Source organism: Hibiscus syriacus, unplaced genomic scaffold (assembly GCF_006381635.1).
Source record: "Hibiscus syriacus cultivar Baekdansim isolate YM2019G1 unplaced genomic scaffold, ASM638163v2 tig00000477_pilon, whole genome shotgun sequence".
In the NCBI taxonomy this organism is placed as follows: domain Eukaryota; kingdom Viridiplantae; phylum Streptophyta; class Magnoliopsida; order Malvales; family Malvaceae; genus Hibiscus; species Hibiscus syriacus.
In genome coordinates, this window is record NW_024061790.1 from 4,645,085 (window position 1) to 4,717,173 (window position 72,089).

At 36.2% G+C, this 72,089-nt stretch overlaps 4 protein-coding genes and 1 pseudogene across 5 annotated transcripts in view; 3 read left to right on the forward strand and 2 right to left on the reverse strand.

Moving 5' to 3' along the window:
• The first annotated feature begins 8,601 nt into the window (after nt 1–8,601).
• LOC120206494 (basic blue protein-like) lies at nt 8,602–9,080 on the forward strand. The gene is made up of 2 exons (XM_039206131.1): nt 8,602–8,745; nt 8,814–9,080. Exons 1-2 carry the CDS (start codon nt 8,604–8,606, stop codon nt 9,011–9,013), a joined length of 342 nt encoding a protein of 113 aa, XP_039062062.1. The 5' UTR covers nt 8,602–8,603; the 3' UTR covers nt 9,014–9,080.
• An 11,622-nt stretch (nt 9,081–20,702) lies between these two features.
• On the forward strand, nt 20,703–22,806 carry LOC120207081 (ras-related protein RABC1). Its single transcript, XM_039206597.1, has 6 exons — nt 20,703–20,973; nt 21,058–21,126; nt 21,670–21,735; nt 21,999–22,120; nt 22,285–22,413; nt 22,534–22,806. Exons 1-6 carry the CDS (start codon nt 20,835–20,837, stop codon nt 22,645–22,647), a joined length of 639 nt encoding a protein of 212 aa, XP_039062528.1. The 5' UTR covers nt 20,703–20,834; the 3' UTR covers nt 22,648–22,806.
• Nucleotides 22,731–39,246, reverse strand: LOC120206175 (F-box protein SKP2A-like). The gene is made up of 5 exons (XM_039205899.1): nt 38,911–39,246; nt 38,660–38,801; nt 38,226–38,576; nt 23,189–23,273; nt 22,731–22,905 (listed from the first exon to the last, which is right to left on the reverse strand). The coding sequence occupies exons 1-5, from the start codon at nt 39,244–39,246 to the stop codon at nt 22,731–22,733; spliced, it is 1,089 nt and encodes a 362-aa protein (XP_039061830.1).
• A 28,613-nt stretch (nt 39,247–67,859) lies between these two features.
• Nucleotides 67,860–68,370, forward strand: LOC120206216 (annotated as a pseudogene).
• Nucleotides 68,371–69,243: 873 nt separating this feature from the next.
• LOC120207091 (ACT domain-containing protein ACR3-like) overlaps nt 69,244–72,089 on the reverse strand; it is a 4,652-nt gene continuing 1,806 nt past the window's right edge. For both annotated transcript variants that reach the window (XM_039206619.1, XM_039206610.1), the window contains 6 exons: nt 71,762–71,807; nt 71,540–71,654; nt 71,220–71,287; nt 70,444–71,061; nt 70,224–70,328; nt 69,244–69,714 (listed from right to left, as the gene is read on the reverse strand). In XM_039206619.1, coding sequence (XP_039062550.1) covers nt 69,388–69,714; nt 70,224–70,328; nt 70,444–71,061; nt 71,220–71,287; nt 71,540–71,654; nt 71,762–71,807 — 1,279 coding nt within the window. In that variant the 3' untranslated portion in view covers nt 69,244–69,387. The remainder of the gene's footprint in view (nt 69,715–70,223; nt 70,329–70,443; nt 71,062–71,219; nt 71,288–71,539; nt 71,655–71,761; nt 71,808–72,089) is intronic.

Consider the following 72,089-nt stretch of genomic DNA (forward strand, 5'->3'; position numbering starts at 1 on the left):
AATTCACAGTGTTGCAAATTTAAGTTTATTATTGTTTTTGGTATATCTTCACAGTGTAGTTTTTGGTATATCTAACTTGGTATGTTTATTGTTTTTGTAGAACTTTTTTTCGGCTCAATTGACCTTAAGGAATAAAATAAGCCTAGTCACTACAATTGCATCGAAGCTTTCACCTGTACAAAGAAAATTGTTTGAGGATACTTGCTTCGGGCCATGGCTGAAAGTACAACATCCGGGTGGAGATGTTATGTTGACCCATTTGTGGCTTCAGACCATGACTAGCGATCTACCCGAGAGTATAAAACGTGGTAATGAAGAGATATGGTTTCATTTTCCACCGGCGTATACGTGTTTTGGGCGGGAGGAGTTTTGCTTAATTACTGGTCTACGCTTCAGACACGATGATATAGGTCGATACACTAGTCATATTACCCGCCCATCATGGTTATCTCGGGTTTTTCCTGAGCTGTCAATGGAGAAGCCGAATTTACACGTCGAAGACTTGATGAGATTATTTAATAACAAAGATGGTTTTACTCGGATGGATGACATCGATGTTGTCCGAATATGCCTTTTAGTACTTTTGCATGCCGGCGTTTTAGGCAGAGAGGCCAGACAACCTATTCCTAAGGACCTAATATTATTGGTAGAGGACCTAAATGCATGGAACCTGTTTCCGTGGGGTTCGTATCTATGGAAAGCTATCTGGAATAAGTTGTCGTCTGCCTTTGATGACCGCAAAAGTTTGCATGGCGATGGTTCCAAATACACTTTGTCAGGCTTTATTTGGGCCTTTAAGGTAAGAATTTCTATATAATGTTTCCAAAATTATAATTAATTATTTAACAATTACTAATGTTTGTGTATTATATTGTTTGTAGATTTGGATATTTGAGGCTTTTCCCGACATGCAGACATATGCATTAAAAACTTCAAATGATATTCATAGGGCTATCTCTTGGAAGAGGAAATGGCAGCTGTTGATTTGGGAAGAGTTACTACCGTATACGACAATAAATGATGTAAGTTAACACAAATACTACCATATATAAACAAGTTATTACTAGTACACGTTTAACTTTGTTTGAGCTTTTATATTGTTAGGAGGCCAACACTCCATTACAGAGGCTGACACCCACGGAGGCTGAGCTTGCCACTGATTGGTGGCAAGCTAATAAGCATTTTTTGATGGCACGGATGATGAGCAGCCTCCACTTCGAGAGTCATCACCTCACCCAGAGCCATCACCTGATCGACCACACTATACACCTCTACAACGAGAGCCATCACCTATTCCGTCACAACATCGAGCCTCTTCTCCACCATCACCTCATGATAGGCGACCGGCAAAGATGCCACGACATTTATCTCCCTGTTCTCCACCTCCACGGGATGAGTTAGGGGAGTTACGTGATGAGGTCAATGCCTTGCGTGAGGAGGTCGGTACTTTACGCGATGACAATGGTGCATGGCGTGATGAGGTATCTACTTTACGTGGTGAGGTAGCGTCTCTACGTGAGATGGTAGTATCGTTACAGAATGAGGTTCATACTCTACGCAACGAGGTAAGTTTAAGATTTTTCATATTTAACTTGATTTACTCGTAATTTCACTTAGATTAACCATTTCACTTAGATTGCTTAGTAAATTCATTCGGTTGCTGCCAATACTGCTAAACAGTTCTAAAATAACCCTATGAAGTTAGTATTTGTCTTTGTTTTGTCTTTTGGTTGAAGTAATGCAATCTATTCAAGTTTTAATTTGCAGAAGAAGAATAGTTGCAACACGAAACTTAAAATCGCAACGCGAAAATGACTATCGCAACGCGAATTTGACTATCGTAACGGGATAATCGCAATGCGAAATAAAAATCGCAACGTGAAAATCGCAATGCGAAAATGAAAATAGCAACGCGAATTTAGTTTCGCGTTGCGATTTTTATTTCGCATTGCGATTATCTTGTTGCGATAGTCATTTTCGCGTTGCGATTTTAAGTTTCGTGTTGCGATTTTAAATTTCAGAAACTATTCTTCTTCTGCAAATTGAAACTTGAATGGATTGCATTACTTCAACCAAAAGACAAAGACAAATACTAACTTCACAGTGTTGCAAATTTAAGTTTCAAGAATAAACTACTACTCTTTATGTTGTCCTTGAACATGCACTAAACATATATGTTGTCCTTTTAAATGTTTATATAAGTGCTTACTTCTGGAATGTTATCTGATGCATTTTGTAAACTATGATAGAATAATGACTTGGGTGAATACCGTGCAAGTTTGAAACATATTTGTCTTTGTTTTCACTATTTAATATCATGTCTGTTTATTTACTGATTTATGTATTAATTTATTTTTAGCGGTCCGATAAGGTGGATGCTTTATATCGGGTTTTTCTTGCACGACGGGGTTCACGCATCAGACGGCGTACACGTGCCATTACGTCTCCGTTCACCCCAATAGTGCAAAGACTCCGTAAGAAGAAGCCCGACTCACATTTCATCATTCAAGAAGCCTCTCCTATCGTTCAAGAGGCCCATATCATCCCTCAAGAGTCCCCTTCCACCGTTCAAGAGGCCCCTGTCATCGTTAAAGAGGTCTCTCCCACCATTCAAGAGCCCGATTCACACTGTGTAATATGTCGAATTATTGAGAAACCCTCTCACGTGTCGGACATGATGGATGACTGTTGTCTTTCGTATGAGTTACCGGCCAGTACCATTTCGGCAGATGAAGTGGAGAGGAGAAAACTACCGGAAACAATTCTGGATAATACCCTTTGGGTTAAGACCGCAGTTTATTTTTATCTACATGAGCGAAGCCAGGGGTGTTACGCTGACATATACAAACTCAACGATGATATGCATTTGTTGATTGATCGGTCTTGGTGGGGTGTGTTATTAGGGGTTGAAGACAAAGGCTATTTCGATGGGGGGTAAGTCTTATATTTTTCTTATATTTCATTTTGATTAATTTTTTTTTAATTTATGTAATTCACTAATATATGTCTTTTTTTGTAAAACAGCATATTGATGCATGGGTGTCACGTCTACTAATGATAAGGAAAATGAGGAAAAATAAAAAAATACACGATATACAATTATGCCGACGTCTTTTCACGTAGTTCACTTGAAGAATCAACGACAGGAATCATATGTGTTGGCTAATGGACAAGCTAAACTTTATCCTGCATGATGGGAGGTCGATAAGGTTAGTATTTATTTTTTAAATATTTTAAAGGTGTTCATAAATAAGTGCGCAATTGAATTATTACTTATGATTGCATGTGTTTATCCCTGTTTTGGAACGTACTCATTGGCTTCTCGTCGAGCTTCAACTCCCATCCCTGAAGACAATAGTATATGACAGCACGATAAATTACATATCATTGTCTGATTTGAGTGATATTACTAAGGGATGGAGCTCTCATTTGGCTAAATTCTTGGATGCGATTAATTATTGGACTTATTCTGGAAACAAGAAGCCAAAGAAATTCAATGTTACAGTTTTCAGAGATGAGACTGTGCCACAACAAACGCAGGAAGCCAGAGGGGATTGTGGTCCTCTCGTATGCATGTGCTTGGAGCGCTTGACGACAGGAAGTACACAGTTTCTACCTCCCACCGATAGAGATAGAGGTGCAGTAAACTTGTGGTTTTGGCATTTTATGGCTAGAGCGATATATGCGAGACGCTGCCTACCTGCATTCGCGTTATGAAAGTGTCCATAAACAATTGGTAAGTCAAATGCAAGTGTTGTTAAGTACCTAGAATTCAATAATTTTTTGTTTGTTGGTTTTAGATGTGTAGACAGTGTTGTTTGAGCAAATGTTTGGTTTTTGCATGTTAATCCTGAAGTGAGCTGCGTGAAATTGATGTATGGGTGCATAAACAACTGTCTGGGGTAGATTTTTTTTGATTGTTTAATTGATTCTTAAAAGTCTGATTTGTTTAATTGATGAGGAAAATAAGAATTATTATTATTTTTTGCTTGTTTAATTGATTTGTAAAAGTTGATTTGTAAAAGTTGATTTGTTTAATTGATGTGTAAATAATTCTTATTTGTTCTTGTTTAATTGATTGAAATGTAAAAGTTGATTTGTTGATTTCAATCTACATCATATTGAAGGCAAAAGACCTGTTGAAGGTACACTTTCGCAACACTAAACTCAAAATCGCAATGCGAAAGTCAAAATCGTAATGCGAAAGCCAAAATCGCAACACGAAAGTCAATTCGCGTTACGATAGTCTAATACGCTTTGCGAATTTCTCATTACGATAGTCAAATTCCCGTTGCGATAATCAAATTCACGTTGCGATAGTCAAATTCGTGTTGCGATTTTTGCGTTGCGATAGTAAAATTCGCGTTGCGATTTTTGCGTTGCGATAGTCAAATTCGCGTTGCGATATTCAAATGAATGTGTAATAAGTGATAACAACTGAAAAGATCATAGCAATGTTCAAACTCAAGTTACTAATACATGCCTAACTGAAAATGTTAAAAGTTTACACATAAAATACACATAATAGTCAAATTCGCGTTGCGATAGTAAAATGAATGTGTAATAAGTGATAACAACTGAACAGATCATAGCAATGTTCAAACTCAAGTTACTAATACATGCCTAACTGAAAATGTTAAAAGTTTACACATAATAGTCAAATTCGCGTTGCGATATTAAAATGAATGTGTAATAAGTGATAACAACTGAACAGATCATAGCAATGTTCAAACTCAAGTTACTAATACATGCCTAACTGAAAATGTTAAAAGTTTACACATAAAATACACAAAATACAACGTTTGCATTTAAAAATCACCTAAGTTAATAGTCCCAAAAGGTGAAGCCGGTTGTGATTGGGATTTTGATTTTGATTGCCTTTTGCTTGACACCATATGAGCTTTGGATTTTGATGAGGATCCATATTTTGGTAGAGGAAAAGATGATTATGATGGCACTGGTGATCCACATGTCAACCTTGTATGACCACTTTCCTTGCACCGACTACATGTCGATCTCTTCTTCTCTTCACCCTTAGACGGTATACGATCGTGACTTTTTGGTCGGCCAGGTAGCCTTCTGCCCATGGCTGGTGGCAAAATTGCTTGTAAGTCATCTGGTATGTCCTACTCAGAAGGATGTGGAATAGGGTAGATAATCTCGGCATAAGTATGTCGATATACTTCTGTAGTTTAGCAATCCATAGCGTATGCGCTTGAATCATCTTGGTTTAGATGAAGAGCAACTTTTATAACATGGCCACATGGATAACCAGATGTTTGCCATTTCATACAACTACATGTCTTTGCATTTAGATCGACAAGCCCATTTAAGTTATTATCCAGTACTTCAAACAAAGTGTGTGAACATAGTTCAACTCTCCATGACGTTGACTTCACAACACGTTTCGTTATCTTTTTTTCAGTCCATGGTGTAACACGATGTTCCAATGTTCCTGTAAATTTAAATAAATAATATTTAGTAAAATATATGATAAGTTACGAATTTAAAGAAATAATACATGCATGGTTTCTTTTCTTGTAGTACCACTGTTGAATAGAGGCTCAAAAAAACTCCATTAACATAGTAATGGGTAATTTCCGGGAATGACGACTTAGAGCGTTGATTGATTCTGCACTATTAGACGTCATGAAATCCAAGTTGATGTACTCTTGAGCATCTTTCAAACCCGACATCTTCTAGTGTTTGAGCACACTGAGGCAAAACACGTCTTAAACAATTTATTTGCTTATTAAAATCCACTTCCCGATAAGCTTTTACAGCCTTCCAGTATGTCCATTTATGATTTTTTATACCAGCAAACCTTGATTTTAGATTTCTATACAAATGAATACCACAAAGTCCATGAATCAGAGGTTTCAGATTTGCCAACCCCGTAAGCTATTGGAAATATCCCATTGTTAGCATCCATGACTACTGCTAATAAGTTTACTCCAAGGTATCGACCTTTCAAATGTGCTCCGTCAACTATAATAACTGGGCGCATGCAAGTAATAAACGAACGAATCTACAAAATAATATACACAAGAAATATAATCATTTAAATGTGAAATGCATGTAACTAACAAAAATGAGTCAACAAAATTATATTGATTTACTAACCGCAGCACCAATGGTGATAAACAGCAACTCAAAGCGTCCATCTCTATCTGTTTTGATATGAGTTACCGACCCAGGATTTTTCAGCTTTAAATTGTGACAATAAGCCGGCAGTTGGGCAAACGATGCTTCTGGCGACCCCCTCAACAATTCCAAGGCATAACATTTGGCTCTCCAAGCTTGAGAATATGAGATACTAATCTTGAACCGAGCATTCATGTCAGTCATAATTTCATGTCCCCGATATACCCTGCCATTCAAAAACATTAACTCAGCCAGAAAACCACCCAACACCTTTTTGTTTGTCTGTCTATGGTGAGGAAAAACTTGGGTTCTTGAACATGTATGTTTATCAATAAAAGTCCTAACTTGAAACATTTCGCAATCTTTTATCCTCTTTGCAATCATACGCCACGTACAGTTTTTGTCAATCATACACCTTGTTTCGAAACGATCTTTGCTTGATTTGTTAACTTTTAGTTGATAGCCATCTTCCACATATTTCGTATACAAAGCTATCTTCAAGTCTTCCTTTGTATCAAAACAATTATCTTTCTTGATACGAATAATTTTTGTGTAACAATCAAGTGTTATCTTTACCAACTCTTCTTCCGGTATCTGAAGCAATTCTGGCATATTCCAGTTATACTCCCTTGGCATTTTCTTCGGGGACTTTTCTTCGGGGATTTCTTCTTCTTCTTTTTCTTCTTTAGGGTTATATGAATTACAAAATAGATGTTCAACATGTTCATTCAGAGTCGTAACTTCCTCCTCATTATCATTAACAACATCTTCCTTGGCAGCGGTTGTTTCATCATCAAAATTCGGGTATTGACCAATATCAAAATCATTGCACGCAGGGTCTGTTTCTTCTTCTGAAACATCATCAAAATCCGAGTATTGACCAAGATCAAAGTCCGGGTATTGACCAAGATCAAATTTTGAATACTGACTAGTACTCACAATTTTTTCTGTTGGCTCATCATCGTCTAACTGGTCAATACGAAAACCGGAATTTGGTGCTGAAAGTTGATTGGGATTTGGATTAGGGAAAGGTTGTAGGTTTTGAGATTGTGTTTGGTATTGGAAATGTGGTGAAACAAAATTTGCTTGGTGACGAAATTGTGGTGGAACCATTAAATTTTGAGCACCATAAACTAGGGTTGAAAAACTTAGTTGATTACTACCGGCTACTGACCCAACTTCACTACTTCTAGGTTCAACAACATACAATGTAACATCATCTTGCGAAACACTAATGTAAGCAATGAATCGTTCAACATCTTCATTGTCGGTTAACAAATAAACTTTACATTTTCTCTGATAAGATAGCCTAAATCCACTTAGGGGCTCTAAATTCAATTTATTTGCAACACGTAACATTAGAGTTTCATAAGTTAACTTTTTTAATGACAGTTTTAGTTGAAGATTCATGGGTAAAGGCATATATTGTAAAACACCATGAACATTCTCCCATGACCCTCCAAAACACAAATCTATCCAAACATGATCAACATTAGATGATTTCATTATTGTAAATTAATTTACAAAACACACGAGCTGCGAAACTAAAACTTGTTGCCGGATGGGGAAGGATGTCGTTGGATATAGGAACGGATGTCGCCGGAGAGAGTGATAGATGGAGATGGAATGAGTTGCGATTTAGGGATTTAGGTTATGAGTTGCTGCTGCTGCATAGTTATATACCCAAAACATTTGTGTTGCGAAACTAAAACCTGTTGCGAATTTGAAATTCAGTGTTGCGACAGTTAGAATCGCGTTGCGATGGTCAGAATCGAGTTGCAATTATGTATTATCGCGTTGTGATAGTCAGAATCGCGTTGCGAATCTGGAAACTGATTTGCGATACTGGAGATCGCGTTGCGATTTAGAGATCGCATTGCGATTTTATTGGTCATTTTGACAAATCGAAAAAAAGTTGGTCAAAATCGTATATTATAAGGAATTTTCGGTCACTGAGGTTATTTTCTCTTTAAAAAATTAGTTATTACAAATATTATCATTAGAAATATATTAAATATTTGTCATTAGATAAATAATTTTTTTATTAATTTTAAAATAAATATAAGAAAATTTATTCAAAAATAATTTTTAACCATTTTCAATTCAAGAATATTTTATTCATCAATAATGTATTTTTAATATATTTTTAATAATGTAATTTTAAAAAATCTAAAATTATAATATAACATTTTTTTGAGCTGTTCACGAGCTTTTCGAGTCGAGTATCGAGTAGCTCGTTTCGGTTCGTTAAGAACTCGAGTCGAGTTCGAGCTCGAGTTGAGTCCATTCGATCCGAGTATTTATCGAGCCAAGATCGAGTCGATCTCGAGTAGCTCGTGATCTGTCTCGTCTCATTTACGGCCCTACTCACAACTCGTAGAAATAACTCCATTTTCTTCAACTACATTTGTATCTTTTTTTCCTCGGAGATGGCGCAGCCAAGTCTAGCCACCAAGTTCATGCTCGCACTGCTAATCCTCCTCGTCGTTTTCTCCGAAACGATCAACGCAGCGACTTATACCGTGGGAGGCTCCGATTGTTGGACATTTAACATGGCCACTTGGCCTCAAGGGAAGCATTTCAGGGCCGGTGACACACTCTGTAAGCACATACATGTACATTTATATATATATTGAAGTTTTGAATTTGAATATTTGGCTCGTTTACAGTGTTCAAGTACGATCAGACGATCCACAACGTGGTGGCGGTTAACAGAGGAGGTTACCAGCGTTGCATTACACCGGCGGGTGCAAAAGTGCATAAAACGGGGAAAGATGAGGTGAAGCTGCGCAAAGGATTGAACTTCTTCATATGCAACGTTACTGGCCACTGTGAATCTGGAATGAAGATAGCCATTGATGCTGTGTAATCACCCACCTACTATTTTCTTTCAACAACTATGATTCTACTTGTTCATCTAAGACACAACTTACCTTGTTTTTTCTACTAATGTCTAAGTTTTTTTTACCCCACTAATATATCAAAAGTACCGATTTGATCAATGACATTATCGATTTATAACAAATCGATCACTCGTATTGAGGGTAACAAAATGCAGATATGAAGCATTAAACCCAAATAATTCTTGAAACCACATACCCTCCGAAGTGCTTTCCATTTCATGAAATTCAATTGAATTATACAATCTTTCCTTGTAACTCCAGTATTTGGTCTGGTTTCTCCAAACATTTCCACTACTTACATTGAATATCCCCACTTTCATAAGGAACCCATGAGTTCCAAGCAAAGTTGCCATTCAACATTCAAACACACGACGACGATAACATCTATATTCTCCATGAAGTTCAAGTTGACATTAAGATTACTTGCTGTCGACATTGAAAGTGAACAACCCCAAACGACGCCTTGCCATGCTTCGAGTATGTCGAGGCGTTGTGATCTCGTTTTTGGAGCAGGAAGTGGTTCTGGGGACGATAAGTTTGGAATCTCGAACCAATCTAGGTTCAGCTTCCAAGCGAGGGCTCTCCCATTGAGCCAAGTGGTTGAGGTTAGCAGCATCTTTAGGGTTAGCAGCAAGAAACCGAACGAGCGTCAAATTTAGCTAATGGGGAGTCAAACCGGTGGTTTGTTTGGTCGTCTTGTATGACAAAACGATGTCATGTACTGGTTTAACGAACCATATCAGCATTTTGTTATCCTAATAATGACTGTTAACTACTAGTAACCAATTTGTTATAAATCAATATCGTGAATGATCAAAACATTACTTTTAAAATATAATCAGGGAAAAGAGAGAGTTACTCAAAAACTATAAACCAAGTTACAGGGAAATTAGAAGAGCATTGAAGTAAACTTGGGAGCAAGACAACAAAAGCATGTTGACTGAGTTCGATTGATACGAGGACTTTCTTGTGCAAAAACTTGGCATCAGCGGGCCCCGGTCCTCGGTGTACACGAAACGATTTGGCCTATTAGTCTTCACCGTCTATGTAACGACATACATAAACTTCCACACTTCATTTTCCATCTCACTCTCTTAAACATTTAATTTCTATGGCCCAATCTTTAACTACAAACACCCAAAATCCCTTCCACTTCTCTCTGCAACTCTAAGCTCCATCGAAACGCCATGGACAGAGAGCAAGAAGAGATGCAATTCCTTGGGTTCTTCTGCATCTACATAGTCCTTCAAACTCATTATTTCATGCAGAAAAATCTTCAGCAAGATCACTTTATCTCTAATCATTCCCCTGTCTTTCATCGTCCTCCTTCACATGGAAGTTTCCAGTCTCCTCTTTCCCCAAATCATGCACACCGAGGTCGAACTCGACCAGACCCCATCACCCGCAAAATCCCAGAAACTCCACGATATAATCTCCTCCGAAGTGGCCTTCTTTTGGCTCTTCAAAGCCGCCTATATCACCCTGTATCTAATATTTTCCCTTCTTTCCACTGCTGCGGTGGTTTACACCGTCGCCTGCATATACACGGCTCGTGAACTCACGTTTGGCAAAGTCATGAGCGTCGTTCCCAGGGTCTGGAAACGGCTGATGGTCACCTTCCTATGCACCTTCGCCACCATGTTCGTCTACCACGTGGTGGCGATCTTCACCTTTATCAGTTGCGGATCTTGTTAATACAGACCGACGTGGTCGACGCGGTGTTGGCTTTGGTGCTGCTCTTTTACTTCGTCGGGTTCCTTTACATGACCATAATCTGGCAGTTGGCCAGCGTCATGTCTGTTTTGGATTCAAGCCATGATGAAGAACAAGAACTTGATCAAGGGAAACCTTTGGGTCGCCGTTATTATCTTCGTGAAGCTCAATGTGAGCTTCAAGATCATCCACGCCGCGTTTCAGACGCTGGTCGTCGATGGGATTGGGAGTAGCCAGGGAATGGCAAAGAGGGTTGTTTATGCAATTCTTTTGTTTCTTGTTGCTTTCTAAGATGATTCTGTTTGGACTGGTTATTCAGACAGTGATTTACTTTATGTGCAAATCTTACCACCATGAAAACATCGACAATCTGCATTGTCGGATCACTTGGATGTTTATTTGGGAGAGTATGTTCCTTTGAAACCCAAGATGTTCAGCTTGAACAGTGTCAGGTTTGATTGACTTCATCTTCAAAGTCAATCGATAAGATGATGCATGTAATACTTTATATTTGCTATAAATTAAAGCGTTATTGTTAATGTTTTTTTGGTACCTTTAATTATGAATAAATTAGTTACTTTCATTGCAATATTTTTCTTATTTATATTTAATTTTCATTTGATATAACCCATGGCATCTTATTTCTATTTTGATTGAGTACATATGCAATCACGGTTGTTTAAAAAATAACATGGCACAAATCAAACAATCTTAGTGGTTAATGGATTTGTTGTTATCTTGTATGATCACAGATTCGAGTATCACATATGTAATAGGTATGAACATTCATTTTTAAATTGTTGAAAGTCTTTTAACGAATACTACCTTTTAACGTATGCAATCACGAGTGTTTAAAAAATAATCTTTAATGGCACAAACCAAACGACCTTAGTGGTTAATGAATTTATTGCTATCTCTTATGATCCCAGATTCGAACACCACATATGTGAACGTTCATTTTCAAATGGTTGAAAGTCTTTTAACGGATACTACGTTATATTTAGTTATTCACCCAACTTTATAAAATAAAATAATGTTAAGGAACTATCAAGTGACTTCAGTGATAAAGAACAAAGTTATTCTCTTGAGATGTCTTGGATTCTAACAGTTGTATCTACAAACTGTGTGTACATTGTCAATAAATTAAGAAAATTCTAAATATATATTATCTTGTAATCGCACTCTTACTATTAAAAAAATGTTAAAGGTAAATTACACCATTCATTAGTCTATTACTTTCTCACTTCTATTTTAATCACTAAAACTTAAAACATTTCAATTAAATCACTTAATTTTTGAATTGATCCTATTTTTTACTGACATGAATTATTTTATTATTATTTTCCTATAACATGACATATTTTATTAGTATTTAATGATGCCAGTCCCAATCTTAAATCTAAACCCTAATCTATGCAAAATAAGATAAAATAATATAATCTCAATCCTAAACCTAAACTCTAATATATGCAAAATAAAATAAAATATCATGATCTCAATTTCAATCTCAATCTCTAATCCCTAATTCTAAATCCATAAACCTCAAACCCAAATTTTTACTCTCATCGACCACACCCTCATCGGTCATACTCTTATCAATAACACCCTTACTGAACCTAAGCCAGAAATCAAACTCATCAAACTCGTATAATCTCAATCCATAAACGCCCATTGAACTTCAGCCATCAAAGAATCTCCCCCAAACAATTTCACAAAAGTAAGGGCAAGCAGTGCCAGGGCGTATTGGGTTTAACAGGTGGAAGCACTTAGAAAAGAATGAGGCGAATGCCTTATCTGAGGTGTTGGCAACAGTCGACGACTTACATTTGTGAATTCATAACCAATGGATTAGGGAGAGATTGAGTTGTAGACGACAACGACCACAATCTGTTAGTGTGACGGTATTTGTTGAGTCTTTTGGCGATAGGAAGATTTAGTAAGGGAAGAAAAAAGTGATTGGGGGTGAGGACGTCGAGGATGGGATGGGGGTTGTGATTTGGGGGTGAGGCCGTCAATAAGCCACCGTTAGTCGATGGGAGGGTGAGCCTGTTTAGGTTGAGGGTTGTAATTTCATGTTTATGGTTTGGGTTTAAATTTGAATTATAATTTAGGGTTTCTTTTAAAATTTAGTTTTTATTATAATCCAAAGCGGTATTAAAATACAAATAAAATATTTCACATCATATGAAAATAATAATAAAATAATCCATATAGTTACAAGTTACTAAAATTTGAATAATTCGAAAATTGAATGATTAAATTAGAAACTTTAAATTATAGTTTCTAAAATAAAAATGAGAAGATAGTTTATTAAGAAATGATATAGTGTACTCTAACATTAATTTTAATTAATCAAATAATAATCTCAATATCTATAATCAAATTAAAATATGACATTATTTTATTTTATTTATTTTTAATGTTTTAATTATAATAAAATAAATAAACATGTCACATCACTTAAAATTATATCATAGTTTAAATTAATAATATATTTTTTAATTAAATTGAGCTTATAATATTAACAGTATTTTTAGGTGATATTCTCTAAAAATCACCCTGACTAATTTTATTTATCTGTCAGACACCATTTTATCTTTATTTACCGATCTAACACCCTTTGCAGGAAGGCGCGACCCATGCACCGCGTCTTACGCTGATCTGTGGGGTAAGGCGCTGCCCATGCATCGCGCCTTATGTTGATATGGCGACACACTGGGTAAGGCGCGGTGCATGGGCCGTACCTTTTTGCAATTATGACACTCGTCAGAATGGCGCGGTGCATGGACCGCGCATTGTATAATTGTTTTCGCACTTCTCGGCTTTAAAGCGTTTTCTCTCGGCTATAAATACCCCCTACCCCCGTAAACTTTCACACAACAACGGTACAACCGAAAAACTAATACAATAATCCTCTCAACCCGAAAATATCACCATACAATCCTCTTATCTTTGATTCAGAAGTTCGATCGATCTTTCGTTATAAGGTATTTTTTATAATATTTTTTTTACAATTATATATGATTATTTGGAAAAAAATATTGTACTAATTGTTTTCAATTAATTTTTGTGGTTGTAAAATTGGAAAGCAGAAGCATACGTCGAAATATTTTTGTCGATACGGTAATAATATAAAATTATATTATTTAAATTATTTACGTTTATGTGTACAAATTTTATTGTGTTATATTTTAATTCATATATTATTTATTTAATTAGGCTTGTTTTAGTTTTTTTTTGCAGATATAATATTATCTCACTTTCAAACTCTAAGAATGGCTCGAATTTCAACTATTGTTTATTATGATGAAAAAATTAGGGAATATGAAACCGGCGTTGTTTTCGTATCAAATCATTATGTTAAAATATCCTTCAAGAGAAACATAACTCTTGAGGAGCTAATAACGAAGATTTCAATGAAGGTTCATGTTGGAAGTACTAGAAGAATGTCGTCGCTTCAATACAAATTTCCAACATCATTATTGTCATTAACTTATACAGCGTTCGAACGATCGAACAATGATGATTTTGAAATAATGGTTGATTCTCAAAGTAATTATTCAGATGCCAATACGGAGAAGTATGCAAAGTTTATTGAAATATGTGATGTTTGGGGTTTGTCATTAAGCTCCCACTATAGCCTAGATGAACAAGTTGATCAAGTTGACAGTCCGAATACAGTAATGTGTAATGATTTTAATGCCATGATGGAAAATCCGCATCATGATGTCGTCCCATCAACTTCAATGGGGAGAGATTCATCAGCAACTCCTTACGATCTGTACCGAGGTATGCCCATGAACAATCCGTATGGCAACATTGCGTCCAGTTCAAGGGGAAGACATTCATCTGGCAATTTCTTTAACCTTAATATGGAGATGCCCTCGACGCAACAATCTGTGCAGTTTCCATTTGACACAATGGCTTCAAGCTCCAGGGGAGGCATTCGGCTGCGGGCTTTTTCGATCTCAATGTCAATATGCCTTCTAGTTCAAGGGGAAGGCATGCAAGTGGTAGGTTCTTCGACTTAAATGTAGAGAGCATGGAGGAACCATCATCTCCACCAGAAGAATCGCTTCGTGAGCCAGATGTGGATGGTGCTGAGACTGGACTATTCATTCACCCAGAATCATCGCAATTCAGCTCCGATGAAGATGATGATGTAGATGAAATTCCCTCAGATATGGCACAAACTGACCCTCCAGCACAGATGTATGAAGCTGACTATGGTGCAATGTACGGGTTAGAATTTTCGGATATACCTCATCTCGGTGACTATAGATTTTACTCATAAATAAATAATGGTGAGTTATCTTTAGGCATGGAGTTTTCAAGCAAAGAATAAGCGATGATGGCTATAAAAAATTACAATATCCGTAATTCTGTTCAATCTAGAATCACCCGCTCTATGATAGAAAAATATGTATGCCACTGTGTCCGACATGAAAATGGATGCAATTGGATGGTTCGCGTATCGAAGATGAAGAGAAAAAATAATATATGAGAACTAACGGTATACAACGATCCTCACACATGTTGTGCTGGAGGGATCAACCAAGATCATCCCAACTTGGACTCTGAAGTGATCTGCCAAGCCATCATGCCCATGGTAAAAGAAAGCTTACATATAGCTATTGCTGTGTTGATTTAAGCTATACAATTGCAGTATGGGTATTCCGTCTCATATAGAAAAGCATGGAAGGCAAAGTAGAATGCCATTAAAAAACTTCACGGCGAATGGGATGCATCTTACAACGAACTTCCAAGTTGGTTTAAGCTGGTGCGGAGGTTGAATCCTGGGACAATTGTGGACTTCAAAACCTCCCATGCATACCATAATGATCGAGTTCTTCGCGATCGATGCCAATTCTACTGGGTTTTTTGGACTTACCCACAGTGCATTAATGTTGTCAAATACTGCAAGCCTATGGTCCAGATCGACTAGACTTTCTTGTATGGAAAATACAAGCAAGTTTTACTATTGACAGTTGTCTAAGATAGTAATCACAACATTCTTCCAGTTGCTTTTGCTCTTGTTGAATGAGAAAATACATATTCTTGGGATTTTTTCTTCCGAAACTTACGTTCACATGTTATCACGAGGGAAAATATTTGTGTCATTTCAGATCTCGGAGCTGGGATCAAAGCAGTAATGGAGTCGTTGGGTCTAATGTGGCAACCACTCTTTGTCCAACATAGGTATTGTATCTGACACATTGTTGCGAACTACCATTAAAGGTTCAAGAAGAATGATGAACATCAATTACTTGTGCGCATGGGTAAGTGAAACTGTTGTAGTTTTTTCTTTTGATCATTTTCATTTTTTAAGAAACAAAGTTAGTAAGTTATACATTTTATGCTCAGATTAAGAACTAATACCTCAAACATTTGAATCCATGCTTTAAGATTTGCGGGCGGAGAAAGAGGTAGCATACGATTACATCAGCCTCATCGATAAAGAAATGTGGACAAACACATATGATGGTGGATATCGATATGAACACATGACGACCAACTTGGCTAAGGCAATCAATTCGACCTTAAAGGGTGCACGTCACTTACCTGTAGCAACTTTGGTAAAAACTATATATTTTTGTTTGGGGTCACTTTTTGTGAAGCTCGGGGGACAAGCTCAAACCTGGATGTAAGGCGGTCATGTCTATCACCCTAGATTAGTTACAGATCTACAAAAAACATTGTGCATCAAATGAAATGTCTGTAACAAGCTTCTCTAGAACGTATGAATTGTTTCGTGTCACGTAGTTGTCGCGACCTTTTCAAGGGATTGAAGCTATGTTGTTAAGAGTAAATATACGGGAAAGATGGTGCGACTGCGGGTTTTTTCAAGCTCTGAAGTATCCATACTCTCATGTGATAGCAGCTTGCTCGCATACTCGTCAAGACTATAACCATTTTTTGGATCCTGTATACCTACTATCAGAAGTGTTTAAGGTATACGAATTTGAGTTCCCCCCATAGGTAATGACAAAGACCCTAATGAGGTTCATAATTGGGTTTCGATTGTACAAGATCTGACTTTATTGAGAGACCGTGGTCGTCCAAAATCCACTTGAATTCATTATGATATGGATATTCGAGAACAATTTAGACACGACAAAAAATGTGGACATTGTAGAAACTCAGGACACACTAGAAGAACATGTCCACTTCTGTTGTCATCAAGTAACCATTGATGAGGAACTAATGTAGTTGTTGTTTATCAAATAATAATTCTTGTAGTTTAATTTACATTTACTTAAAGTTAATGTCATTTGATAACCGTTGATGAAGATTAAAAAAACGATGCAAGAAAACGAGATTCGACATTGGCGTTATATGTGATTATAATAAAAGAGATAATAGGTGACAAACTTAAGAAAGTTATCAAACACAATTATTAAATTTTATCGAACTAATAGCAATTTGATATTTGAATATAATTTTAAATACAACAAACTTACAATAAGTATTAAATGGTAAATAATAATAAAAATTACAATAACTGATATTAAATGGTAATAAACAAAATTAACAAAATAAATTAACAAAAAGTTCAATAAAATTAACAAAATAAATTAAATATTAAATGATAAATAATAAAAAATTACAATAAAAAAGTCCAATAAACAACTAAATACAAATATAATAAAATATCAAAATCTATCGATGTTTGCGGTGCGAATGTGTTCCGCAGGGCGGTGGCTGTCATTATCGAGGAGCATTTCTTCGTATAATTGGTTCTGACTCCTCATTGTCATCATCATCACCATCATCGTCGTCGTCGTCATCTTCGTCGTCGTCGTCAGGAGCAGATACATTTTGTTGATGAGGAATTGATGACGATAGCACCTCCATAGAATAAGGACCCTGGAGGTGTATGACTGACTATCCCACCGCTCATAGAAAACTGGGAAAACTCATAAAACACATACATCGATAAGTGTAAAAACTGTACAAGAGGTGTCTGTGCGGCGGCTATCAGTGATGAGGCGGCACCCGCCAAATAACCAATATATGAACCCCAAGTTAGATCTACAAACATAGACCCATAATATTCTCCAGGAGGGGTCATATAACTCTGTGACGGTGGCGGCGGCGACATCTGGTAAAGGAAAGGCAGTGGCGGCATCAGATATGGTTGCGGCATGTACGTCGTTATAGACGGTGGTTACTGTGAAGGTTCAGGTGATGCAGCTGACATCGAACCGGAAGCACCTGTTCTCCGTCTACGAGTCGGGGGACGATGAGGTTGTGACGGTGCACGTCTCTATCGACGTCGATGAATTCTCATTCCTCGTGCATCCTCGGAAAGCAGAAATGGTTTCTCGTTACTGTTGAACCACTCATAATAACCATCAGCAAACGTCAAATGATCAACATAAATGGGTTCCCTATAGGGAAGACGCCGATGTCGATCCTCCCATATAATGACCCACTAATAATGCTTCAACAACCAATCTGTATTCGTTTTACCGCGTCGATCTGTGCTATGCAATTGGTCCATATTACGAGGTACTTCCGGAATCGGTTGTACAAAACCAAATTTCCGGAGCACGCGATCAGTGGGGTGCCACTCCACAATCGTATAACAGATCAAAGGTACTACCGCCATCCAAACATCTAATGGGCCCCTCAACTCAGGTGGGATGCACATCCTCATATCATCATTAGAATAAGGTGCCCATTCAAACTAAAACAAATATATGTAATTCTTATCAAAATAATAATCTAAATATTATACTATGGTACAAAATCGATTTTCAAATATTAAAATACATACATCTGTGCCAGCCTTCTGATCGATTAGTAGTCTGATTATTTCTAATTCATCAGGTAGATCCCGATGATTTTTCCTGTCAATAGACCACCTATTCAAGGAATTTTTTTATTATACACTAGATAAAATGATTAATATATGAAATCAGTTTTGTAATTACCTCAATAGGAGCGGGAATACGAACGAGTTCTTCACAACAGGACATAAAAATGACAAGCGATACCTTGCCCAAGACTGCAGCAGAAGGAGATATCCGCCGATAGCATTTTTCCTGTAGTCAGTCGCTCGACACATCTCCATATACAGGAAAGCCAAAACTACCGAGCCCCAACTAAGTGATCCAGACAGATGAAAATCGTCAAGATGTCGCAACCACATACAGTGAACTTGGTTGCGTGATTTGTCCGGCATCAACAACCCTCCAATCAGCTGCAGTATGCATGCCCGTGCATACTTTTTAACTTCATCCTTTGAGGCGTCCTCACTCAAATTCTGCAAATTTGCATCTAACCAATTTAATGGTATCCGACCACCGTTAAAATTTCACGGGATACCTTCTAGATAATCCCGAGACAAAATAGTCCAATTATCATGCACCATCCCTAAAATCAAATATCCATCCACCGGAAGCCCAAGTGCATGAAAACATCCTCAAGAGTAATTGTGCACTCTCCGCATGGAAGATGGAATTTGTGAGTCTCTGACCTCCACCGCTCCACTAATTCAGAAATTAGGTTTTGTTCTATCCTACAATGCCTTTCATATCTAGCTATGTGACCGAATTCAGCCTTGACTAAATACGGCCAGACACGGTCGGGTATCGCTAACTTAAGGTTCCAAATAAAAAGATCTAATATACGGTCGCTTTCCTAAAAATATTAATAATTACCGTAAATTAATTTATAAACTAATAATCATGCATTAAATAAATAAATTATTACTAATAATTTAAATTAAATTAAAATATAAAAATGTTACCGTATCAACATAATGACGCGATATATGATTTCTATCCAAACGAAACAGACCGCCTTCTATTTTATAATTGCACAAAAAAAATTATTAAATAAAATATTAAAAATTTAAATAATTAAATAAAATACTAACAAAATATTAAATATAGTAAAATATACTTTAAAGAGTTATGAGAGAATATAAGAGTATTTGAGAGAAGTTGAGAGGATTTGATTTAATGAAAATGATTGAGAATGGAAGTATTTATAGGGAGGGAATGGGGGTGTGAACGGGCGGGTGGTTGCGAAATTAAAGCAAAGGCGCGGCCCATGCACCACGCCTTTCTGACGCGTGTCAGAATTAAAGCAAAGGCGCGACCCATGCACCGCGCTATACCCCTACGTGGTAGAAGGCGCGACCCATGCATCGCGCCTTATCCAACGTGTCGCCATGTCAACATAAGGCGCGATGTATAAGCCGCACATTCCTGCAAATGGTGTTAGATCGATAAATAAATATGAAAAGGTGTCTGACAGGTAAATAAAGTTAGTCAGATGATTTTTGGGAAAAATCACCTTATTTTTAACTCTTCAAAATTGACCCTTTTGAAAGGTTTTTGAACATTAGAAAAGTACCCAACTGCACTAATACAGGGACCTATGCAGTAATTTCACCGCACATGAAAGAATAAATCAGCTCACGCTTATCAATGGTCAACAGCTTTAAAGGCAAGGAGTAAATCAGCTAGCGTACCCCATCCCGTAGTGAATTAAATCCCAAACCGCTTGAGCACGTAACAGGGCGTGTTTAAGAAAACAAAAGGGTAAATTATGAATTTATCACTAAACTTTATTCTTTGTCCTATTTTTTCACTGAATTGTAAAAACTTTCTACTCATACATTAGATTTTTTTGGTTACTCTACAATTAAATAGTTAACGATGTCATTTTCAAAAACAAAATTTTCACTAAAATAATATCGTTTTACATCTATATAAAAGTCTATTTATAACATCGTTAGTGAGAAAACGTCTAAGTGACTAAAAAAACAAAATGTATCAAGTTCAGTGAAAAAATTAAAAATATATAAAGTATAATGAGTAAAATAAGAGAGAAAATAAAGTTTAATTACCAAATTTATAGTTTACCCAAGAAGAAAACGGTTTTATTTTATTTAAAGCTCTGTCATAGACCGACATAAAAGAAGAGTTTAGATTCTTCTTTCTTAAACTTTTGTTTTGCTTTTGATTTTCTCTGGAAACAAATACATCTTATCATTCTCCATTGTTTTCCAGATCCAAATATCAACACCAACTATTGTAGTTTTCAGGAGAATTTGAAAAGATGGAGTCATCTTCGACGAGTCAACCTGAGTTTGACTACTTGTTTAAGTTGTTATTGATTGGGGATTCGGGTGTGGGGAAGAGTACTCTGCTCTTGAGCTTCACTTCCGATACATTTGAGGAGCTCAATCCCACCATTGGTGACCTTTTTTCCCTTTGGTTAATTGTTTTATTAATATTGAAGAATGACTGATTAGGGTTTTGCTTCTTTTTTTCCTCTTTAGGTGTGGATTTTAAGGTGAAGCACGTTACTATTGGAGAGAAGAAGCTGAAGCTTGCCATTTGGGACACTGGTAAAACGTTGCCTGATCCTCTTTCTTTTTCCTGTTCCATTGTTTATTAGCAGTAGGAAGGAGGTAGAATTTTATTTTGAAATTATATTAGAAATTTAGTGGTACCATAAATTAGATCATCGATCGAAAATATAAAGAAAATGCACGTTTGAAATTTCGAATGTGCGACCGCCTCCATCCCTGATTAGCAGTGTAGTGGATACTTTTCTTTGATGATTAAGGTAGAAGATATCATTAGATATTGCGTGGGAAATATCAATCGTCATTGCTTTTATTTTGAGTTCTTAGAGCACATTTAAATGTATTATGTATTAGGTCATGATATTTGTAGAGTCGATTGTCTAGGTGTAAGTTCGCAACCGGTTTCCGTTATCTGTATCGACTTTAAAGTTATTATGAGTTATGTGGATGGAGTTCTTGTTCTCCTTCCATATCTGTAGAATTTGGTATTGATTATACATTTTGTTTGTCTTGTGTAAAATGAGCCGACGATTTGAATAAAGTAAATTGTTTTATAATTATTCATATCTTCGCTTTATGCAGCTGGACAAGAAAGATTTAGAACATTAACTAGTTCATACTACAGAGGAGCGCAAGGGATAATCATGGGTATGGACTTCATTCGTTTCTTGTTTGCGGCTACATTTGTTCGTCAATTGTTATGATTTGCATCTGTATCGTTAGAAAACAGTACACATATCGATCCATGAGATCTTGTGATAATAATGATTCACATCATCCATGAAGTTTTTTTTTTCCTTCTTTCATTGCTTACATAGGTTTCCCTTCAACTAAGGTAGACTCCTTGTTTGTGTGCATTTAAATACTCAGCTGGTTTATTTATAAACTGTATTATGTTTGTACTGTTACAGTGTATGATGTGACACGTCGAGACACATTTACGAATCTGTCCGACATATGGGCTAAAGAAATCGATCTATACTCGACAAATCAGGACTGCATCAAGATGCTTGTTGGCAATAAAGTCGATAAGGTGAGGTTTAAAGAGTGGTTATGTCCCTTATTTTCACCAGGGTTGTTTGTGTTATGCTGGTTCTTGACTGCTGTCTTTAATGATTTTGACATTCGATCACTTGTTTAAGAGAAGATGATTTTGCCTTTTGATTGTTAACTCCATCTACACCTTCATGTATACAGGAAAGTGAAAGAGTGGTAAGCAAAAAAGAGGGCATTGACTTTGCTCAGAAATACGGATGCCTTTTCCTCGAGTGCAGTGCGAAGACACGAGTCAATGTGGAACAATGCTTTGAGGAGCTTGTCTTAAAGGTAATTCACTTATGCTGTTTCGAGATATAACTTAAACATCGACCGGCATTTACAAGCATGCTATATGTCATGCTTAGGTTAGTTCATTTAACATTGTTAGGGACTATGTTTTGATTGCAGATATTGGATACACCAAGTCTCGTGGCCGAGGGATCATCTGGAGTGAAAAAGAACATCTTCAAACAAAATCCTTCGGAAACTGGTGCCGTGACCAGTGGCTGTTGCTCATGGTGATTTTATCGTTGAACTTGTCCCATTCTCTATAGGTTGGCGTTTAATTTTCTTTTACAGCTTTACACCTGTTTACTTTAGCTTGTTCATGCGGTGTCGTCGACAATGTCATGTACATTAATCCTGAATTTCCAACATTGAATAAGATCATGTTGTTGCTTATGTCTCGCCACTTGCTGAAAAACCTGAAGCATCCCTTTATGTTTGCATTGCCGTGTTTTCCTCCGAACAGGAGGCTTAGAGGTGGCGTTCAGGCTGCCACTTGAGATGGAATGGAGAAAAGATGTTATATTAAAAGTGATAAAAATGAATTTCAAATAGAATTTTGAGAGTGATGGATTTGTTCAAATTGCAAATTCTCTCTTTTTGAGGGTAAACTAATTAAAGCCTTAAGATCTTCTTTCTTGTCTTGTCCACCACACCTCCCTGCTTTTCTCTCAAGTCACGGCGACGTGGACGGTGGAATGCCGGCGGGCACCTACTTTGAGCTTTTTTTTATAGCTGAAACTATCTAATAATACCAGACAACAAGTAGGAAAGAAACCTGATGGACCCTTTTGTGGAGGTGGCTGCCTCCTCCTCCTCCTCCCTTTCTCTGCCACATCGGGATGCCGATGTTGAGGCTCTTTCTGCAACAACGTAGGCTAACCCACCGCAGCATCCATTTGTTAGGACCTTAAAACGTAATTAAACTTCCTAAAACTTAATTAAATCATAAAAATTAAGAGATAAAGGTCTTAAGAACTAATTAAATCATATATATATATATATATTTGTGGTAAAGACTTAATTCTATTAATTTAGAAACTAACAATATTCTCAAAAACAATAATACCACAAAATTTTGGTAGGGACAATAACTGAATTATAATGGTTTTAAAATTACTGGTAACCTAAAATATAATTATACCATCAAAGTTTAAAAGAGAAATTGCCCTTTCTACACACATCCGTCCCTGTTCTCAAGCACAACATTTTGATATAGAGTTTCTAGTTCTTACCTCTCTTTCATCATTTTCATGTTCTTTTTTGTTCGATATTTCTAGTTCAATAAATACATCAAGTTAGTTTGTTGTTATGCATCCTCCTCCTATTTCTCAAAGGTCTTCTAGAGTCTCTTGACCTCCCAATTGACTACATAACTATGTTTGTTCTTACAAATCCAATTCCTCCCTTCCAGGTTCGTATCTCATTTCTCATTACATTTCTTACTCTCATTTACCTCATACTACACAAAATTTTCTTTTTTCTTATACTACATTTATTGAACCTCAAACTTATGTTGAAGCTAGCAAAAACTTTACGTTCAAACTATGAAAGGGGAGATTCGAGCTTCAGAAGACAATAACACTTGTCTTTAATTTCTTTACCTCCGGGTGAAGTTCCTATTGACTGTAACCGAGTCTATAAGATCAAGTATAAAGCCCCTAACGAAATTGAGAGGTTTAAGGCTCGTTTGGTTGCTAAAAGCTATAATTAGCAGGAAGATGTTGATTGTACTGAAACTTTTTCTCTTGTAATTAAGTTAGTGGCTGTGAGAACTATCCTTACTCTTGTGACTGTTTTTGATCTGTCTATCTATCAGATGAATGTTTACATGTCTTTTTATAAGGTGATTTAGTTGAATAGGTATAAATATAATTTTTTTCGAAGTTTTGTAATTAGAGAGAGAATCTCGTATGCAGGTTGCAAAAAAAATCAATTTATGGACTAAAACAAGCTTCTAGACAGTGACCATGAAGTTGACAGAAGCTTTATTAGATACAAAGTAAAAGTGATTATTCGATGTTCACCAAAAAGCTCGGAGATAAATAAGTGGTTATGTTGATGATAGGGAAGCGGTGGCGGATTAATTAAAGTTGCTCTTGTTGAAGAATCAGGCCTAGAAAGTTCTAGACTCGATGAAGAACAAAGGGGAATGTGGCGGTAACAATTAGGATTTTTTAGGATTTCTTTTAGGTGTTGGAATCAAGGTAAAAAGGTTATAACAAAATAAACAAAAGATAAAGAAATTGATAAGATAATAAAGAAATCAAAAGACCTCCCTTATGAAGGTGGATGGTAAAGATGATTGATGGTGCGGATGGATTTGTGGAAAATAGATAGATAAGTGTCCTATCGAACCCTCCTAGTCGCAATGAAAAGGCAAACTCGATAAATGACTCTAACCAACCCTCCTAGTCGCGATGAAAAGGCAAATTGGAGTGTGAAGATTAATCTCCCTCACAAGAACTTGAAAGAACCCCAGGAGAAAAAGCTTTGAAGGCACAAGGCAATCAACACTTGCAAAAAACGAACTCTCGTTGTATTATTAATCAAAGAAATCTGTTTTACAAAGTTGAATGAAGCCTCCTTTATATAGGGGTTGAGTTCTAAAGGTCCTAAATAACTAATTAATAAAATAATAACAAACTAAACATATCTTAACTCTAATTCCTAATAAAATAATAATAACTAAAAATAATATTTTAATTCAACTTTAATTCCTAATAAAATAATAAATATAATCCTAAAAAATAATGCATCATACTATATTAGATTATATTACAAATAATCAATATAAATATTAAAAATTTGTAATATTTACAAAATCACGTATTAATCTCGTATAAGAATTTCTGCATGTGATGTCTTCACTAAAATGAATATATCTTGAGTTCCCAATATCGGATTGATGCGATTCAAGAACCGTTGGAAAGCTAAGAGACAGATGGTTGTATATCCAGAATACATCTTGATCAAATAAGATCAAGATCCCATTCAAAAAGTCGTCGCAAATCTGTTGCTGTTCTGATCTTCTTTTCCAAGGCTTAGACTAGTGGATCATTTGGAAGAGGTATTACTTCTTCCTTTGATGTGAGCATTGCAATGCATGTATCATCCTCCATTTATTCAAAAAGATTTGACCTCGAATCTGAATTATTAAAGGGAGCAATATTAGAATCATTTAATGATTCATTCACATTAAGCTTACCGAATATATATGCTTTGAATCTTCGAGACTTTGTTCTTCTAATAGGTTCGAGTAGAAACATTAGTCAAAAGAAGCATGTATTATGGACTCTGGTGCATGTATCATTCTCCCACTCCTCAAAAGTATTCGTCCTCAAATCTCGGTCTTTAGACTCTCGTAAATCGTGACTCTTCATTGATATGACATAGTCATTAGGGCTTTCAGGTGGTAACCCGTCAGGAGGGTCACCTAGCACTATTCAACAACTCTTGGTGATGGAAGATGGTGTGGGCCAGTTGTCGCAACCGTCTTTCGGTTGGGCCCCGGAATTGGGCTTCGACTTGAAAAATGTGGATTGGAGTCGCCACCGATCATTTATTTAAAAATAAATGGGTTGATCGGATACCCTATTTCTTACCTGATCTGCGTCTTACTAGAAATATGTCGGGCTCGGGAGTCGGTTACGGTCAAGGAAGGATTAGCACTCTTGAACCGCCATTTCGGTACTACGTAATTTCCAGTTGTCTTAATTAAGAAAATTGTAATTTTAAATTAAAAGGTAAAATTTGATCATGAATTACTTACCTCTGATTAATTGACGAAAATACCCTTAAAAGTCATAAGATGTGTTAGAGGGAAAAATGAATAAATGAAAAAAAAATAAAGAATAAAAATAAGTAAAAATAAATAAAAATAAAAGGCAAAATAAATAAATAAATAAATGAAATATTAATATATATATATATAAATGAGTAAAATAGAAAAATAATAATCATAACAATAATGATAGTAATATGAAAATATAATATAATATAAACAAATAAAAAAAAACAAAAACAAAAACAAATAAATAAATATATAAATCAAATATAAAAGTATACATATAATGATAATTGGCTTATAAATAAACTATTAAAACATACATATATACATATAATGATAAAGTAAAAAAAAAAACTAAATAAAGATAATTACAATATATATATATATGGTAATAATACGCTTATAAGTAAAATATTTAAAAAAAGTATATATATATATATATATATATATATATATATATATATAATAATATCTAAAAAATATATGTATATATAATAATAATATATAGTGTAAAAAATATCAATTGAAAATCATTTAAAAAAACATACATATATATATATTTATATAATGACAATAATATAAATAATAAATAAATAAAAATATCCATACAATAAATAAAATGACTAATATAAAGAAAAATAAAGATTGGGGCCAAATTTGAAAGACAATTAACGTTGATATTGCGCATTAGGGGGATAAAAAATGAACACGCCTCAGGATAGATCTAGGTTCGAAACTTCGAAACCCCACCCATTTTTGGTCATCGGCGCAACCCACGTTTTGGGTTATTCGAACCAAATCTCAAGAAAAATAACATGCACATGCGAGAAATGAACGAATAAAAAAAAATGCTACCTTTTATTTCCTTTTCGAATCGTTTACAATAGCTTTGCCTTTGTATTTTCTGTGCTTTCCTCTGTATTTTGTCTGTAAATCGTGTGTTACAATAGTGAGTTACAATGGCTATTTATAGTGCTTGTGGATCCTATCTTTAGGAGTTTAAATCATAGTAGAACTCTATCCTATTTTTAGGAGTTTTAATCCTAGCAAAATTCTATCCTATTTTTAAGAGTTTGAATCCTAGTAGGACTAAAAGGTTTGTTGACAACTGCCCCTCTTTGCCCATAGTCGTGTAACGAGGATAGAGAAAAGATTAAAAGACACACTTTTCGTTCGGTGGAGTTGAAAATTAACTCTGATGTTTCAATAACTCCCTGCCGAATTGAGTTACGGATGACTCCTCCGTCGTGAAGCCGAGTTCATCTTGAAATGATATTAAATTGAAGCCGTAGTTCAAAATTTGAATCAGCACGTGGCTTCTCGTTGCCCTTCGATCTTCTTCTCGGTTTAAAGACTTTGGATCGGATTTGAACTCAGAAATCTTCATTGACATATATCTTTTGCTTGAAAATGGTTGCTTGTCACCAAAGCACGGCATTTGATGCTCAAAGGTTTGGCATTTGATGCTCAAAGGTTTGGTATTTGATGCTCAAAGGATTGATGGGGTAGCTTGCATGCTCCTCTGCTGGAAGTGTTCTCTGACTCCCAATCTTCGTTGTCACACTCGGATTGTGCGATGCCTCATCAAGGAATTTGCGTGATCGCCTCGGTTTACACAATTTTTATATTCGAGCCGCCTTTTCAGGTTTTCAACTCGAACCCTCCTTTGGTTTCAAGGTGTTATTCAGGATTTACGTCTTGAACCCCCCTTTGTTATTTTTCTCTACCATGCATTAATTACATTGTTTTTTACAAATAAAGATTAATCCTGATGGGCGGGACGAAATCTGAAGATAGTCTCTTCTGTTTAGAAATACATGTATGATTAGAAGGGACTTTTAAGGCACGTAATGTAGGCCAGAGTTCATGGTTATGAAAGAAAAGGATAAATAGGCCCAAACAAGTGTTTCAGGGTGTTGAACCAAGGATCAATTCGTTCTGATGCTCAATTTGAGTCTGCTCGTATGTCTCTTTCCCTTGATGCTCTATGATCTTCGAGTGAAGTGATTCAGTGATTCGGGAATGATTGTGCTTGATCAATCTCATAGTTTGAAGCTTGATGTGCCATTTATCTTTAGGGAATCTTTGCATGTGCTTTTTGTCCCTTTTCCTTTTTGCTTATTTTCTTTTTTGTTCTTGTTTTTTCTTTTTTGTTTCTTTTCTTTTTTGTTCTTGATTGAATCTTCGCACTTGGTATTTGGCCCACCTTTTGGTATTTCCTTTGGATTGATGTCTTCACTCATGTGAGCAGATTTCTTCTACCTTGCTCCCCAGTGTGGAGGGTGATCCTTGGTTAGGGTTGAATCAGAAGAAAAATACGATAGGCTCAAAATGGGACACAATGGATATATTTTTTTCTCTTGTTGTGAAGGGATAAAGAAAGAAAGTCGTTCATCATTTCATACATGGAAGTCCTCAAAGAAGAGGTATCCCCAGGGGGATAGATTTTCAGGATTAATTCTATTTACATGAAAACAGTGTAATTAATGCATGATAGAATTATTTCGGATGAATTCTTCTTCTTTTTCCCCTAGATGTCTTAATGTTCAAGCTCCCTGCGAGATGCCCCAAGTTATGTCTTAGAAGAATGCTCATGTTCAAATGAACAACTCGATGTTGTGGGCTTTAATAGTGTAAAAATGCCAATTTTGAGTCTAAAAAGACAATGGTGTGATCTTATTGACTCAAACAAAGGTGTGGGTATATCAAAAAGATAAAGGTAATGTTCAAGAATTTCAAAGGGAGGTAATGTCAAAATTTGGTCTTTTTGGTAATGACCATGAGTTATTTTGGGTAAAGAATCAATGTATTTTTTTTTGGGGTTTGAGACAGGATAAGAAAGGTCTAACCTTGCCATATGTCAAAAATCTATAATTCTTGAAGAATTAAAAGAATCCTTAATTCATTTAATATTCGAAGAACTAAAGATTAGAATTTGTTCAATTGCTCCACCTTAGAAAGTAGCATAAATTCAATCCTTTAAAAGATTAAGCAAACGATGAAATATTAGAGACGCGTTTAAACAAAACAATCCTCTAACTGCAAATGGTATATGCCATGCCCCCTTCTTCGGTCGTTTATGCCCCTGAATCCATCAGGTTTTGGATCTTGCGCTTCAGCGCCTTATAGTTCTCAGAGGAATGTTTGGGACTTCTTATGTGGTAACAGCTAACAGCTTCAACATCGTAGTTCTTAGGATATGGGGATTCTTTTCTTAGATCATCATGGCCGGCTTTGTCTTACCATGAGCTGATCAGGCTCTTTAATGTTACAATCTTGCTTCCATGTGGTTAAATCCACTTCATCGAGTCCTTCATGACTTAATTTCATGTTTGTGAAAATGCTTAAAAATGTAGATGAAGATGCAAAAAGGCAAAAATGCAAAATGCAAGAATGCATGAAATGTTCGAGGCATTGATCCATAAAAGTGTCCATTATTATAAATAATCTTTACTTAGACAAAAATGTTTTATCTTGTAAGAGACATAAAAACGATCAAAGGTACATTCGGACTAAATCCTCTAGACCCCGAACAACTTCTAGTAGGTTGACAAGTCTTCTGTCTTCATCTGTCACTGGTTGTATGCCTTGTCGGACCATTCCAGCTTCCCTTGCCAGGCCGTGTAGATGACGAGCTGCCTTCTATACTTGATCCAGGAAGATTGTTTCTCTGACCTTCACCCTTTGTTGTGCTTGCTACCAACGAAAACGCCACTGTAAACCTCTGTCGAAGAGCACTATCTGAAGCTCGCTCACTTTCTTCTTGAATCCATCTATAATAGCTTCTAACTCAGTTATTGTTTTTCCATCTCTCTCATGTTGTTTCTCCAGATCAGCCATCTGGATTCTCAAGTATTGGTTTTGATGCTGACTGTCTGCTAAGCGCCTCTGGGCAGTCTTCATCTGTTCCTTCCAAGCTCTCTCATCAGGCCCTTCAAACTTTCTTTTCAAGCTATGAGCTTCTTCTTTCCAGTATTCAGAAGCCACTTTCAACTTGGAGTTATCCTTGACTTTATCTTGATACCTCTTTCTCAAGTCTTCGAGCTCTAAACAGACTCTTTTTTGTCCTCTTTCTAGTTTGTCTGCTCGATCTTTCTGAGAGTCGGCATCTAGATTCCACTGATAGCGCTCAGCCTCAAGTTCCTTTATCCTCTTCCCCAGCTCATTGTTCACAGTTTCAAACTCTGTTTTGGCTATCTCAAGTCCATAAGGGACATGCCTGAGATGCTCCTCCATGGTTCGTGTGTCCTCACAGTTTGGCACCGGGGTGTTGTCTTTTTTTCGCAATTTTTGCCACTCTAAATAGTATGGGATAAACTTGTCTTTAGCAGCCACAATATCCATCCGTAACACTTTCTTCCATGAATCGACAATCTCTTTGATCCTCTTCTTATAAATGTCACCGTGATACTCAAACTCTGATTTAGCTAGTCCGCATATTGCTGGGACAAACTGATGTGCCCCATAATGTCTAAGTGCTAACAATGGAGCATACCCAACTACACCCCAAAGTCCAAGTAAGGTCATAGTGTCGGAGTCCCCACATCGAAAAAGAACGTCACTGAGGAACAACCAGGGGGCTCTCCAGGTAATATCCTGATCTTGGAGATGAGTGAAGACTTTCATCTACTTCTCTTTTGAAGCGTCTTCGTGCCATTTTATGGTGATGAACTTTCTCAAAGGTGAATACGTAGTGCTAAATCGGCAGTAGGCAACCCCATTATTCTTCCAGAAGTGGCTGTGAATCCAGACTTGAATGAGCTGAACACATTCAATGAATCTACCTTCGCCAGCTCTTCGACAATGGTTGAGAGACCGAAAGGTCTCGGCTAAGATGGTTGGTGCTGGGTTGACCCGTTTCAGAAGTTGCTCAAACAGTTCCACCACGGCTACGTCAATACATCCCAAAATCTTCAGAAAGATGATCAAGCCATACATACCTAGTGCAAAAAAGGTTTATAGTCTTCCATTTATCAGGGTGGTCATTCATTAGTTTCCTTATGTGGATACACTCAATTCCCTACCCGTTACCTTTGTTTCGGAGTCGGTCAGTCACGCACTTTTCATCAACTCCTGCAATCTTAGCCAGTCTGTTCTTGAAAGACTGACTCTTGATGTGTTTGATGTAGGCTCGCTCCAGTTTAATGCTTTCACAGTGCAATAGAGTAGTATACTCCTCGATGGTAGGTACCATGTCCTCCTGGTTAAAAGTGAAACAATTGTATCCCGGGTTCCAGAATCGAACCAAGGCTCTGATTAAGGGCTCATCGGTCTTAACATGAAGAAAAAGTGCAATGTCACTATATCGCTGACTGAACTTCTGTTTCCAGTCATTCTTCAACTGCCCCAGATGTCTCGAAGCTCTTGCATGTCGTTCTGCTTTAGGCTAATAGAGGCGTAGCTAACCAGTTCTGACACATAGCTTCCTTGAAGACTGTCTCCCTTTTCCTGCTGAGTCTTCTCGGACCATAGTCGTACCTCGAGGTTTTTAATCTCTTGTATTACAACACCTTTATCCATTAATTCATATTATTTTGTGTAACAAACACCTTTTTAGGGATCAATGACCTCTTGTTATGATGCAAATGATGAAAACAAAATAAAAGAGGACAAAATAAAAAAAATTAGTGAGGTAAATTAAAATAATAAAATGAAAAATCCTACCCCACATGATATCTACCCGAACATGCTTAGTATTCCTACTCGGACATGATCTCTATCCCGCATGCTAATTTCAAACAAATCCTAACCGCGTATTTGTCTAGTTCGCATGCTTTGAACAGAAAGTAAAGCATGAAATAATTCTGGCATCCTAGGGTTTGAAATGAGGTTTTGGGGTAGGCTCTAATTCTTCAAAGTCTCCCGGTTTAGGTGCTAAAAAATGGTACCCGAGTTCTCCTTGCTGGTGCCTCCTTGGGCTTGTCAGACCCTTAGTCCTAAACCCATCACAGGCTTGTGTGGACTAAGTTAAACTCGAGAGGACACATTCCCTTATGTCTATGCGGAGAATAAATTCACACGAAGACATAAGGTATATGAATCCCGAAGGCTACTTGCTAGGCATATGCAGTGAATAAATTCACACGAATGCGTCACTTTCACCCCCACTTAAAACGGGTTCGGAGCTCGGGTTTAGAGCCTTAGATGAAAAAAGACTTTAAGGGCTGAAATCATTGAGAAAATGGTTAGTACAACTATTTACTCGAAAAAATATAATCAAAAGTAAGCAATAAGGATCGAAATGTTACCTTAAAATTTAAACTTACCCTTTTCGTTAAAAAGAAAACTGAAAATTACCTTAGCCTGACTCACTTGAGAATCCCCATCGGAGTCGCCAAGCTGTCGCAACCGTCTTTCGGTTGGGCCCCGGAATTGGGCTTCGACTTGAAAAATGTGGATTGGAGTCGCCACCGATCATTTATTTAAAAATAAATGGGTTGATCGGATACCCTATTTCTTACATGATCTACGTCTTACCAGAAATATGTCAGGATCGGGAGTCGGTTACGGTCAAGGAAGGATTAGCACCCTTGAACCGCCCTTTCGGTACTACGTAATTTCCAGTTGTCTTAATTAAGAAAATTGTAATTTTAAATTAAAAGGTAAAATTTGATCATGAATTACTTACCTCTGATTAATTGACGAAAATACCCTTAAAAAGTCATAAGATGTGTTAGAGGGAAAAAATGAATAAATGAAAAAAAAATGAAGAATAAAAATGAGTAAAAATAAATAAATAAATAAAAGGAAAAATAAATAAATAAATGAAATATTAATATATATATATATATATATATATATATAAATGAGTAAAATAGAAAAATAATAATCATAACAATAATGATAGTAATATGAAAATATAATATAATATAAACAAATAAAAAAACAAAAACAAAAAAAATATATATATATATAAATCAAATATAAAGGTATACATATAATGATAAAGTAAAAAAAAACTAAATAAAGATAATTACAATATATATATATGGTAATAATACGCTTATAAGTAAAATATTTAAAAAAAAGTATATATATATATATATATATAATAATATCTAAAAAATATATGTATATATAATAATAATATATAGTGTAAAAAAATCAATTGAAAATCATTTAAAAAAACATACGTATATATATTTATATAATAACAATAATGTAAATAATAAATAAATAAAAATATCCATACAATAAATAAAATGACTAATATAAAAGAAAAATAAAGATTGGGGCCAAATTTGAAAGACAATTAACGTTGATATTGCGTATTAGGGGGATAAAAAATGAACACGCCTCGGGATAGATCTAGGTTCGAAACTTCGAAACCCCACCCATTTTTGGTCATCGGCACAACCCACGTTTTGAGTTATTCGAACCAAATCTCAAGAAAAATAACGTGCACATGCGAGAAATGAACGAATCAAAAAAAATGCTACCTTTTATTTCCTTTTCGAATCGTTTACAATAGCTTTACCTTTGTATTTTCTGTGCTTTCCTCTGTATTTTGTCTGTAAATCGTCTGTTACAATAGTGAGTTACAATGGCTATTTATAGTGCTTGTGGATCCTATCTTTAGGAGTTTAAATCATAGTAGAACTCTATCCTATTTTTAGGAGTTTGAATCCTAGCAAAATTCTATCATATTTTTAGGAGTTTGAATCCTAGTAGGACGAAAAGGTGTGTTGACACCAGTCTCGTGTTGCTTTTACTTTTTCATCATTTATATGGATTCCCTGTGCACGAACTATAAAGCCTATGGACTTGTTCAAATCATGTTTCGTCATTAAGATGGCATCACGACTAAGGCTTTCCTGGATGTAGCCTTTTTGTAACAAATTTAACTTTTTGGTTTCTTCAAGATTGTATGTTTGACGAGGTATGATGGAACCTTGAATTAGATTGGTTTAGTGTTATTTTCCTCTCTCCAGTGGTAATCCGTCAAGTGGATCACCTAACACTTCTTGAAAATCCTGTAACAAAGATGAAAACACACTAGGCAAATCCTTGTTAATGTTAGAAATCGAAACAATTGATTTCCTAAAGCGAACAAAGATGGCAGGTTGTTTGTAAAGAAGGTTCTCTCTCAATTATTTTGTGCTCACACATAGATTTTGAGTCACTATTTTCTTCTCACAATTAGGTTCACTCACATCCCATGGGTCATTATTCTTTTGGCTTTTGTAACTAGTGACTTCTTTTGTTTTTGCCTCTTTCTCAACTTTTTCTGTTTTTGCTTTCCCTACCTCCTCACAAATTCTCATTTGATCTTTAGGGGTTGGAGGTGTGTCATTCTTTGCTGGTCGTTATTTCTCCTTGTCAGGTTTGTCATCTCTCGACTTTTTTAAAGAAGGTGAAGTAGAAGATGAGGAAGAATTTGAAGGATTACCTTGGTAAATGCATGAAGTACCTTGGTAGTGTTCTCTAAATCGAAATCTCTTTTGGATTTGTTCTTTGATTGTCATTGCTTTCTTTAGTGTATCTTCAAGGTTTCCGTATCCATGGAGATCAAGAAGATCAATGATGTTTGAGTTTAAGCCGACGACGAATCTTGACACGATGTCCTTTTCTTCTTCAGTTATGTTAGCCTTATTGAGTAAGGACTGCATCTCCTTGTAGTAGTCTTCAACTGAACTTCTACCTTGTCGAAGTCGGTATAGTCATAGTTTAACTTCTCGTGTATAATGTGTCGGTAGGAATCTCTTCCTAATGGTTTGTTTGAGGTCAGTCCAAGAAGTGATTGCTTGAATTTGGAAGTTCTCGATCTTTTTCCTTGTTTGCATCCACCAAGTTCGAGCATATCCTTCGAATTGCATGGTGATGAGGGGAACTTGTTTAGCTTGGGGGCAGTCATGGTATACGAACATGAGATAAACTTTTACTTCCAAATAGATGTACTTGTCTGGATCGTTATCTCCTTTGAAAGACAAGATTGTGAACTTTGGTTTTGCAAAGAGTTCAGGTTCTTGGAAACGTGGTTGTTCTCGCCTGGGTACCAAAAGTTCAGCATTGTTTGGTCTTGGATTCTGGTTTGGTGGATCCAGTTGTGGTTCTCGTCGTTCTCTCACGGCATGTTAAGTTCATCAAATCTTTCAATTTGAGTCGTGAGTCAGGCAAGTGCGGCTAAGATAATCGTAAGTTTCTTGTTGTTATTGTCACCCATCCTGAAATCATAATACTCAAAAGAAAATTGTAAAGTAAACTAAAAATAAAAGAAAGAAAATTCAACAAAGCAAGAAACCTCACAAGTCACTCCAAGAAAGTAACACAGCGAGAGGCAAGTAAGCCGATATTGTACTCTTTAAAACTCACTTTACCAAGTAGTCTTCCACAGTTCGTATCAGAGTTTGATTACTAGAAAAGGCGATAAGAAAACCTAAAAGCTCTAAGAGGCCAAACAAGGGTTAGACTCCAAGAGAATGAGAATGCAAACAAGGAAGAAGTATGCAAACTCTTTAGTCCTACTAACACAAGAAATATAATGTGCTAAATAATGCAAAAGAACAATAAAAAGTAAAAACAAAAGAACCTAAAGCACTAAGAGTCAAAGAAAAAAAAGAACCAAACCAGAAACCTAGAAAACGCTGGGTCAACTTGAACAACGTTTTTGAGGGGGTTACCGGTGTCCAAAGATTTTGGAAACATTATTGAATGTCTTTAGATGCGTATAGAAACCACCTGTAAAATTTCAGAACCAAATACCTTTAGTAGTATCCAGTAGACTGTTGAATGGTGAGTCCTCAAACAATATGTTTTTTCGTGATCGCTTTGTTCAAAGGTGTTCTTGATCTCCAAAAATTCTCATTTTTTTGAATGATCTTCAATATATTCAATTTGAATCTGGAAATTTTAAACACGAAATTCCTCCTGTATAATTTTCAAGAAATTCAACAAGATTCTAGACCGAATCCGCCGATGAAACTTGAATCATGTATTTGAAGGCTCTAATAAACTCAGATTGGGGTGAATTTTGGACTGGAGATTACTATTAGGATGAATATAAGATATGGGGAAAATCATCCCTAAATTCATTCATTTGCAATTTTTTCAATTTTTGTGACTTGAAACGATGAATCTTTTGTGAGCTAGCTCCATTGGCATACCTTGACGGTTTTGTGTGCAAGAACAAGCAAGATTGCTTACTTGTTTCCAAGAATCGGCCTAAATCTGATACCAATTGATAGAGAAATGGTGGCGGATTAATGAAAGTTGCTCTTTTTGAAGAATCAAACCTAGAAAGCTCTAAACTCGATGAAGAACAAAGGGGATGAAAAGGGGAATGTGGCGGTAACAACTAGGATTCTTTAGGGTTTCTTTTAGGTGCTGGAATCAAGGCAATAAGATTAGAACAAAATAAACAAAAGATAAATAAATTGAAAATAAAATAAGATAATAAAGAAATCAAAAGATCTCTCTTATGAAGGTGGACGGTAAAGATGATTGATGGTGCAGATGGATTTGTGGAAAATAGATGGATAAGTGTCCTATCGAACCCTTCTAATCGCAATGAAAAGGAGAACTCGATAAATGACTCTAACCAACCCTCCTAGTCGCGATGAAAAGGTAAATTGGAGTGTGAAGATTAATCTCCCTCACAAGAGCTTGAAAGAACTCCAGGAGAAGAAGCTTCGAAGGCACAAGGTAATCAACACTTGCAAAAATGAACTCTCGTTCTATTATTAATCAAAGAAATCTGTTTTATAAAGTTGAATGAAGCCTCCTTTATATAGGGGTTGAGTTCTAAATGTCCTAAATAACTAATGAATAAAATAATAATAAACTAAACATGTCTTAACTCTAATTCCTAGTAAAATAATAATAACTAAAAATAATGTTTTAACTCAACCTTAATTCCTAATAAAATAATAAATATAATCCTAAAAGATAATGCATTATCCTATATTAAATTATATTACAAATAATCAATATAAATATTAAAAATTTGTAATATTTACAAAATCACGTATTAATCTCGTATAAGAATTTCTGCATGTGTTGTCTTCACTAAAATTGATGTATCTTGAGTTTTCAATATCTGATTGATGCGATTCAAAAACCGTTGGAAAGCTAAGAGACAGACGGTTGTATATCCAGAAGACATGTTGACCAAATAAGATCAAGATCCCATTCAAAAAGTCGTCGTAAATCTGCTATTGTTCTAATCTTTTCCAAGGTTTAGACGAGTGGATCATTTGAAAAGTTATTGCTTATTCCTTTGATGTGAGCCTTACGATGCATGTATCAGTTGATCTCTTTATATTTGCAGTATAACATCTAAGTCAATTTATGTAGTAACCAAAATGATCACATTTAGTAGCAACTGTTAGACGTGTGAAAAAAAGATCCATGGTAAGTAATGCTGATGGAAGCTTCCAACGAATGTCATTTGATAGTATTTTGTTATTCAATCTAGGCCTCATGTCCAATGCCGAGAAAAAATTGTCATTGGTTTTTGTGTTTAATTGGGGAATCCTTTGATTTCATGGAAATCAAAAAAGCAAAGTACGATAATAAGGTCGTCAGTCGAAGCAGAATATAGGACCATAGCTGTGACAACATAATTCATTTTCTGACAGAACTTGAAATGACGAATGCAAAACAAGTTAAGCTCTTTTGCTACAATAAAGTAGTATTACAAATAGCGGAAACTTATGCGGTTAAAATAAAGCTAATAAACGGTGTGAATGGTTAAAAATGTGACATGTTAAAAATATAATACAAAATGTTATAATTTAGAACTGAAAAAATTATTAAACTTAGTAAATAGCATGTTACACTTAAAATGTTATAAACGGTAAGAAAATAAATTATAAATGATTCTTATAAATTTAATAATTTTTTACTATTTACAATGATAATGATTATTACCATGAATCCAATAGTGTGTCTGCATTCATATGTATATATATATATATATATATATATATATATATATATATGTATATATATATATATATATATATATATATATATATCATAGAAATGAACATTGAACACCCCCTCCAATGAGCAGAGTGATAAATACTGTTGAACGTCCGATGAGCTTGAACGGCACAAGCACAATGCACGGACGTTAAGTTCAGGCAGCCGCTCATGACAAGGGAATGCCTTCCTGAGCAGGTATGAAGTGCAGGGAACGTATCGCATAATGCCTGGACAGCCGAAGTAGTCAAGGCCGTACACTGGCTTATATTCGGACTTTTCAGGCCATCTTCATCGTCGTATCTACCTTTCATCGACTCCCACGTCAAACACTTGTTCTTCATTCGGCTTTGAGCCAGCGAGTATATCGCCCTGTCCGTGATGTTACGGCAATAGTACAGTCCGAGGGACCTCAGATGGACACACTCATTTGCTAAAGCAATCACGCTATCATCTGCAGTAACAAGTTCATTCTTCACCTATATATCTTACATTGCACCGTGAAATGGAAAATAAGCACCAAATGCAAAGGAATACCTGTTATGCGAATGTAACCGCACAAGTCCAGGCATCTAAGATCGGGGCATCCATTCGCTAAACTCATGACTCCGTGATCACCAACATTGTCACACCAACCCAGGTTTGAAGATTGCAACATATTGCAGTTTCGTCCAATAGCCTGTGCGGATAACCAATTCAAGCAATTCGTCATGTTTTTTTACAGGCGAGCAACATCTTTTTTCATCAGCAAGTAAACAATAATCCATCATAAAACTGTTTTCATATACCTGCAATGCATGGTCGGTTGCAGCTTTAACACATCCGCAGAGGTTTAATACTTTTAGTTTTCGACAAAAGTTAGTCAGATACGCAAGAACTTCGTCGCTGAATGACGTGCAGCCACTGATGTTAAGCCTTTGAAGGTTAGGACAACCATGGGCCAATGCATACAACGAGCAATCACTAAGCTTGAAACTTTTGCTGAGATCCAGGTCCTGCAGATCGTGACAGAACTTCGAAATCGTCTCGACAGCGTCGTCCTTCAGCTGTGGATTCTCTTGGCGCAATATCAAGGTTTGCAACTTGATGAATTTCGGCACAAGAGACAGAACCAAGTTGTTCATGTTCCTTCTGCACCTAAAGTAAGATTTTAGACAACACAGCTATTTGCAAGAGGGATATAAAGACACAAAACATAGGTCCTACGTTTATATTACCAACGATGAGGCCAAAAACATAGCAAGCAAACAAATCTAAATGCAGCTAAGCAAAATACCACAACTGATGCTTCCATGAGTTGGGATTAATGTCCATGAACCGATTAAAGAATCGCTATTATGCACCGAGAAGAAGGTGCATACAACCTTACATTATCTCTAATTGTTGAAGTTTATGCATAAGAACTTGAAGATTATCAAGAAGATACAAAGAGATGTGTTATTAGCCAAGACTACTCAGTACATTTATACACAAGTTCACAGCCTTAACAACCTCATAACTGCTTCTAACCACTCTAACTAATTAACCAACTGCACACTAATTGCTTGCACACACACACCCCAAACCATGCTGCACACACACGCACATAAGCATGTAATCATGCTCCAACATTCTCCCCGTCCTTCTCAGCTGTTCGCTTTTCTGCTATCTGAACTTTCTGACGAAACAGCATGTGCGCTGACTTAGCCAACGGTTTGGTCATGCCATCCGCAACTTGATGCTCTGCTGGTACGTAATTCACACGAACAACCCCACACTCAACTTTCTCACGTACAAAGTGAATATCCAACTCTATATGCTTCGATCGTGCATGAAATACCGGATTCGCACTCATGGCAACAACAACTCGTATTATCACTCCACACAACCGAAGCTGTATCAACCGCTTCACCCATGTCTGCTAACAATGACTTAATCCAAACCACCTCAGCAACGGTATCCGCAATACTACGGTATTCAGCTTCTGTTGTCGAACGAGCCACAGCCTTTTGCCTCTTCGCACTCCACGAGATCAAATTGCAGCCAAGAAATACACAAGAGCCAGAAACCGACCGCCGATCATCGACGTTACTCGCCAGTCAGCATCCGCAAACGCAGTTACACAGCAAACTTCAGACGTAGAAGAACGTCTAAATACCAAGCCACAGTCAAGTGTTCCATTTAAGTAACGCAATATTCGCTTAACAGCCAACCAATGACCATCACAAGGCCGATGCATGTATTGAGCCACACGATTAACGCTAAACGCGATATCGGGCCTCATATGACTCAAGTATAATAAAGAACCAACAATGCTTCGATATAACCATGCGTCTGAGAGTGGCTTCCCAGCATCAACAGTCAATTTTGGCGAAACCACCATCGGCGTAGGTGCAGGTTTAGCAGCAAGCATACCAGTTTGTTCCAGCAGCAAGCATACCAGTTTGTTCCAGCAACCCTCGAACGAACTTACGCTGGCTCAGTACCAACTGCTCAGAAGTCCTATGGACTTCAACACCAAGAAAATACCCCAGCTCCCCCAAATCTTTCAAGGAAAACTTGTCACCAAGCAAGCGCACAACCTCATTAATAGTAACATTAGACTCACCAGTGATGATAATGTCATCGACATAAACAAGCACCATCACACGAACACCACCCATTCGACGAACAAACAACGACGCATCAGCTGTGGTTCCACAGAACCCAAGCTCCAGCAAAAACTTACGCAGCTTAGCATACCACATACGTGGTGCTTGACGCAGCCCATACAAGGCCTTCTTCAACCTACACACCAGCCGAGTACCATCACTGGCCACTCGTTCGAATCCTGGTGGCTGAACCATGTATACTTCTTCTCCAAGCTCACCATTAAGGAATGCATTATTAACGTCCACCTGCCTCAAACTCCAGCCACGAGCCACTGCTAGAGATAATACCACATTTATTGTTGTTGTCTTCACGACCGGGCTGAATGTATCGCTGAAATCATGGCCAGGTACCTGTGAGTAACCTCTTGCCACAAGACGCGCCTTATGCTTCAACACAGACCCATCTGCATTGAATTTGACCTTGAATAACCACTTACAGCCAACCGCTACTCGCCCTTTTGGTAGTGGTTCTAGCGTCCAAGTACTATTGCTGACCAATGCATCGTACTCAGCTAGCACTGCCTCCCTCCATTGCGGATCTTGAAGTGTCTGAGCCACCGAGCACGGCTCTCCATTATCGCCTCGACTCTGTGCAACAAACGCCTTTGGTTTGAAGATTCCTCGTTTACTACGAGTGACCATTGGATGTGCATTTTGCACCGAGGGACATAGCGAGGCAGCCTCAACATGACCTGAAGTATTCGCAACACAACCTGTCTCATTATCCAACACCTGATCTTGGATCACTCCCACTAAGCTGTCATTACGACTCTCACTAACACTAATACTTCCAGTATGTTGATTCTCTCCGACTAAGTTACCAGTTTGACTTTCACCAACACTAACACTTTCAGTATGTTGATTCACCCTGCTGCTAGAAGCTCCAACCTCGGCAACCTCTGGTACTTCTCCAGTGCATATCGGAGCAGATCAAGCTTCTTGCACAACAGCTTGTGGGGAATTACCACAAACACTTTGTGCACCAGGAACCACAACCAACGAATTGCCATTACACATACTCTCTGCAGGAATTACATTCGTTACAGCTCCAGACTTAGCAAACGGAAACTCACGTTCATCGAAAACGACATGCCGAGACATATACACACGTCCATCGGTCGCTAAGCATTGGTACCCTCGATGGTTCATGCTATAACCCAAAAACACACATGGTTGTGACCTATATGCAAGCTTATAGGGTTGAAACAACCGCAGATGAGGAAAACACCTACAGCCAAATACCCGTAAATGATCATACGTAGGAGGCTGTCCAAACAATTTTTCAAAAGGAGTACAACCTTGAAGAACCTTAGTTGGCAGCCTGTTGATTAAGTGAGCTGCCGTAACTACTGCAAATGACCAGTATTTTAGAGGTAACGAAGCTCGAGCTAACAGAGTCAACGACATTTCAAACAAATGCCTGTGTTTCCTCTCGACAACCCCATTCTGTTGGGATGTATGCGGGCATGTCACTCGGTGCTGAATCCCACCTTGTGCAAGCATAGTTGACAGAGATCGGTACTCACCTCCCCAATCAGTCTATACAGCCTTAATCTCCTGTCCAAATTGAGTCCGAACTAGCTTCTGAAATAGTTGAAAGGCGTGAACTGCCTGCCCTTTGTTCTTCAGCAGATACACCCAAGAATGCCTCGAAAAGGCATCTACAAATGACACATAGTACCTGAAGCCATTTGATTCAACGTGTCCCGGACCCCATAAATCAGAGAAAACCAGCTGAAACGGTCGTTCATATTGAGTTTGAGATGCATGAAACGGCAGCCTATGGCTTTTACCCATATGACATGACACACATACTGGAAGCAAATCTTTATTCAAATTGCTTGGCAAAGCAACATTACACAGCTTGCAAATTTGCAGTAAGAACTTATAAGATGGATGACCTAAACGATCATGCCACAATACATAGTTATTACTAGGGCTAGACACTATGTTTGCTTCAGCAGCTCGACCTCGAGTAGACAACGCAGCACTGAACTCGTACAAGCCATCAACCTCTCTTCCTCGCAGCAACACAACACCAGTTCTCTCATCCCGAACCATACAGTAACCAACATGAAACTCCAAGAATACTCCATTATCCCTAGCAAGCTTGGAAACCGACACTAACTTCTTAGTAATTGAAGGCACATGCAGTAAGTCACTTAATATTAAAGCACGCGATGCATTACAAATAGACGCTTGACCAATTTTAGTAATAGACAAACCACTACCGTTGCCTACAGTCAGCTTACCAGCCCCTGTATAATCTGAGCCATCTACTAGTTCTGTGGCATCAGGTATAATATGGTGTGTCGCCCCTGAATCAACAAACCACGAACCAAGGGTTGCACTTGTAGCAGCTACATTTGCACTAGGCTTGAACCGTTCTTGATCATTGAGCCCAGCAGCACCTCCATCCGGTCTACTTGCACACGAGCACTTATTAGCATTGTAATGACAAATATTAGCTGTGGGTACTCGTTCTTTAAACGAGTTCCTTGAGTCAGAACTCCTTGGGTCAGATTCATCGACACCCGAGAACGACTTATCGAACCTGTACCAGCATCTATTCACAAGATGGCCATTCTTGCCACACAATTGGCACTGCATTTTGACACGCCCTCGACCACGACCAGCTTGAGCATTATAGGTAACATGCCTTTCTGACGCAGCCTGATCTTGCCTAGCAAATCGAGCGGTTCTTTCATCCATGGATGATTTTACTTGAGCAACATTAGCTGCAGCTGTAATGTTGTCAAATCTACTAAAGTTCTTTTGCTGAGTCTCAGCATCAACAAGAACAGACACAACCCCTTCCAGAGTTAAGGCATCACGGCTGGCTGAAAGAACAGTAACCACTGGCCTGTATTCAACTGATAGTCCATTCAATATGGTTGCAATATGCTCCAGCTCCGAGACTGGACTTTCACACGATGCTAAGGCATCACATATCTCTTTAACTTGAGATATGTAGCCCCGCATTCCTAGTTCTCCTTGATGAACTGCTTTAAGCTGGTAATGCAGATTCATTACCGCCGTCGCAGACTTACAGACGAAGATTTTATTCACAGTGTTCCAGACTTGTGCAGCAGTTTCAGCCCCCACTAAATGTGGCAACAAGGACGGGCTGATCGTAGACAGTAGCCACGAGGCCAAGGCACTGTCTTGGGCTACAAAGACCTCATGATCTTCATTTTCAGCAACCGTGCCATCCTCCAGCACAACCGTCGCAGGTGGCGAAATAGACGTCCCAGAAAGTAGCTTCTCCAGTCGATGACTCCTGACTGTTAGTAGAACCTGTTGCTTCCAAAGCAGGAAATTCCGCTCATCGAGCACAACACTCAACCGTTTATTGGTAAAGCTCTTGGAGGCAGTTATCGAATGCTCAGAACTGCTCATAACACCGCCGGAAAGAGGAGAGGCCGGAAGCGCCATAAAGCCACCATGCACTTAGCAAGAACCTGACGCAGCTCTTCCTACACCACAAGATCACCAGCATCTGATACCATGTTGAAGTTTATGCATAAGAACTTGAAGATTATCAAGAAGATACAAAGAGATGTGTTATTAGCCAAGACTACTCAGTACATTTATACACAAGTTCACAGCCTTAACAACCTCATAACTGCTTCTAACCACTCTAACTAATTAACCAACTGCACACTAATTGCTTGCACACACACCCCAAACCATACTGCACACACACGCACATAAGCATGTAATCATGCTCCAACACTAATCTTATGACTACCTGAGAGATGGTAATAATTTCAAAGCACAACACAGCAGCAAAACATAAACATCAAACAACTGTTGACAAGGAAAGCTAAAGGAGACCATATACCATAAGAGACAGTCGTGTGAGGCCGAAACAAATTGCATCCCTCCAGCCACTACAAACACCGGAAGCAACGATAGCCGTCCGATCATCGAGGAGCGAAACGATCCTTAACAGCAGCTCCACGGGGATATCTTTCCACTCGGTAATCCCCACACCATTCATCTTAACTCCCTTGCACGCAGTGCTTCCAGCTGCAACCATCACCAGCATCTCAAAGCATAAGTTCAAGTCTTCATTTCCCACTTTTGCTTCAGCAATCATTCCCCCCCCCCCCCACACCGCCTTTACACAGACTTATATGTATATTTTTACAAATGGATTATAGCTCTTGAGCCTATAACCAGAAATAAAAAGACCAAAGTTAAAGATAAGAGAAAAAAAAACCAAAGAAAAGAACATGGAATTCAGTGAGTAAAAGACAAGTGTTTAGAAAGAACAACAGAACCCATGTGCGAAAGCCTTGAGAAACTGCGAGAAATGTAAAAGAGGGGCATGGAAACACTCAAAATCCAATTTTATTTGATTGAATCATCGTAAACTAAACAAATTCATAGGAAGTTGAACCTGCTTCAATATCAGCAGCTCCACTTCACAACAGAAGTAGGAAACAAAATCAAACAAGAGATGATTCCCAGTAACAAGGAATGAAATTCTGAAGGATTCTGAATATGATCAAATACCTTAGCTTTCTTGCAAAATTCAATTGGCTCTTTGTTTTTGTTATGTTTTCTGGAAGAGAGAATCTAAAGAAGCAGAGGAGGGATGAGTTCATAAAAAAGACATGACATGAAAGAGACGTAGGGAGGGAGAGTTTGCGGCCTTCGAGATTCCACGTGTCCAAGATCAACGGTTGAAATCCGGTGGGTCCCACACCCAATAGATATTTTAATCATTGTTAATATTTTAGTTTCTTTTTGCAATAATTTTAGTTCCTTTTTTTCCATTAAAAGGATAGACTTTGGGATTAACCTACAAAGTTGTCTTCTTCCTTTTGTTTGTTTAAACCCGAAGCCGCACGATACTGAAAGAAAAGAATCAGGATTTAAAAAAACAAAATGAATCGATATGTTTTTCTATTGTTATGGTCCATATTTATTATTTAGATTATATATTTTCTATTAATAATTTAATTCTTATTTTTTAATTTTACATCCTCCAAATTTATATTAAAACATTTTAAATCTACATCATTGATAAAAAATCACATGCCTCATCTACCGTTGTTAGTTTATGCATTTGGATAAATATTCACATTTATTCTAATACGTCGTCCTTGAATTGTAACAAAATTATTGTCTTCAAATGTTTTCGTCTCCATTTGTTTAATTGAATTTGATTTCCCCCCGATATAGTTTGGTTTTAGAATGAATGAATTATTTAGAAATACTTAAAAGGACTGTTTATTTTTTACTTTTATTTTATTTAATAATTTTTAATAAACAAATAGAATTAATTATCAAAATCTATTATTTAATTAAATTAGCAATTACATCATATTTTGATATAAACGTATCTTAAACATAATTCATGTTTCCAACGTATCTTTAATTTGCTTTTGCAACGTATGCTCGACTATCGTCAATCAATTCAATGGAAGATTTAGAACGCAATATAGAGGAACTAAATCTAGGAGAAGACGAGGACTTAACAATCCAAGTAGGACAACAGGATGGAATCTCTTTCGAGAACTCTATTGTAGGTTTCTTCTTGACATACAGCCTCACCAATTTCCAGGCAATGGGATCCATGTTAACAAACGTATGGGATACAGACGTAATATAGAATGAGGCCCCCTGGTACTTTAATCTGCACATACTAGTTATGCACCGACCACAAAAAGGAGAAGACCAATGAGGGTACAACTCAACACAATAGACTTCTGGGTGCAAATCAACCACCTTTCAGTGGGATATATCCCTCAACCATGGGCACGACAACTAGGTAGCTTTATTGGACAATTTATACATTACGATACTTTTGTTGTAACACTTAACTATAAAGGAAGCATCAGAGCCAGAGTGAAAATCAACATCATACATCCTTTAAAACGGAGGAATAAACTTATTTTACCGAACGGACAACAGGTATATGCAACATTCCAGTATAAAAAAACTAAAACTGTTTTGTTACCTATGCAGCAATTGGGACACAGGGGAGGTTTCTGCCCACTTAGAATCATTCAAGGTAACCAAACTTTAATACTACAATGGGATGCTTCACTGAATGCACCTTCAAGACAAATGGTGATGCCATCAAGCCCGTGATTAAGGGAGGACAATGAGAAGAACAATGAATAAAATGACACTTCTGGAAAATTTCCAAACAAGAATAGTCCAACTGAAATCAGAGGCAACATCAACATAGTGGGAGGGAAGAAGACAAGATTAGTAATATCATACTGGGTAAACCACATAGAAAAACAACTTTATTGGAACATAAAGGACACGACTATAAAAAACTACGATGTGAAGATGAATGAGTGGAAGAGGATATTCCAATGAATAAGCCTGGTGGAGTAAAGAGGCAAAGACAATCCCAAGCAACAAACTAAAAACCTAGAAATCTTGACTCACACAAGGAAAAAGACATGATATATGCTGAGAGACATTAACCCATATGTAGTTTTATTCATTAAGACAAAACTACAGAGTTCTCATATGACTACTATTCGACAATCATGTGGCTTTCTTAACGACTTTGAGGTGGATGCAAGAGGAAGTTCTTGAAGACTATGTTTAGCACGGCATGGACAATGCGATGTTACACTTTAGTCATTCTCAAATTCACATATTGATGTTTTAATTACTGATGAATCAGACGGATTTACCTGGAGATGTACTGGTTTTTACAGAGCTCCTGAAGAACACAAAAGAAAAGAATCCTGGGATTTACTAAGACAACTGAATGATCGGTCGGATCTGCCATAGATAATTATAGGAGATTTTAATGAGATACTCTATTCGTTTGAGAAACAAGGAGGACTAGAGAACGAGAAAGACAAATGGAAGACTTTCGCAAAGTACTAGCAGATTAAGAACTGGAAGACATGAGTTATCAAAGGACATGGTATAGGTGGGAAAGAGGAAGAAGAGAAAAAAAACATCTGGGAAAGGTTGGATAGAGGAGTTATGAACGAGAAATTTATTTCCACAATACAAGCTATCGCATCTATTGCACCCGTTTTTAGACCACTACCCACTGCTAGCAGATACAAAAGGGGAAAACATAATTAAATTCCAGTGACACTTCCAATTTGAAGCTTATTGGCTATTAGAAGATTCGTGTGTCCAGAAGGTTGAAAAATTGTGGACAGCTTCGACGGAGATAGTATTGGATAAACTGGATAGAGTGCGGACATGGCTGGATAAATGGTTTAAAGAATTATGTAAGCAGAAGTTCATAACATCCGATGACCCGAGGAAGAGGCTAGGGGATTTAATGGAACTTGAGCCAACATATGACAATTTAGGCGAGATTTTGAACATTAAACTACAATTAAATATAAAGGTAGAAAAATTAGAATTGTACTGGGAACAATGAGCGCGAGCCAATTGGCTCAAAAATAGTGACAACAACACTATGTTTTCACATATTTTCATCCCAAAGAAAGAGGTATAACCATATATGCTATCTTGAAACGAACATGGGTGAACATCACGAGGATGAAGAATCAATCCATCAGATCGCCAAAGACTATTTCAGTGACCTCTTTACATTCTACTTCGACACTATAGATGATAGAATTTTTACTAAAATCACCCTGAGCATATCAACAGAGATGAATGGCGAATTGTTGAAACCATTCCCCTGCGAGGAAGTCAAAAAATTCGTCGAATCAATGAGCCCACTAAAAGCATCCGGTGAAGATGGATTATGGGCATTATTCTACCAGCATTTTTGGAGTATTATAGGGCCAGAAGTTGTTAATTTTTGCATCGGGTTACTAGAGGGAAAATTTGAGATGGAAAGAGTTAACCAAACCCATATAATACTAATTCCAAAAATTTGAGTACCAAGCCGCCGAACCCAATTTAGACCAACCAGCTTATGCAACGTCCTATACAAGATAAAGTCAAAAATATTCGTCAAAAATTTTACAAGCCCTTCTTGTTTTTTATGATGAACTGTTTCCATCTGTCAAAAATCACTTGCTAGAAATTAGAAAAGATAATGACACGATTCTGGTGGCAAAATCCATTAGTGTACATGGGAGCAAATGAGAAAATTGTGTTGGGAATCACGGTCTTTCCCGATTTGTGAAGTTAAGATAGTCACTTAGAGATTAAGGATGGTAAAGAGAGTACAAGAGTATAATTCTCAAATTTGGAGATTCTTCCACTATACAAAAGAATAGTAGGATTACAAGGATGTTTTCACAAAATTTGACTCACACTTGGTGGCTCACTCAAGCTTGAGGATAAAGACTTCCCAAGCTATCTCTCTTCTCTCTCAAAGAGGCTCTGTAATTCTCTTAGTATTTTTGGATTTCTTGGATATTGAATGGTTAGGAATGAAGTCTCTCACCCCTATTTATACTACTCCACCTTCACAATGAATGGTGGAGATTACTTACATCCAAGGGAGGAGATTAATTATCTAGAATGCTCCACACACTCTAAGAAGTTCTACACTATTCCACTCCCTTCCATATTCTTCCATACTCTTCCATAAGGTTCCGCACATATCTAGAATATTCCAGAGGATTCAACACTCTTCCACAAGCTTCTACACATCTCCAGAATATTCCAGAGGATTCCACATTCTTCCACAAGCTTCTAGAGAGTTCTACACTTCTCTAGAGTTCTCCGAAATATTCTAGAAAATTCTACACTTCTAAAGAAAGCTCTAAAATTTTCTAGAACCTCTCCAATTAAGGAGAGATCCAACAAATCTCCCCTTCTCGACTTAATTGGGAGGTAGTAGCAAGTCGACACCGTGACAACAATCTTCGAACTTCTTTGTCGGTATTACCTTGGTCATCATGTCTGACCAGTTCTCATCTGTATGAACCTTGTCAAGATGTATTTGCTTTTTTTTTTCGAGAACTTCTCGGATCCAATGATATCTAGTGTCTATGTGCTTTGTGCGGAAATGAAATGTTGAATTCTTTGCTAGATAAATTGCACTTTGATTATCACAATTTAAGACATACATTTCTTGATCTATTCTCAGCTCCAGCAACAAATTCTTCATCCACAACATCTCCTTGTAAGCTTCAGTAGCTACGATGTACTCTACCTCAGTAGTGGACAATGCAACACACTTTTGCAGCTTTGATTGCCACGAGACAACTTCCCTTGTAAAAGTAGTTAGGTATCCCGATGTTGATTTTATTAAATCAATATCACCGGCCAAGTCTGCATAATTGTATCATTCTAACAAAAGTTTTCCTTTTCCAAAACATAAACACCTTTTGGAAGTTCCTCGTAGATATCAGAGGATCCATTTGGCTACAACCCAATGTTCATTCCCTAGGTTGGCCAAGAAGCGACTCACGACTCCAACTGCATAGGCGATATCTGGTGTTGTGCATATCATTGCATACATGAGTCTGTCTACTACAGATGAGTATGGAGTTTTCTTCATTTCCTCCGTTTTGTTCTCACTTATGGGACTCTTCTTCGAACTCAGCTTGAAGTGTCCAGCAAGTGGTGTTTAACCAGCTTTGATTTGTTCATGTTGAATCTTACCAACACTTTCTCAATGTATCTCTCTTGGGATAGCCATAACAATCTCTTTGATCTATCACGAGTTATTCGTATCCCAAGGATTTGTTTAGTCGATCCCAAATTTTTCATGGCAAAACTCTTGCTTAGTTTTTTCTTTAAAGCAACTATCTTCATGCGATCTTGTCCAATAATTAACATATCTTCAACATATAGCATGAGTATGAGAAAGTCACCACTTGCATACCTTTTCGTGAAGACACAATGATCGCTTTCCGTCTTTTTGAAATCATATTCTACCATGAAAGAATCGAACTTTTTGTACCATTGCCTTGGTGCTTACTTTAGCCCGTATAGACTCTTAGTCAAACGACACACTAGATTTTCTTTGCCTGGAACTTTGAATCCCTTAGGCTGCTCCATGTAAATTTCTTACTCTAGATCTCCATGTAGGAACACCGTCTTGACATGGAGCTGTTCAATCTCCAAATCTTGCACGGCTTCTAAGCCAAGGACAATTCGGATGGATGACATCTTTACCACGTGAGAGAATATTTCTTCAAAGTCTATACCGTTTTCTTGTCCGAATCCTTTGACAACCACCCAAGCTTTATAGCGAGGCTTTGAGCTGCTATCTTCGGTCTTGATCCGATATACCCACTTATTCTTCAAGGCTCTTCTCCCTTTTGGTAGCTCCACAAGTTTATAAATATGCTTTTCATGCAAGGATTGCATTTCTTCTTGTGTGGATCTTCTCCATGTTCTTTATGACTATCACTCATTACTTCTTTATAACTTTGAGGCTCTCCATCATCAGTGAGCGTAACGTACTCATCTGTATTATACCAAGTGGATGGTCTTCTATCTCTCAAGGATCGTCTCGACTCTGGTGTTGTTGGAGAGCTAAATTGAGGCTCTTCCTGAGTTGGTTCATCATGAGTCTCCTGGTTGCTTTGCTCTAACATAGGTTCATGATCTTCAGCATCATTGTTTTCTTGTGTATTATTATCCTCAAGTCGAACTAGAGTAGGTTCGGTGTTTTTGTTGCTTCTCAATCTTGGCCTCTCTGAATTTTTGATATCTTCGATTGTTTGGTCTTCGAAGAAAACAACGTCTCTGCTGCGGACAACCTTCTTATTGATTGGATCCCAAAGCCGATAACCAAATTCATCTTTAGGTGAACGAAGGTAGATGCATTCCTTCATCTTTGCGTCAAACTTGGCTCTCTAATCTTTGGTTATGTGAATAAATATCATGTACCTGAATAAATTGAGATGATTGTATGAAGTCCTTTTGCCCGTCCAAACTTCTTTTGGGATGCCCCCGTTCAAGGAAACTGATGGTGTAAGATTGACAATATCAACCACTGCCATTATAGCTTCTCCCCAAAATAATTTGGGTAACTTAGCATGAGAGACCACACATCGAACTCTTTCTTCAATAGTTCTATTCATTCTCTCAGCCAGTCCATTCAATTGTGGTGTCTTGGGTGGAGTCCTCTATAGTCTAATGTCATATTTCTTGCAATATGCTTCAAAAGGACCTCTATACTCACCTCCATTGTCAGATCTTACACACTTGATATTCTGTCCGATCTCACGCTCCACTAGGGCATGAAATTCTTTGAATGCGTCAAGCACTTGATCCTTTGATTTTAATAGGTGCACCTACACCTTCCTTGAATGGTCAGCAATGAAGGTGACAAAGTACAATGCACCACCTATTGATCTCTCGGACATCGAACACACGTCGGTGTGTACGAGGTCTAGGATGTTTTTTCTCCTTGCGGATAGAGAAGATCTTTGGAAAGCAACTATGTGTTGTTTTCCAGCTAAACAGTGAGCACAAAGATCAAGTGGTTTACCTTTCACGTCAGGTAGGAGTTGTTTCCGAGCGAGCATGTGAAGACCCTTTTTACTGATGTGGCCAAGTCGTTTATGCCATATCTCCACATATTTAGTGGTGATGTTTACCTCTCCTTTGCAGAGCTTAGCTTGCATCACGTACAACGACCCTTCCTTTTTTCCTCTAGCAATTATTAGGCTTCTTTTGGTGAGCTTCGACTTTCTTTCACCAAAGTAATTTATCAGACCAGCATCATCTAGCTTCCTAGCAGAGATAAGATTAAGGCACATGGCCAGAACATGCCTCACATCTTTTAAGATAAGCTTGCATCCAATGCTTGTCTTCAAGATAATATCTCATATCCTGACGATTTTATTCCTATCTTGATTTCTCATTTGCACCGTGCTAAAATCACCATTTCGGTAGGATGAGAAGAAACTTCCATGTGGAATAACATGGAAGGAAGCACCAGAATCGACAATAAAAAAGCTATCATCATAAGTAATGTTTAGGATATTACCTTCATCAACGAGATATAACAGATCTTCTTTTGATACTATAGCAGTAGTACTATTATCTTCTTGTTTCTTCATTGGGCTGATTTGGTATGGCTTAACATTATCGGCCTTCTGGTCTCTCTTGAAGAATCAAAATTCCATTTTCTTGTGGCCCATCATTCCACAGTAGTAGCATGTAATCTTCGAGCGTGACTTGGATCTACCTCAAGATTGATGCGGATCTCTGCTTTTACTGTGTCCACGAGTTTCATTCCTACCCCGATTCTCAATAATATTAACTTCGAGATGAATAGACTTATCTCGTTCAATTCTCTTTACTTCTTCATCGAAGAGGCTATCACTGACGGTATTCATGGTGAGCTTTCCTTCCAGAACTGAATTACTAAGTGTAACAACGAGTGTATCCTAACTTTTCGGTAAGGAACTAAGGAGTAGAAGGGCTTGCAACTCATCAACAATTTTCATCTCGATTTTTGTTAATTGATTTACAAGCCCCTTAAAATTATTCAAGTGCTCAATCATACTTTGAACATCCTTATACTCCAATTTCACCAACCGTCGAACTAAATTGGCGTTGTTAAGAGGTGTTTTCTTTTGAATCATGGACTCAGGCTTTGTCCATAATTCATAAACATTTGTATAAGTAGAAACATGCTCAAAGAGTGTTTTATCAATGTACTTACGGATCATAGCAACGGCATTCCTATTTAGTAGCTCCCATTGAGCATCACTCTTGCATTCTACTTTGTCTTTGTAGATGATGTGATCATGCAAATCCTTGCAGTACAGGTGATCCTCCATCATTGGCTTCCAATATGAGTAGTTATTGGCTGTGAGCTTGAACAAGTCTCCATCATGAGCAACATTATCCTCCATCTTGAACTGCACGAGCTAATTACGGCTACAGATGAACCTGGCTCTGATACCACTGTTGGGAATCATGGTCTTTACCGCTTCATGAAGTTAAGATAGGCACTTAGAGATTAAGGATGATAAAGAGAGAACAAGAGTATAATTCTCCAATTTGGATATTCTTTCACTAATACAAAAGAATAGTAGGATTAAAAGGATGTTTTCACAAAATTTGACTCACACTTGGTGGCTCACTCAAACTTGAGGATAAATACTTCCCAAGCTATCTCTCTTCTCTCTCAAAGAGGCTCTCTAATTCTCTTAGTATTTTTGGATTTCTTGGATTTTGAATGGTTAGGAATGAAGTCTCTTACCCCTATTTATACTACTCCACATGCACAATAAATGGTGGAGATTACTTACATCCAATGGTGTAGATTAATTATCTAGAATGCTCCACTAACTCTAGGAAGCTCTACACTCTTCCACTCCCTTTCATATTCTTCCATACTCTTCCATAAGGTTCTACACAGCTCTAGAATATTCCAGAGGATTTCACACTCTTCCACAAGCTTCTACACATCTCCAGAATATTCCAGAAGATTCCATACTCTTCCACAAGATTCTAGAGAATTCTACACTTCTCTAGAGTTCTCTGGAATATTCTAGAAAATTCTACACTTCTACAGAAAACTCTAGAATTTTTTAGAACCTCTTCAATTAAGGAGAAATCCAACAAATTGAAAAAAGATAGTGGTTTACGTTTTAGAGACTTAGCGAAATTTAACATCGCTCTCCTCGCAAAACAAAGATGAAGACTTATTCAAAACCCTGCATCACTTATGAACAAAACCCTTAGAGTGAAACACTACCCTTCAATGAACTTCCTTAGTGTGAAATTAGGTTCCAACTCATCTTACATATGAAGAAGCGTATGGAGTGCGTGTAAATTAATAGAGATGGGATTATGATAGAAAGTGAAAAACGATATATCCATATCTATTTGGAACGACTATTAGCTCTTAGAACCATTACCCAAATTGCATTAATACTCTGAAAATCGAAGGAATAGACAGAGTTTCAGACTTGATACCCATGAGTGGAATAGAAACACAGTTGAAAGCAGCTTCTCGACCGAAGAAGAAAGAACAATACAATTGGAACCCACTTCAAAGTTCAACCAAAGCGATGTGTTAGTCTGGTGTGGCGAACATAAAAGGTTGTATAATGGGCGAAGTGGATACAAGATGCTACAAGATAAGAATAGAGTTTTAGAAAACGATAAAGTTCTTTACAAGAAAATCTGGACAAACAACTGTCAACGAAAGATTAAAATTCAAGCTTGAAAATTCGGTAATAATTTGTCCCTGCAAAGCAAAACCTACACAATTGACGCATAACAGAAGGCCCCTACTTCTCTACGTGTCTAGACAGGGTAGAATTAGGGTTACATATAATAAGGGACTATATATTAGCAACAGAAGTGTGGCAAACTCTAAAATATTAGTGGCTGATAAGTACTTAATTTAGTTAATATTTTGTTTTAAATTACTCCTTAATCATTGGTTTTTGTAGCTTATTCGTTCATTTTAATTCATTTTCTGTGCAAGACGTCAGATTCTGGAAATTACACTAAAAGAAAGGCATTCTGCAACTTTTTTATCATTTGGTCACAACTAGAAACATGGACACGATTCTGGGCATGACACGATTTGACGTCATCACCTTCTAGAAGATCCAGTCAGCGTTTCTAGAAGCACGAATGGATTGGTCGCACGTTTCTGGAATTCGGATTTGGATTAAACTCAAGTTTTAGGATAATATTTTAAACATTATATTTTATCTTTGTTTTAAGTATTTTAGTTTAAATATGTTTTAGTATTTCAATTAGGATTTAAGATATTATTTTAAATATTATTTTATCTTTGTTTTAGGTATTTTAGTTTAAATAGTTTTAAGTGTTTTAATTAGGATTTAAGATATTATTTTAGGAATTATCTTTAGCTTGTATTTAGGAATTTGAAGGCTATAAATACCCTCTCAGGGTAAGCCTAGAAACATATATCTCTCTCTGTTTTTCACATATGTACTTTATTTTTCTTTAAATTTTGTTTTCAAATATGCTAAATATGACTTTGGTAATGCTTAGCTAATATTCTTTTAAGCCAAAGGCTAAAGCGAAGGCTCAATTCCAAACGTGAGAATTATAAGGCACTTAAATCGCTTCGGATTTTTCTCTCTGTTTTTTTAGCTTACTTTTCAAATCAAAACAATTTGCAAAACTAAAAGTTGATGTTGGTCTGGATGTTGTTATGGTTAACGTTGGAAGAAGGATTGACTTATTGAATCAAATTTGACTTCCTGATAACACACTTAGCAAAATTGTTTGCTAAGAGGAAACTGATATCAGAATCAGTTATTGTTGAAACAACATAATTCGAGTCAGCAGCGAAGAATTGTCCTTATAAGCCGACGTGAATCTTGGAGTAAAGATCTGTTTCGATGATCTGAGGAATTTGAGACAAAGCTGAAGTCTGAGGTTGCTTTTACCATAAGTTTTCTTTATCCCAATTTATTTATTTTATTTATTTGTTTATTTAATTTTTATCTCATTATACTTCTTTAAATAATTTAAAACCCCCTTTTTATCTTTATTACTATTTTAAATAATTATTTATTATTTTATTATTTTCTCTTTTTATTTTATTATATCTTTTCAATTTCATCTGTAATTCTATCTTCTTCTAAAATCAAGAAAGAGTTTTACTAAATCAGAAACAACATAGTCCCTGTGGATCGACCCTGCTTCGCTATACTACTTTTCCTTTCTATTTATTAAGAAGTCGAAATTATTTTGATAGCAAAACGACAGTTATCAAATTGGCACCGTTGCCGGGGACTAACGATAAATACTAATTTATTTTTTTAGTTTTTGATTTATGACCAGAAGAAACCCATGTGAATTAGTAGATCTAGATCCGGTGATCGAAGAACGAGCACAAAGAATCTATGCACAAACGCTTCGAGAAAAGAGAAAAAGACAAGAAGAACAAGAGCAAAGTTCAAAAACAGAATCAAATCTGGAGACAAACTCTGAAGCAGACGCATACAACATCCTGATGATAGAAGAAGAATAAACAATTCGAGAGCTAGCCACAACTCTTGTCACTCAGACGCCATTATACATCAATTTTCCTAGTGGCGGGACTCCGTTTCAATTAAAGACGGGACTTATTCATCTTCTTCCCACCTTCCACGGCTTTCCCACTAAATATCCGCACAAACACTTGATGGGATTCAACATGGTTTGCACTAGCATGAAACCACAGGGAGTTACCGAAGATTAAGTTAAATTAATGGCTTTCCTTTTCTCTTTAGCCAACTTGGCTAAAGATTGATTATTTTATTTACCTCCAAATTCAGTTAATTCATGGGCTGACATGAGTTGAATTTTTCTTGACAGGTTCTTTCTAACGGCTAAAGCAAGCGAGTTACGAATGAGCATTCTTTCCATTCAGCAAAAGAGCGAAGAAAGTCTTTATGACTATAGGGAACGATTTAAAAAGCTTTGCGCACGTTGTCCACAATACGGATTAAGTGAGCAAGCATTCATTCAATACTTTTATGAAGGCCTTTTACCAATGGAGATGAAAATGGTAAATGCCGCCAGTGGAGGAGCATTAGTCAACATGACCCCAACAACGACAAGGGAATTGATTTCAACCATGGTAGCCAACTCTCAATAGTTTTTAAGTGAACCCAGCCGACGGGTTCACGAGATAAGTACCTTTTCCCTTGAAAATAAGTAAGACAAATTAACTAAAGTAGTTAATTCACTTGTTACAGGAAAATCTATAGCAACAAGAGCATGTGGGATATGCACAAAGCTAAACCATCCGACGGATTACTGCCCGCTGATACAAGAAGGAGGTGGTACATAAATCAATGTCGTAGGAAACTTTCTAGATCCTTCATAAAGACAATACAACCCATACATCAATACTTATAATCCAGGATGGCGAGACCACACAATCTTCAGCTATGCAACAAATCAAATGCCAACTTATCAACCAAGACCTCCTTCTCAACAGTAAACATAAAAACCATCATTGGAGGAAATCATATAAAAGTTAGCAATTTCACAAGAAAAGATGGTTACGTCCCAGGAAAAATTCCGAAGTCGAACTAAGACATATCTTCAAGAGTTAGATAACCAAGTGAGCCGACTAGCTTAAACTATGGAAAATTAGAATCGCAAGGAAGACTACATTCTCAAACGGAGTTAAATCTGAGAGAGAATGTTAGTACCATCACACTCCGAAGTGGAACATTCATCTCACCTGAAGTTCCAGTAGAAAAAGTCGCACATCAGAAAAAACAAGAGGAAACACCACCTCTAGAAATACAAGGTACGTATGACTCACATCCTTTTCTTTCTTATCATGAAATCACGCCACGCCTTTCCCATCAAGGTTGATGAAGCGTGATAAAAGAGCTGAAGAAAGGGAGATCTTAGAGGTATTCCAAAAAGTTCAAGTCATTATACCTTTTCTTGAAGTAATTCGCCAAGTACCAAGGTATGCTCGATTTTTAAAAGAACTTTGCACTACAAAGAGAAAATTAATGGGACACGAAAATGTAAATTTGGGAGAACATGTCTATGTAATTTTTCAATGAAAGCTCCCACCAAAGATGAACGATCAAGGTATATTCGCTATACCTTGCAAAATAGGTGATTTTAAAATTAAATGTACAATGTATGAATTAGGGGCTTCAATCAATGTTATGCTATTTTCTATTTATAAAATGATTATTAACAAGCCTTTGAAGGAAACATGAATAACCATATAGTTGATTGGTCGGTTCATGATCTATCCAGTGGGAGTAATGGAAAATGTCTTAGTAAAGGTCGATGTATTATTTTTCCTACAGATTTCTATATCATTGACATGGAACATGACAGGTTGGATACTTATTCCCGGGTACTTTTAGGACGACCCTTCCTAAGCACAACACATACAAAGATCGATGTTAGAAGTGGTATACTACAATGGAATTTGATGGTGAGATCGTTGAATTTGATGTTTACAAAGCAATGAAATGCCCTGATCATGTTGAAAGAATTAATTTTGTTGATGTTATAGATCATTTAATTGATGAATATATTGAATCTAATTTCTCTTGTGATCTTTCCAAGGATCCTGAACTTTGCCACGAAGAAGAAGAAAGAGAGTTTGAAAATATTAATTTAATCAATTCTGATTTATCTTTACCTTCCTCTAAAACTAAAATTTTACTTTATGTTTTGCAGGCACCTAAGATAGAATTGAAGCAGTTACCGGAACATTTGAATTATGCCATTTTGGGTGAAAATGGAACCTTACCGGTGATCATCTCAAGTAAATTATTCTAAGGAGAAGAGGAAACTTTGGTAACAATGTTGTGCTCTCACAAAGAAGCCATAGGATGGATCATTTCTGACATTAAATGATTAAGTCCATCGACTTGCATACACAAGATCAAAGTCGAAGAAGGAGCAAAGCCATCACGAGAAGGACAACGCTGATTAAATCCACCGATGATGGAAGTAGTAAAGAAGGAAATTCAGAAACTCCTTGATGCTGACGTAATCTATCCGATATCGGATAGTAATTAGGTAAGTCTGATTCATGTGGTTCCCAAGAAAACGGGAGTCACAGTGGTCAAAAAACAAGAAGAGGAGTTAGTACCAACAAGAGTTCAAAATGGATGGCAAGTTTGTATTGATTACAGGAAGTAGAACTCTCTTACTCGAAAATATCATTTTCCTCTTCCCTTTATAGACCAAATGATTGGAAGATTAGCTGGAAAAACTTATTACTGTTGCCTTGATGGTTTTTCAGGTTTTTTTCTAATCCAGTAGCACCCGAGAATAAAAAAAATGACTTTTACTTGTCTCTTCGGTACATTTACCTATAGACAAATGCCCTTTGGTATTTGTAATGCATCGGCCACCTTCTAAGGATGCATGTTAAGTATATTTTCTGACTATGTGGAAAAAGGCATCGAAGTCTTTATGGGTGACTTCATAGTTTATGGTAATTCTTTTAATGAATGCCTTGATAATTTAACTAATGTGCTTAAAAGATGCTTAGATTATAACCTAGTTTTAAACTATGAAAAATGTCATTTTATGGTTGATAAAGGGTTAATTTTAGGTCATATTGTTTCCTCAAAAGGGATTGTTGTTGATAAAGCTAAAACAAATATTATACGCTCACTTCCTTATCCCACAACTGTGACAGAAATTTGTTATTTTCTTGGCCATGTAGGATTTTACCGTAGGCTTATTAAAGACTTTTCGAATATAGCACAACCATTATGTAATCTTCTTCAAAATGATCAAGACCTTGACTTTAATTCAAAATGCAAGGAGTCTTTCGATTCATTAAAGGAAAAGCTTATTTCAGCTCCAATTGTTCAGCCGCCAGATTGGAATTACCCCTTTGAACTTATGTGTGACGTATCGAATACTAGCGTTGGAGCCATTCTCGGTCAGAAAATAGGGAAAGAGCCACATGTCATAGCTTATGCATCCCGAACTTTGGACTCTGCTCAGAAAAATTATTCGACTACGAAAAAAAAACCTTTTTGCTATAATTTTTGCTTTAGAAAAATTTAGATCTTATTTGCTTGTCACTAAAATTATTGTTTTTCTGATCATACAACTATAAGGTATTTGATGAGGAAAAAGGAAGCAAAACCGAGGCTTATCCGATGGATTTTGCTTTTACAAGAGTTTAACTTGGAAATTAAAGACAAAAAGGGATGCAAAAATCTGGTAGCAGATCACTTGAGTTAAATTCCCCTTTCCACATCTAACCCACCACTTAGAGAAGAATTTCCTGAAGAAAAATTGATGGTGGTGCAAAGTATAACCCCAATGTTTGTTGACATGGTTAATTATTTGGCCACATGTAAGTTACCATTAGATTTGCCGAGAGCTGAAACCAATCGAATTAAGCGTGAATCCCGATACTATATTTGGGACGATCCTTATCTATGAAAGCACTACTCGGATCAGGTAATTCGACGATGTATTGCCGAAAGTGAGGTAAATTCAATTTTACAATTTTGACATTTTTACTCTTGTGGTGGTCATTTTGGGCCAAAATGTACAACCCATAAAATTCTTGAATATTGTTTCTTTTGGCCTAAATCTTTCGAGACTCTTATCTATTTTGTAAAACTTGTGAAAGATGTCAACGTACAAGTAATTTAAGCAGTAGGAATGAAATGCCACTTAATTATATACAAGTTTGTGAAATTTTTTATGTTTGTAGAATCGATTATATGGGTCCTTTTATTTCGTCATTTGGGAATACCTGTATTATTTTTGTTGTAGATTATGTTTCTAAATTGGTGGAAGCTAAGGCCACTTGGAATAATGATGCTAAAACTACAGTTAATTTTTTGAAAAATACTATTTTTCCAGGTTTGGCATGCAACGGGCTATAATAAGCGATAGAGGAACTCATTTCATCAACCGAGTAATCAAGTCACTAATGAAGAAATTTGGAGTAACTCAAAGAATTGCTATCGCTTACCATCCACAAACAAATGGACAGGCCGAAGTATCAAATCGAGAAATTAAAACAATTCTTGAAAAAATTATTAAATCGGATCGAAAGAATTGGAGTTTAAAATTAACTGATGCACTTTGGGCATATCAAACCACTTATAAAGGTCCCATTGAGATATCATCATACCAACTTGTTTTCGGTAAATCATACCATTTACCGGTTGAGTTAGAACATCAGGCTTATTGGGGGTTGTTAAACAGTGTAACATGGACATGGATGCGGTTGGTGAAGCTCGGAAATTACACATTCAAGAATTGAAGAAATTAAAAAAAAAATGCCTATGACAGTGATAAGATATTTAAAGAAAAAACAAAATATTTTCACGATAGTAGAATTTCTTTTAAAACTTTTTTTGTCCGTCAAAAGATTTTGTTATTTAACTCCAAATTTAAACTTTTTGCAGAAAACTCAGATCAAAATGGCTCGGACCGTTTACAGTATCTCATGTATTTATTCACGGTGCTATTGAAGTTGAAGATAACTCAGAAGTTCGATTTAAAGTTAATGGTCAAAGGTTGAAGCCATATTATGAAAATGTTCCGATTGGTCTAATCAAAGAAATCAATTTAGAGGAACCCACAGTCTGAAAAATCAGGTCATCGAGCTAACGACGTTAAACAAAAGCGCTTGATGGGAGGAAACACATTTAATTTTATTTTCGCTTTATGTTTAGCAAAAATTATTTCATTTCATTCCATTTATTTTATCATATGCTTAATTTTATTTTATTTTTCTTTGAACAGATTCGAATACCGATCGAATATTTCTTACCTTTGCCCGAGCTCGTCTCGACATGGTCGTGGTCGTAGTCGCCACTAAATTAGGGAATATTCATTTTCCCTCTCTTTGTTTTTAAATTCGACATACGTTTTGGGACAAAACGGATTAAGTGAGGGGGGAAAGATAAACATGTCGTCAAATTTTTCCTTGACTTGTTTGATTGTTTGAAATTGAGTTATTCTGATATTGATGTGTTGGGATTGTTGGTTGCTAGTCTTGAACTTCACTTTATACTCTTGCTTCTTTTTGGATTGTGATAATGTTTTGATCAAATTTAATTTTCATGATTGGTGATTGGTATAGCTGGTGAATGTTTTGTTGAGTATTGATATTTCATGCTTTTGTCGATAGAGTTGAACTTGACTCAGTGCATATAAACTTTTCTTGTGAGATTTGAGCCTAACGAGCATATATTTTCTTTCTTGCTCATTGTTTAACTTGAGTGTGTCGGACTAATTAGGATATTCTAGAACTTGTAATCACAATGCATATCGAGACTACATGTTGAACGTAATATTTTAATGTGATAGGGGCACCTAGAATAAACCCACTTTTCCCAAAAATCCGACCCATTTTTATATCCACTAGTGAACCACATTTGAGCTTATTTCCCTTTCTTTGTTTTATACCTCATAATTAAACCCGAAGCCTTTCTTTTTATTTTCCTCTCTTTTCACACCCTTACCGAGACTTAAGATCTTGTATCACTCTTGTTCCGAGAAAAAGAAAAAAAATCGAAAAAAAGAAAAAAAAAGTTCACTGTTTCGAACAGCAAAAGAAAAAAAGGGAAGGAAAAATCGACCGTTTCAATTGTCTTTCATCTATTCTTTTTCCTTTTTTCATTGAGCTTCATGTTAATTTGTGGATTGTTCTTAATTATTTCGATCTCTAGTTTCGGTATTTTAAACATTTCTTTTTGGCCTTTTCCCTACCCTAACCTAAACCCCGTTACACCTTGTTTAAAGACCCCTTGATTGTTGCATTATGTTCATTTTTTGTAGTGGAGACTTGATTGAATTCCAAGCCTATGGTAATGTTTTGGTTAGTTTCGGTTTGAGCAATTTCATTCACCCCAAACACTTTGAGCGGATATGTGTGAATCTTTGTGAGGTATTGAGTCATGTTTCATTGAAATTGGTAATTAATTGTGATGTCTTGCTTACTTTAAATTTTCTTAGTTGTGTCTTTACTTGATTGTAACTTGAATTCAGCAAATGTCATGGACTTAGTTCGATTGGAAGTTTGAGGAATAAATTGAAATTGAAGATGACAACTTATGATTTTGATATGTTAATTGAGGAATGCTTGAGGACAAGCATTGAATAAGTGGGGGGAATTTGATAAGATCTTAATTCAGTTAATATTTTTCTTTTAAATTACTCCTTAATCATTGGTTTTTGTGGCTTATTTGTTCGTTTTAATTCATTTTCTATACAGAACGTTAGATTCTAGAAACTACACTAAAAGAAAGGCATTTTGCAAATTTTTAATTATTTGGTCACATGCATTCTGTAATTTTTTATTATTTAGTCACGGCTGGAGATATAGGCACGACTCTGGGCATGACACAGTTTGACGTCAGCACCTTCTAGAAGATCTAGTCAGTGTTTCTAGAAGCACGAATGAATTGGCCGCACGTTTCTGGAATTCAAATTTGGATTAAACTCAAGTTTTAGGATTATATTTTAAACGTTATATTTTATCTTTTTTTTAGTATTTTAGTTTAAATAAGTTTTAGTATTTCAATTAGGATTTAGGATATTATTTTAAATATTATTTTATTTTATCTTTGTTTTAGGTATTTTAGCCTAAATAGTTTTAAGTGTTTTAATTAGGATTTGAGATATTATTTTAGGAATTATCTTTAGCTTGTATTTAGGAATTTGAAGGATATAAATACCCTCTCAGGGTAAGCCTAGAAACATATTTATCTTATCTGAGAATTAAATCTTCTTTTTCTCTCTAGCTTTCTCTCTATTTTTCGCATACTTCTTTTATTTTCCTTTAAATTTTGTTTTCAAATATGCTAAGTATGACTTTGGTCATGCTTAGCTAATTTTCTTTTAAGCCGAAGGCTAAAGCGAATGCCCAATTCCAAACGTGAGAATTGTAAGACACTTAAATTGCTTCGGATTTTTCTCTCTGTTTTCTGAGCATACTTTTCAAATCAAAACGATTTTCAAAACCAAAAGTTGATGTTGGTCTGGATGTTGTTATGGTTAACGTTGGAAGAAGGATTGGCTTATTGAAGCACATTCGACTTCCCGAGAACACACTTGGCCAAATTGTTTGCTAAGAGGAAACTGATATCAGAATCAGTTATTGTTGAAACAACATAATTCGCGTCAACAACGAAGATTTGTCCTTGTAAGTCGACGTGAATCTTGGAGTAAAGATTTGTTTCGATGATCCGAGGAATTTGAGACAAAGCTGAAGTCTGAGGCTGCTTTTACCATAAATTTTCTTTATCTCAATTTTTTTATTTATTTTATTTGTATATTTAATTTTTATCTCATTATACTTCTTTAAATAATTTAAAACCCCTTTTATCTTTATTATTATTTTTACATAATTATTTATTATTTTATTATTCTCTTTATTTATTTTATTATATATTTTCAATTTCATCTGGAATTCTATCTTCTTATGAAATCAAGAAAGAATTTTACTAAATCAGAAACACCACAGTCCCTGTGGATCGACCATGCGTCTCTATACTACTTTTCCTTTCTATTTATTAAGAAGCCGAAATTATTTTGATAGCAAAACGACGGTTATCAGTTGCCCTGACAAAGCCTAAAATGGAGTTTCAAGGAATGACCTAGTTGGGTTCTCGAAAACAATTCGGCAGAAAAAAAAATGCTAAAATCATCCCAAAAATCATCTCTCCTATTTGTTTTTCTATTCTCTCACTTTTTAATATTTTGAAAATTTTAAAGAATTCTATTTGTTGTAATATTTTGTTGATAATGAAATTATCATCCGTTGATGATAGTTAAGGAGCAGACGATATTTTGTTAAACCTCTTAAATGCGGTGCATTCTCTCCATTATTTATTTTTTATATTCATTATTGAATTTTTTATTGTGTTTTAATATTAAATAGTTTGACGGGTTTATGAACTATGCAAATTTTAATAGTTTTGAGACTACAATCATTATAATTATAGTTATTTTCATTATATTAGTATAATCATATCAATAACTTTCTATAATAAAAATAAATATAGAAAATATTAATTTAAAATATAAAATTTATTTATGTCAAATTCAATTTATTAGATTTTTCTCAATGATTTAAGTGTTTTCATGCTCCCCAGATATTTGAATCTTCTCTTGGTTACTTTTATTTCTTTTCTGTCATTAACTACCTATAAGATATATATAAAATCTTGTAATATAGAAATTAAATATGGGATTTGACACAGTGATTAGAGCATTCTTATTCTCCCGAAGGTCCTAGATTCAAGTCCTTTCTAATTATTTTCACAAATTTAACACGTGTCGTTATTGAATTAGATAGATAAATTTATTGAATTAAATTAAAAAAGATCAATTTAATAAAATGTATAAGTAATGAAGGATCAAATGTATAGTTATATCAATTTTATTAGTTATCACGAGAACTCTTTCATCAAATGGTAATGATATGTGATTTAAGTAGATAACAAATCATGTAGTTTACCATATTTTAAAATAAGAAATATTGAAGGAAATAATTGAAATTGAAAAGAAAAAGAAAAGAATACGGGGAGATATAAAAAAATTAGATAACAAATCACTTTCACATTATCCTCTCCTTTCCATTTTAATTGACATTTTATCCCCACTCATTCTCTTATCGTTTTCTCATATTATAACTGAAAAATTACAAACGTTGATTGCTAAACCAATTAAATTTCTTTAAGTTAACAAATCATGGTTTAATTATGAATTTATTTGTTTTTGGTCACTAACCTTTAATTTAAGTTTTTCGGACATGATGATTAAAGTTGTCTGGATATATAAGCTTCACAAAGATAATTGTTATGTTAGTTACAATATTCGCCGTTAAAAAATTAACAGAATTATTGTACGTCGTATTTTTATAGATAATTCACATTATTTATCATTAAACTATCTTCTCACTTTTATTTTTATCACTAAATTTAAAAAATTCAATTTAAGTACTCAACTTTCAAATTACTCATATTTTAATCACTCCAATTTATTTCATTAATAATTTTTGTGACATGATATTTATTATTATTATTATTTTATTAATATATTATTAAAATAAAAAAATCGGAAGTTAAAGTGATTAAATTAGAAGTAATTTAAAAGCTAAGTAATTAAATTAAAAATTTAAACTTTAATTACAAAAATAAGATTGAGAATATAATTAAGTGATTAATGACATAATTTACCCATTTAAAAGTTCTACGTACAACACTTCTATTAGGTTTTAATGACAAGGTACTAAAACGAAACAAAAGGTAAAATGTTAGGTATAATTTTGAAAAAAAATAAAAGTTTAAGTACCAAAATGAGACAAAAATAATAGGTACTAAACGTGTAAATTACCTGTACAAAAAAGGAAAATTATTTCAGATAACTTCTAACTTTAAGCGTTGACTAGTTTATATCTTCAAACTTTTAGTTTTATTAATTTTAACACTAACATTTATTTTTAAATGCAATTATACTACTTCACTATCAAATATTTAATGAGACGATGACACAATAATTGTGAGCCGTGATGTTATTGATGTGATTATTTTACCAAAATAACGTCATTTTAGTGCGATCTTTTTAATTTTCTAAATCATATTATTTTGTTAAATGAAAAAAAAAATTCCATAAAATTCAAACCATATATCTTTAAGAACTAATGCTAAACAACAACCACCATGTCATCATTTTCTCTTCTGTTTTGAAAATCGGGCCGGATCGGCCGGTTCAATCGGGAATCGTTGTTTAGTCCGGTTCAATTTAAATCGGTTGAACCGTTATTAGTAAACCGGCCAGAACCGCTGAACCGTTCGAACCGGACTGGCTGAAAACCGGAAAAAATCGGGAAAAACCGGGATTTTTGTTTTTAAAAAAAAAAATTAAACCAAACAACGTCGTTTGTTAAACGAGCCAAGTCGAACTCGAGTATTGCTGAGCTCGACTCGAACTTGAAAACTTTAAAAGTAAGCTCAACTCAACTCAAACTCACAAGCTAAAAATTATCAAGTTCAACTAAAACTCGAAATATTATATTAAAACTTGAACTCAAAAATAAATTTGAAGCTCGATTGAAGCCTAAAATTCGAGCTTGATTGAAGTGAAAGAATAGTTCACTCAATGCTCACCAAAAGGCTCCATGATTTTGAATGCCAAATTACCTCTATTATTTATAGAAGTTAGTTGTGATGCGCTTCTATGTTTCTTAGCAATGTGAGATTGTTTTGTTCTCATATTTTTACTCTTTAGACTTTTGGGATGCTCTTCTATGTTTCTTAGTCATGTGGGATTGTTTTTAAAAAAAAATTAAACAAAACAATATCATTTTGTTATGCTTTTTTTAACCTCAAATTTATTTTTTAATTATAGTTATATAATTATATTTATTATTTAATATGTTTTACCTTAAATATTATGTTAGAGTTAATTTGAATCATTTTGTTTCACTTAATTTTATGGTTTTTAACTTATATATGTTATGATTTGCTTTGAATATAACTTGTGATATAAAAAATTATTTTTTATTAAATATTTTTTATATTTTTATTTAATTTTTTAATTAATTATGACATCGTCCGGTTCTTTCGACCGATCGAACTAGTAAACCGATAGTATGACCGATTCACTAACCGGTCCGATTCTGAAAATCATGATTTTCTCTTACTTTCCGGGTATTTTTCTTCAATCGTCTTCAACAATCTTTCTTTTTTACATTACGAAAAATATCGAATATGTTCTCGAAATTCTTCCCTCTCTGCTTCACAGACCTTAAATCAATGGATGAATCAGTGGATGGCTTCAACAACTTCAACCAACTTTGTGAAATCCCTTCTTCATCATCTTCAACCTCCGACAAGTCCCTTTGACACCTTCCACTCGCGCTGCCACCACGACCGAGTACTCGGAATCTGACTTGATTCCAGATTTCGCCACCATATGCACTTCCCAACGTTTCTTCCTCTCTTCGTCGGGACAATCCAACTCCATCATCGAGTCACTCGATACAATGCCCAAACCCGAGACTAAAAAACCGGCACCGGCGGTGCATGGAAGGTTGCGGTGAAAAAGTACTCGCCAGACCCGTACAAAGATTTTCCAGTCTCGATACAAGAAATGATCGAAGAGAGAAACTTAACCAATGTGAACAAGGACTGGGAGTTCTTGCATGAACCACTCCTTTGTTACCTTACTTTAAACCCCGAAAACACCCATAAGTTCATCATTAGTGCTTTCACCGGTATTGTTGTTTGCTTTATGTGGTCGTCATCGAGGGCGGAACAAGAATGAAATTATAAGAGGGTCAAGTTGGTTTTAAAAGGTAATTAAACCACAAAAATAGAGAATTAGAACTTAATTTCATTATTTTTAAAACCTTCGTATCTTAAAAAGTAATTAAATCATAAAAGTTAGAGGTAACACTTAATTTCATTTAACTTTAAAATTGATAATATTTTAAAAAATTTAAATTAGAAAATTTTGTAAGGGATCATGACATAGTTTTAATGGTTTCAAAACTTTCAAGGACTTAAAATACAATTAAACTATAAAAATTGGTGTGGGCCATATATCATTCCGCTCTCATGTGGTACCGTCACTGGTCGTCATTACCAGAATCTCATACATCAACAAACCACGGCCGATGATACTCTCTTTTTATCCTTTTTCATTTTCACCATAATCCTACAAAATTCTTAAACAATATCAAATAAATGATATTAATCCAAAATAACGTTGTTTTGAACTTCTTAAGCATCAAAACACTCGCGTCAAAATAATGTCATTTTGATGAGATAACCACGTCATCTACGTCACGATGTCATTTGCCATGTCATCAACCATTTTCATTATTTAATTGCACTTAAAATTAAATACTAGTGTTAAAATTAATAAATTAAAAGCTTGATGGTATAAATGAATCAGCACTTAAAATTTGATGATATTTGAAGTAATTTTCCCTAAATAAATTGTATAATCAAACTTCCAAATTCGAAAATAAAGAGATTTGATATCTTTCTTGTGGCTTACAAAGAGTGTAATTTCCTCATCCCATTCCAAGTCAAACGCATGCTTCAACAAGTAATAAAGATTAGGAGCACAAATATCCTGTAAATTAAGATTAAGGGGAAGACAAGCAAAGAAGCAATTCTCCGAAGTCCAAGCTTCACAATTCAAACATTTATTTTTAAACAAACAAGGGATAACAAGTTTTTCCCATGATGGACATGCATAAGCTACCATTATTCTATACAGTTCATGATGTCTGTAATAATACCCATACATGGACATTGATGGTCGGTCTTTTTCTCAAGCCAGGAATTTTTCCAGTAAGTTCCCAAAGAAGAAGCTTGTTTTAGCCCATCCACTGGTCTCTGCCTCCTGTGCTTTCGTACTTTCCGGGTCCTTCTTCACGTTAAGCATCATCTTGTGACCGATTTCTTTGCGAAGTGCGTCGATTGTCTTGGCATCGACCGGGTTCCCATATGCATCTCTCACGTAGAATACGTTCACAGCTTTCTCCCCTACCGTTGAGACCCCTGCTCTTCTAACGGATAATCCGTTCTCTCGGAGAATCCTTGTTACTTCGGACAACAAACCACATCTGTCCTTGGCGCAAAGCTCCAGGCTTAGACCCTGCATTGGTTAAATGGATCTTAAATGACACAAAACTAAATCTCTCCTCAAGTTTGTGGTATAGTGTGCAGAGCAGCATATATGTAATCCTCAATAGCAAAAAATAGTTTGTGGAATTCGTGTTGAATTCGGACTACAAATCGTAAAGATGTCATGATCCTAGTTGTTCCATGTCCGCTAGACTGCTCTGAAGTGGAATGTGGATGAAAGTTGCAGAAAATAGACACTAAAAAAACAATATACTCTATTGAAGCAGTTATATAGCTTTGGTTTCCCAGTGAATCACATTCTTCTGCATGTAATTTCGGAGTAAGAAAACATTAGGGTCCCGCATTAGAGGAACATCTACAGCATTTTAACAGTTCAGATTCGAAATTCGTAGAATGTGATGCACAAGAGATGTTTAGAAACAAGATTTTATCTAAAACCAGAGCTTACTTTTAAGTCACGCAAAAATGATTAATGGCTTAGCATGAACGGAATATTTCAGTTCGATATACACGACTCACCTCGCTTACTCTTCTATGAATGGCGGCTTCGAGACATTTAATGACCCTTTCTTTCTCTTCTTCAGTATCAAGTGTGCAACCATCCATGTGCCGAATAAAATATTCCTACAATTTGAATGACAATAAGATAATTTACTTGCATATAACCCTATCTGATACAATTTCAGAGGGAAAGTACTTCAGATTCTTTCCAAATGGCTATGACAAATGATGGATTTACCTGTGAAGCATGGGGACCATTGGATGAGATGTTAGCATGAAAAACTACATATTGCATGTCCGTGAGTGTGCAGACAATGTCAAACATGAGCTTAGCTCGATCTTTGCACTGGACGGTAACAACCGAGTACCCTTTCTCCTCACAACGCTCGACTGAGATCTTTGGTTTGAAGGATGGAGGATAGTTAACCTCAGTTGACACTCCACCACCTTCATAATCCCTATCTGCAAACAGCATTTGATGAAGCCGACGATCGATATGTGTGAATCCCATGGAGAAGCTGGTACGTGCAACATTGTCATCGTCCTCACAACCACGTAGGATGTGCTTAAGCTGCTCCTCCATAATAGACAGTCTGTTCGGATCATCCACAGCCCCGCTCGTGGTATCGTCATTGACATAGAGTACACATGCTATTCGTCTATTATGTGTCCATACTTCTGCAACAGTGACATTGAAGTGAAGGTTGGCAAGGACTGCCGAGATCTCCGATAAGAGACCAGGCCTGTCCCTTCCAATGAGTTCTATTGCCGTGTGATTACCAAAAGAGTGAACCCCAACACGTTTTCCGGGGCAATTTTTCATCCCATCCACAGTGTGCCCCTTAGGTCCTAGAACCTATTAAAAGAAAAATGTATGTAGATGTTACTCGGCTATAGATGCATAACATGGAAGTAGGCCTCATGAAGAGCAGAGAGAGCAAAATTCATCATTTTACGAGCAGCATAATTCATCGAAAACAGAAGATAAGTTCGAGGGGAAAAGATACGGCATACCCTCTCTATGTAATCAATGGTTTTTACATCGGTGATCTTTTTCCCTTGTTGATCCGTGACGTGAAACACTGTTTGCAAAGAATAAAAACTATATATATCAAGTACAACGGTAACAGATACAAGATTATCAGGAAAGGAATGTGATGCCATTGTCCTGCTGCAGCTATAACTATATAAGTCGATGCTTATCGAGAACTGATCGGTTCGGAAATAAAAATAAGAATTAAACCACATTCTGTTTTATAATACAGGAACAAAGTTCTACAGCCTAACATAAACGAAACAATAAATATATGCACACATATATAGCGTTATCATACCATCCATGAACCATCCACCATCAGAGGAGACGTAAGCTTTGATAATAATGAAGTCGAGGTCTGTTAGTATTTGCACAACTTCCAGCAGTATTCCGGGTTTATTCACGCTGTCAACCTATACGTAAATATTGAATTAGCTTTCGGCACTAAAAATGTTTGATTTCGCACATGCAAGTTCAAAAGCTAGTTAGACATAAGATCTGTTTTGTATTGAGAATTTACCTTTACAATAGTACAGTCACTGCAACTCGTGTTATCGACGGACACCCTACCGGAAAAGGTACGAGAGACAGAGTTACAACTATACAAAGATGTTCACTGCTAAATGTGTCTGAAACTCTTCTCAAATGGTCAGTGTCTGTCCTTTGGTATGAATAAAAGAAAACCCCTTATACCACGGAAATACAGATCGGTAACATAAAATTTTATTGATATGCATATTTTTGCAAACTGTAAATTCAAGGAACTATAGTGATTCAACCATCAAGGTGATTGAATGTAGTTGCTTACTCTGGAACAAAAATTGATAGTGGATCTTAAAAAAAAAGCA

Excerpts from the sequence above, each read along its gene's own strand:
- LOC120206494 (XM_039206131.1), top strand. The coding sequence starts at position 8,604 with ATGCTCGCACTGCTAATCCTCCTCGTCGTTTTCTCCGAAACGATCAAC. Across the intron at positions 8,746-8,813 it reads CAGGGCCGGTGACACACTCT|TGTTCAAGTACGATCAGACG; the intron begins GTAAGCACATAC and ends GCTCGTTTACAG.
- LOC120206175 (XM_039205899.1), bottom strand. The coding sequence starts at position 39,246 with ATGAACAACTTGGTTCTGTCTCTTGTGCCGAAATTCATCAAGTTGCAA. Across the intron at positions 38,802-38,910 it reads CAACCGACCATGCATTGCAG|GCTATTGGACGAAACTGCAA; the intron begins GTATATGAAAAC and ends TTATCCGCACAG. Across the intron at positions 38,577-38,659 it reads CGGTTACATTCGCATAACAG|ATGATAGCGTGATTGCTTTA; the intron begins GTATTCCTTTGC and ends TTGTTACTGCAG.
- LOC120207081 (XM_039206597.1), top strand. The coding sequence starts at position 20,835 with ATGGAGTCATCTTCGACGAGTCAACCTGAGTTTGACTACTTGTTTAAG. Across the intron at positions 22,121-22,284 it reads TTGGCAATAAAGTCGATAAG|GAAAGTGAAAGAGTGGTAAG; the intron begins GTGAGGTTTAAA and ends TCATGTATACAG. Across the intron at positions 22,414-22,533 it reads TTGAGGAGCTTGTCTTAAAG|ATATTGGATACACCAAGTCT; the intron begins GTAATTCACTTA and ends TTTTGATTGCAG.